This window comes from Chiloscyllium plagiosum, unplaced genomic scaffold (assembly GCF_037043375.1).
Source record: "Chiloscyllium plagiosum isolate Xiang-an unplaced genomic scaffold, Cpla_swu_hap1 HiC_scaffold_40, whole genome shotgun sequence".
Lineage (NCBI taxonomy): Eukaryota > Metazoa > Chordata > Chondrichthyes > Orectolobiformes > Hemiscylliidae > Chiloscyllium > Chiloscyllium plagiosum.
In genome coordinates, this window is record NW_028270178.1 from 15,922,927 (window position 1) to 15,989,104 (window position 66,178).

General features: G+C 43.7%; 2 protein-coding genes across 2 annotated transcripts; one reads left to right on the forward strand and one right to left on the reverse strand.

Annotated features, from left to right (window-relative positions):
• Positions 1 to 11,464: 11,464 nt before the first annotated feature.
• Positions 11,465 to 48,782, forward strand: LOC148138354 (putative G protein-coupled receptor 139). The gene is made up of 3 exons (XM_087981645.1): positions 11,465 to 11,534; positions 21,364 to 22,256; positions 48,615 to 48,782. Exons 1-3 carry the CDS (start codon positions 11,465 to 11,467, stop codon positions 48,780 to 48,782), a joined length of 1,131 nt encoding a protein of 376 aa, XP_087837771.1.
• Positions 48,783 to 50,726: 1,944 nt separating this feature from the next.
• LOC148138355 (putative G protein-coupled receptor 139) lies at positions 50,727 to 52,886 on the reverse strand. Its single transcript, XM_087981647.1, has 2 exons — positions 52,808 to 52,886; positions 50,727 to 51,646 (listed from the first exon to the last, which is right to left on the reverse strand). The coding sequence occupies exons 1-2, from the start codon at positions 52,884 to 52,886 to the stop codon at positions 50,727 to 50,729; spliced, it is 999 nt and encodes a 332-aa protein (XP_087837773.1).
• Positions 52,887 to 66,178: the final 13,292 nt, after the last annotated feature.

The following is a 66,178-nucleotide window of genomic DNA, read 5'->3' on the forward strand; positions in this document are numbered from 1 at the left end:
TAGTAAGCTCCAGTCTGGCATTTCTGTCCTTGAATTTCTCCATAAGTATCAATGGGCTATGATCAGTGTACACAATTGTCTCAGATGAGTTGCTGAAAATATACACACCGGAATGTAACAATGCCAACATAAACCTCAAAGTCGCTTTCTCCACCGTTGAATATTTCTGTAGATGAACGTTGAACTCCTAGGAAAAATACCTGATGGGTCTTTTTATCCCTTCGTTGTCCTTCTGCAGGAGCACTGCACCATCACCCACATCACTGCCATCGATAGATACCTTGAATCTCTTCGTACAATCAGGTGTGGTTAATATTGAGGCAGTGGCGAACACAGTTTTGAGGCTGTCAAATACCTTTTGACAGTTCATTGTACAGTGAAACATCTTGCCTTTTTTTTTAACAATTCGGTAAGTGGAACAACCACACTGCTAAAATTTGGCAGAACCGTTCGGGAAAATCCACTGAATCCCAGGAACTGTAGTCCTGAACATTTCATTGATGATGTGGGAAATTCCCCAATTACTTCCGTTTTTGCATCCCATGGGGCAAGTTGTTCATGTCCAATAACATGGCCAAGGAAGGTGACTTGGGATTTGGCAAATTCATCTTTAGGTAGGTTTACCACCAAGCCTGATTTCTGAAGTCGATTGAACAAGCCCGATAAATGCTGTAAATATTTCTTCCATGAGTGACTAAAATTCACCAGGTCATCAATGTACACTATGCAGTTGGGTAATCCAGCAATGAACTTATTGTTTTCTGAAATTTGGCTGCAGTGTTCTCATACCAAATGGAATGACTTTGAACTTATTCAGTCCATTTGGCTTTACAAAAGCCGCAATTGACTTTGCTCTTTCTGACAAAGCTCCCTTGCAGAAGCCTCTGAGCAAGTCCAACTTCGGAATGTAAATTGTTTGTCCCAGATTTTCAGCACTGCACCAAATGCAGAATTGAATGTGCGTCAGTCTTTGGAATGACATTGACTTCGCGATAGTCCACACATAACTGTTGGGTACCATCTGCCTTTTGCAACATGACTATGCCAATCTTGGAGCATGTGTTCTATCTCCTTTTGAACTTGAGCCAACTTTAGAGGGTTATGTCTATCAGGATGGTTGCATAATCGGAACAGCATTTACATCATGCACAATTCGGTTAGTACTTCCCAGCTTATTTCCACATATCTCCCCATCTGATAATAATTACTCTTTCAGGACATTTCCATTTTCTTGCGGCTGGTAACTCAATAATTCATCCCAATTTTTGACGACTTCCTTGTCCAATTTGAATTGAGGAATATCCAATTCAGAATTATCTGAACTTAGTTCTTCCTTCTGTGCTGTAATCATTAATACCTTATTCTCTTGCTTTCCTTCCCTCTCAAAAATACCTTTTGAGCCATATTCACATGACGCACTCTGTGAGATGTCTTCCTGTCTGGAGTCCCTATCAAGTAATTCACCTCACTCAATTTTCTCTGGACTGGATAAGGTCCACTAAACCTTGCCTTTGAAGGTTCACCTATTATTGGAAGTAACAGCAAGACAATTTCCCCATGGCAAAATGCGATTTTTTTGATTTTTTTGTCCTGTTTCATTGTATGCTGTGGTACAAACCCCCCAGTCACTCTCTAAAATTTGCCACATAATCTCTGAATTCTGGCTTACTAATTTCTCCTCAATCAATTTTAACGGTCCTCTTACTTGATGCCAATAATTAATTAAAATGAACTGAATGTGGTTGATTCATCTGGTGCAACTCTGATCGCAAAAGAGCACAAACCGAGCTCCCTTAATCCAATCATCTCGATAATCCTGACTATAAGCACTCAACATGGTCTTTAATGATTGTTGCCAGCTGTCTCGATCTCCCTGCGATTCTGGATGGTACACAGTTGAATTGAAATGCTTTATTCCCAAGTTATTCACAAACTCCCTGAATAGTTTGGATGTGAAGTTTAACCCTTGATCTGACCAGATCTATTTTGGTAGTCCGTATCTAGTCAAAACAAAAAAGATTCTCCACAATCCTTTTAGCTGTGACATTACGTAATGGGATTGCCTCAGGAAGTCGAGTCGATACATCCATTATTGCTACTCAATAGTGATTCTCACTATTTGTTCGAGGTAGGGGATCTATGCAATCAGTCAAGAGTGTTGTGAAAGGTTTCTCAAATACTGGAATAGCTGTTAAAGGTGCAGGCTTTATTACTGCCCATGCTTTTCAACTAGCTGACAGGTATATCACGTCCGGAAAAAATCAACTGCATCCTTGTGTAGTCCAGACCAGTAAAAATATCATTGTATTTTTCCGTCTGTTTTCCTCACTCCTACATGACCTCCAAGTGGTAGCTCATGTGCCACTCGCCACACTTCCTTTCTATACCCTACTGGCAAAACAATCTGATGAACCTCTGCCCATTTCCCATCAGCTTGAATGTGTGATTGTCTACATTTCCTCATCAATCATTTGTTCAGTAATAACTAACAGGGATGCATTCATTCTCCCCTGCATATGCCTTTTGATGCAACTGTTTGAAGTTCTCGTCTTTCTGCTGTAAAACAATAAGCTTAGCAAAGATAAAGATATTTGCATGTTTTCTTATTTGCTCATGTTTTGGACCACTTACTTGATTAAAAAAATGATAATGCAATTTCAGCTTCCTTATCCATGCCTTTTGATGTCTCCTGCTTCAGCGATCTGTGACTCTGCGATCTCGTTAAGTCACAATCTGGGAATATTCCTGGATAAACATCCTGCATTGCTTAAGTTGCCTGCGTCTCCTTGGCTTTTCCAGGAGAGTAGGCAGCACGCCTACTGGTGAATCAGCGCTATCATTTGCAAGGACAAATTATATTCCTGGAGCTGAGTATTTGACCAGCACTCCTACCACAAATTATCCACTCTTTTCTGGACTCTACAGCCTCACTTTACACAATTGAGCACTTTTTGTCTAAGCATGTTTCCCCGTTACCAGTACCTTTTCTGGCAATAGTCGTTCAGAAGTACATATCTCCTCATCCTTTAGCATAACAGACTAAGAGGACCCTGTGCTTCTTAATAATGTAACCTCACTCCATGCTATTCCTGGCCTATATGGATAAACTTTACTCTTGCATTGAATTTTTTAAAGTAGATCTGTCACTTGCTCGTTAATGAACCGCTAATCAGCACGTGGACTCTGATTAAGCTTCCTAGCTTCCACTGTGCTTTCTGTCACCATGCCAATAAAACTTCCAAGCTTGTCCTGTTTTCCGACATCTGGCTTTCTCCTCGCCCACCAACACTGCGATTTCATGTGGCCCAGTTTATTACAATGAAAACATCGGAGCTTTTGACCTTCTTTGTCCCCTTCAAGGGTTTCCTTTTACACTGTGGTAAGTTGTCCTTATGATCTTCACTCAGATCTACCTTTCCCTTTCCACGTGAGGATTTCTCTTTGCTCTCATTTCTACCCCTCATGGACTGAATTTGATTCTGGAAACCAAACCGTGTTTTATGGTCCCGCTCATAACCATCAGCCACTTCAGCTGCTAAGTTTGCCAATCTGACTCTCTGCTCGTCCACATGAGTTTTCATTGCTTCAGGCAGTGAATTATTGAATTCCTCCAGAATAAATACCTTTCTAAGGGAGTCGTAGCTTTGCTCTATTTTTAATGCTGTTATCCGTCTATCGAAATTACTTTGATCCTTTCAAATTCAATGTAATTTTAACCAGGGTCCTTCCTTATATTCCAGAAACATTGATTGTCGGCTTAAGGTACAAGCTTATATGAACCGCCTCATGTACCCCAGACACCTCCTCGGATAGTGATGCAAGAACCTTTCTCGCCCTACCTGCCAGCTTTGTTTGGATCAACAAAATCCATATTTATTTAGCAGCTTTTTCAAATGAGATGAAAAAGGCTTCTCATTAAATTCAGGAAATGCTTGAATATACTTAAACAATTTCTCTTCAGGCTTTCGCCCACCATGCGTTTGCTAGTCCCCATGCTCTTCCTCACTAGATCTGCCTTCAGCCTTCAGCCTTCTCCTCCATCCTTTTAAGCTGACTTTGCCTTCGAAGTGCCAGCTTTTGAAGTTCAAACTCTCTTTTGTTTCTTTCTCTTCTGCCAACGCCCTTCATTCTTTTCTTTCTCTTCTGCTTTTACCCGTGACTGAAGTGGTTTCATTTCTGCTGCTCCTTCCTTCTCGCTCTCCTGTAATGCAAGTTGCTTTATTTGCGATTGAGTTCCATCCATCTCTATAGCTTCTGATGGTGTGTCCAGCAAATGTAAAGGTTGAGCTACTTCTGAAGTCATTGCATCTTTCCTCGCAATAGGAGGTATCTTCAACACCAGCTTGTCTTGAATCACCTGCAGCTTGGTCTGTAAAACTTCCAAAGTCACATCGTCCTCCTCCCAAAACCTCTTGCTAAGGGTAAGAGCCATTGCTACCCCAATCTTTGTTTACCCAACCAAACCAACACCCGTAATAAAGACACTACCACCTACCGCTTGCTGCTAAATCTGAAATGAGATCCAATCTTTACAGACCAGGCCAGATCACTCAAAACATTCTTAAGCAGGCATCCAATACCGTACCTTTGCTATTTGTTTCGGTAAGTGTACAGTGAAAATTATCAGAAGTAAGTCAGCTACGTTGACTATCAGGTTTTAAAACAGCCAAAAATGTATTCATAAAGTTATGGAATGAAAAACAAAGAATAGAATGTAGACTATCCACAGAACTCAGTTTATCCAAACTACAATTATTTATGCTGATCATAAAGGTATATGCAACAGTCTCAATAAACAAACCCCTTAAGCCTTGAGTAAAACTAAAATAGAGGTCGACAGGCCAAAATTAGAACTGCATAGAAGAGAGAGTTTGCGAGCCTGTTTCTGCACAGGCCACTGTTGAACAGACTCAAACAAGAGTTCGGCTTTTAGGACTGACCACTCCCCTTTCATTAAACACGTCACTTCTAAAAGATTCGGCCTAAAGTCTCAAGTGTTTACACATAAACAAAAAGGCCTCCCACTAAATCCTTTCATCTCTGTACCAAACCAATCGTTTCAGAACCGGACGACCTTTTGACCCCTCAAACAAATGATCAAGGGCGCAGTAACCTGAGATAAGGAATAGATTTAGGAAAATGGACCAGTTTTGGGAAAATGTCAGGAAACAATGGAGTAAATCTCCGCTGACCCCTTTCCAAAGCTTCCACATTCTTCCTATCATGTGGTGACCAGAATGGTGCACAGTACTCCAAGAGTGACCGCACCAGAGATTTGTACAGCTGCAACATGACATTATGGTTACAAAACTCAGTCCTTTTTATTATGTCTTCTTAATATACCTGTGAAACTGGGTGGTAACTTTCAGTTCTATGTACATGGACACCAAGCATTCTGTGTTCATTTGTATTACCATCAGCGTAATACTTTGCATTCTTGTTTCTTCTTCCAAAGTGAATCACCTCGCACTTTTCCCTGGTAAATTCCATTTGCCACCTCTCAGCCCTCTACAGCTTATCTATATCCCTCTGTAACCTAAAACATCCTTTGGCCCTCTTCACAATTCTACTGACCTTAGTGTCATCCGCAAATTTACCAGCCCATCCCTCTACGCACTCAGCTCATTCACTATAAAGCTGATAAAACTGATCCTGTGGTATGCCACGAGTAACTGAACTCCACGATGAACATTTCCCATCAACCACCACCCTCTGTCTTCTTTCAGCTCGCCAATTTCTGATTCAAACCGATAAATCATCCTCAATCCCATGCCTCCTTATTTTGTGCAATAGCCTATTGTGGGAGACCTTATCAAACACCTTACTGAATCCATATACACCACACCAATCCCTCATCTACCTATTTATTCACCTTCTCAAAGGACACAATAAGGTTTGTGAGGCACTATCTACCCTTCACAAAACCGTGTTGACCATCATAATTAATGTACACCTTTCTAGATGATTATATATCCTATCTCTTATCACCTATTCTAACACTTAACCCATAATCGAAGCAAAGGTCATTGGTCTTTAATTACCAGGGTTGTCTCTACTCCCCTTCTTGAACAAGAGAACAACATTTCATATCATACAGCCTTCCAGCACTATTCCTGTAGGCAATGACGGCATAAAGATTAAAGCTTGGCAATCTCCTCCTTGACTTCCCAGAGAATCCTATGATATATCCGATCTGGCCCAGGGGACTTATTTATTTTCACACTACGGAATTGCTAAAACCTCCTACTGGTGAACTTTAATCCCATCTATTATAGTAGCCTGTAACTCAGTATTCTCCTCGACAACACTCCCTTTTTCCAGTGTGATTACTGACAAAGAATATTCATTAGCGCTTCCCCTATCTCCTCTGAATCCACGCACAACTTCCCACTACTATCCTTGTTTGGCCCTAATCTTACTCTAAACATTCTTTAATTCCTGATGTACCGAGGAAAGCCTTAGGGTTTTCCTTGATTCTACCTACTTCGCATATACCTTCCTGGCTCTTCTTAGCTCTCTCTTTGTGTCTTTCTTGGCGAACGTGTCACTTTCAAGTTCCCTAGCTGAGCATTCATGCCTTATCCGAGTATAAGCATACCACGTTGTTTTGACAAAAGCTTCAACTTTTGGAAACCACAACTTCTTCGCCCGAATACTCCCTCCCTGCCTGACAGGAACATACTTATCAAGAAGACACAGTCGCTGTTGCTTGATTAAGCTGCACATTTCAATTGTGCCCATCCCCTGCAGCTTCCTTTCCCATCTTATGCATCCTAAATCATGCCTAATCACATCATAATTGCCTTTCCCCCAGCTATAGCTGTTATCCTGCGATATATACTGATCCTTTTCCATCGCTAAAGTAAACATAATCGAAAGGTGGACATTATCGCCCACGTTCTCACTTACCTCCAAATCTAACACCTGGCCGGGTTCATTATCCAGTACCAAATCCAACGTGTCCTAGCCCCTTGTTGGCCTGTCTACATACTGTGTCAGGAAACCCTCATGCACACATTGAAGGAAATCTGATCCAACAAATGTACTAGAACTACAGTATTCCCAGTCAATATTTGGAAAGTTAAAACCCCCACAGTAGCTATCCTGTCACTCTCGCTCCTATCGAGAATCATGTTTGCTGTCCTTTCCTCAGCATCTCTGGAACTATTTGGAGAACTATAGAAGACTCCCAATAGAGAAACTTCTCCTTTCCTCTTTCTAAACTCAACCCATGCAAACTCAGTAGGCGAGTCGTCAAACATCTTTTCTGCCACTGTAATACTGTCATCGATCAACAATGCCACACCTCCCTCTTTAAAACTCATTTTCTGTTCTTACTGAATCCTCGGGCAATTTATCCAAATTCATAACAAAAAATAGTATTCACTCACCAGGGACACCGATGACTGCAAGAACTGGATAATAAATCTCCTTTATCACTAGAATAATTGGTCGGTCCATTACGTTGTTCTGAAAGAATGATATGTTGTGTTCAATTTGATACCCTCGGAACAGCACCTGGGCACAGCAGTAGAAGGAAACCAGAACTAAAACAAGGCTCTGCGGGCGATAGAGGTCTCAAACTAACACACAGAATGCTGGAGAAACTCGGCAGGTTTGGCAGCGTCTGTGCAGAGAGAGAGACAACTTTAACATTTCAGGACAAGTGACCCTTCATCAGAACTGAAATCAGTTGGGGAAGAAGGGAAGGAGTCAATAGCAGACATGCAGAGCGTGTGAATAGCGACTTTTAAAAAAAAAAGACAAGAGGCAAGCAAAAGGATTGCTGATGGTGAGCCAAGAGATTAAAGATGTGGAGGGTGCTGCCGCAAATTCTGAATGGTTGAACCTGGATTGCCTTCGCGGGTAGCATACAGAACAGTTTCGAATGGCGTTGGGTGCGTTAATGAATATGAGGGAGAATGATTACGTTCCCCAACTATCATATTTATCAACAGATAATCCCTCAAAGGAATCCAAGTGATTATTAGTAATTAGTATCATTTAGAGTCTTTTAACAAATTGGTTCTGAATCGTTGTTCTTACTCCATGCGCCAGATGATAATGCATTATTAATTGTGCAATTGAAAGGTTTCAGGTAAGAGTTTCCTTTGTTTCCATGTGGACTGGGGTATTGTCCTATTCTGGCTCTTGCTAAATAAACAGAAAGCAGTGCCCCTTGTTTCCTTGTTTTCTTCGTAAATGAAAAATGTTAAGGAGTGATTGAGTGGAAATCTTCAAGTAGTTAACAGCCTTTCTAATGTCAAGACAGCAGCAGATTGAGTGCCAACTGCAATTAAATAGGATCAGAAGAATTATTGCTTTGTTTCTGAACTGCATTTGATGGTTTGAATGACCTATTTGTTGGGCTGTAGATCTCAGGGACAGCAGAAACTGTTCAGCATAGTTCAGATCTATAGGCCACTTGTGTTCTTTCACACTGCAGTTGGATCACTGTCAGTGTGCAGCAGGTTAGTTGCTCAAACAGGAGCACAGGTCACTCTTGCTGCTTTAGGACATTTGTGGCTTAGTGGCAGTGTAGCTATCCCTGAGTGAGGAGGCCTGGGTTCAAGTCTCTCCTGCTCTGGCAATGTGTAATAACATATTGATGAGAAATCTTTGATGTGTCCTATTGTTGCAGCATTGAACTCTGTATCTGCTGTGTTTAACTGTATGAATGCACAAATCTATTGTGTGTATGGCAGAGGGTACCATGAGGAACATAAATAACATCACAGCAGTTGGAAGTGCCCGATCCCCGGAGTAATGGGTAAACATTTGCAATATTATGTTGAGTGTAGGCTTGCAGCATTGGTAGGCCGACAGTTTCATCACTTCAGTAAGTGACGAGTTTCCACTCGCTATAAGTGCAAGTACAACAAGACATCAGCACCAGTTTAGGGGAACAGAGAGCCCTGTGGTGTTACATGGGATTTTCCAAAGATCAAACATGCCCGGAGTACAAGTAGCATGTTGAAGACAAATCTGGGATTGTTAAATCAAGCAGCGTAGGAGGTTTAGAACAGGAGGAGGCCATTCAGGTCTTTTCATCAATCAATGTGATCATGGTTCGTCTGTGGCCTCATTGCAGATACTTGCCTTTGGCTCATTTCCCTTGGTATGTTTGCTCAACAAAATATGTCCATCTCAGATTTACGATAAGCCATTGATCCAGCATTCAATGCCGTTTGTGAAAGAGAGTTCCTCTACTACCCTTTGTGTAGAAATGCTTTCTAAAATTTCTCCTGAATGCTCTGGCCCTGACTCAAACCTGATGTTCCCTCGTTCTGGAATCCTGAAAAGTAAAAATAGTTTATCTTTATGAAATCTGCTCATGACTCTATTATGAACTTAAGTTATTTGTATTGTCATATTAATTGAGCTGACATGGAGCAGAGTGTTGGTATTAATGTGTTAGTGTGCGTGTTAGTGTGGTCGTTAGCGTGTTAGATTGTTAGAGTATGTTAGTTAGTGTAAAAGTTCGTGTGTTAGAGTGAGTTACTGATTGCATTAGCGTGGTTGAGTGTGTTTGTGTGGGTGTCTGTGTGTGTATGCGTGTGTGTGCACATGTGCGTGTGTGTGTGCGTGTGAGCATGCGCGTGCGCGGATGTATTCTCGTGTGACAAGGGGATATCATGCTCGGTCATCAAATAGAATGAGTTCCTTTATGTGAAATTTGTACCTTGCCCAAGGTTGGTCTGAAATTTCTCTATGCCAGGTAAATGTTATCTTTGAAATAGATCTCACTCAGAGAGGCCGGCATCTTTCATAGTTGAGCTAAAAATCTTTAGTGTTCACGTTCCACATCAACGAGAGTTGTGTTGACTTCATCCCTTGATTGATTGTGCAAGCAATATCCTCCACATTTGGTGATTTAAACAACACCGCCCCACCAGCCGCCCTTTCTCCTCCACACACACACACACACACCCAAACATATAGATTTTACTTTAAACAACAGAGATTGAAAGCTGCATGATGGGCACAGTTTTACTGTCATATTTTACATTAAAATTACCAGATTCCAGAAATAGAGAAATGGAGAGGGGACAGAGTGGATGTAGAGAACAGTTGCCTTGACCACTTCTGCCTGTTCAATCTTTCTCCCCAGAACACTAGAGACTTTGCCAGCTGTTCAACGCTTCGTCATTTTCTGATGTCCTTCCTGAGTGAACAAACCGGTAACTTCCCCAGTGCAATTTAGATATTAAAGCATGCAACGTTTGCATCAAGAGTCCTTTCAACTATTTCAGCTGTGCTTTCAACAAATTTAATAAATTTTGGTCAAGCCATGAGCTTCCTTCTCAAAATTGGGTGCAACACTTTTCTCTGTCAATATCATCAGAATTATCATTTTGCCAGCCGTGCTATAGAAACTTGGGAATCACATCATATATTGTCAAGACTTTAGTCATTTATAATTAACATTAAAATATGCATTGATATAATTGTATCATTGCTGTATCTCTCCGGAACTATTTAATTATATCTCATTGAAAAGCTTCGAGTTGACATTGATCAGTTAATTACTCCTGAAAAAAAAGATTTAGAATATTTATCTTACATTCAGTTAACCTGGTGTCTCTGGTAAATGTTGAAGCAAGCAGATAATAAAGATTTTCTGCCTTTTCCATGCCAAGCATTATTCTGTGTACGTCTTTTTAAAAAAATATTGCGTGACCATTATTGCCTTGCCCTTATTTTTATCTTAGTTTCATTGCAGCAGCAATTCAAGAGCGTTCCATATCAGAAGGCCATAAGAAATAGCAACAACAATCAGCCACTCTGCCCCTCTAGCCTGATCTGCTCTTCTATAGGTTCATGGCTGACTGGAGACTCCGCATGTCCTCTTTTCTGCCCTTTACCCACAACCCTTAACTTCCCCTCCTGATGAAGAATCTATCTATCTCGGCCTTAAATATAAACAAAGATAATGTCCCACAGCTATCCCTGGGAAAAATAATCACGAATCTACAACAATAAGCGTATGCCATACCGTCCTGTAATATCAAAGGATGGTCACCAAAATCGATGATCAATTACCCTAATGCTCATAACAAATAAATCTGTCTATGTTACGAACTAAGTGGATGAGACAAAGGATGCTTAATGATTTGTCTCGTTAACCATAACTGCAAGGAAGCCAAGAAAATTACAAAGACTTATGAGTTGTGTCTGTTCCTTTGTGGGTATGCCAAGCACCTTTGTCCTGTGATGTTGTTCCATTTGTTCATTTTGGTGAAAGGTTTTTCGGTTATTAAGATGCGTCATCTCCTCATGAACACGTGAGTGAAATGGAGCAGCAAAAATCTCCTCAGTGAACGTTATTCTGATAGTGTTGCATCACGTTTACTTTGTCCTCAACAAGGGACATATTGCTCTATAAATAAGGACGAGTGACTGAACTCAAATGCGTTGGAAGTGAATACATTGATCTGAGTCAATTTCCAACACTCTTCAGAGAATGGTGCAGCCAACAATTGTCCAGATAAAGATAATTTACTATCCGATCCTGGCAGCCTTTGGTATTTCTGGTAAGAAAGTAACATTCTGTTGTTTCATATGGTCATTGAATTGTCACAGCGCAGAAAGGGATGTCTGACACCCTGCTACTGCTTTGTGACAGTCTCTGACAATATGCTCAGTGAAGATATTTTAGACACATCAGAAGTAGGGGCAAGAGGAGGTGATTCAGTTGTTCAAATTGGATTGCATTTGTAAACAAATTGGTGACCTTCAACTCGCAGGTCGAGCAGGCAGGCAATAAAGCAACTGGAAAATTCTCACTTATTGCTAAAGAGATGGAGTATTAAAATAGGGATGTGACACTGTAACTGTACAAGGCATTAGAGAGTCTGCACATGGATCACTGCTGAACATTTAATCCGATCCTGTCTGGAATTTAGAAGATCGTGGGGAGAACTAATTGAGGCACATCGAAAGTTCAACGGAATCAGCAGAGTAGTTGTCGACTGGATATTTTCTTTCTGGTACACTCTAGAAGAGAGTCCACAGTTTTAGGATAAGGGGAAGCAGAGTTAAAACCAAGTGGGAAGGACTTAATCTTGAATCTGTTTAATTCAGACGCATATTGCACAGTCGATGTTGGGACAAGGAGTAAGTTTAAGGAAGCGTTAGAAAATATGAGTAATGTGCTGCTGGGCTGTGGAGAGTGAGTCACAAAGTTAGACCGAGATGAGATCCGGCATGATAGTAAATTTGGACCAGGATCGAGGAGCTGAAAGCCTCCCCCTGCTCCCAGTACTTATCTTGTAGGTTTTAATCACCTCACTGACTTCACATCCTTTTAAATGTACGGTAGCTGTAAGTGAAGACTATATTGCAGCTGAAGCAGAAATAGTGCGTTGCACACAATTAACAGAAACTGCTTACACTTGTACTCCGTGCCCATAGCAATTAACTGAGGTGACTTACAAATCACTATCTCGATCTCTCCCACCAATGTCAGTGACACATCTACCCAACTTCCTCTTCATCACCATTCCATGACAATACATTACTGAAACATATCTGGCTTTGTGATAAGTTAATCAATTTGTTTTGTAACAGTCTCCAATGCCTGTTTTAATTAGAGAAATTCACGTAAAATATAAATATGCAGTGCAAGAGAGCGAACTACATGAGGTTCTGGTCGAGAGTGTGGTGCTGGGAAGGCACAGCAGGTCAGGCAGCATTCGAGGAGCAGAAAAATCTATGTTTTGGGCAAAAAGCCTTTCAACGTGAAGTTATGTATAGGGATAAAGTGATAGTAGCAGAATTGATACTTTTTTGCCAATACATGTGAACTGACGCTCTTTGGATGAGTATTGGAGTACGTGGGAATGGAGGTTTGGGCAGTTAAATGTTCCTCCTGCAGAATGTGGGAGGTAAGAGTTACCACTTGTGTCCCTGCTGACAGCATCTGCGGGAAGTTCACCCAACTCCAGATCCTGGAAAGACACATTTGGGAACTGGAGCTAGACTTGTATGAACTTCGGATCATTCAGGAAGCGGAGTGGGTTATTGAGAGGGTTTACAGGTAGTCATACTTCAGGTACAAGAAGAAAATAGATGGGTTGCCGACAGGGAATGGAAAGGGAATCAGCAGGTGGTTCTGGGATCCCCTGTGTTCCTTTCCCTCAACAACAAGTTCACCATTTTGAATACTATTGGGGATGGTAAGCAATGGAGCATAGGTCTCTGGCACAGAATCTGTCATTGTTGCTCAGAAGGGAAGTTTGAAAAGGAGCAGAGAATTGGTTGTTTGGGACTCCACAGTTAGGGGGACAGGTAGGAGGTTCTGTGGGAACGAGAGAGACTCACGGTTGGTGTGTTGCCTCACATGTGCCAGGGTTTGTGATGTCTCCGATCGTGTTTTCGGTATCTTTGAGAGGGCTTGGCAGCAGCCCCAAGTCGTGGTCCACAGAGGCACCAACAGCACAGGGAGGAAGAGAGATGGGGATTTAAGACAGAAATTCAGGGGCCAAAGGTGGAAGGTTAGAGCTAAGATAAAGACAGTTGTTACCTCTAATGTGTTGCCCGTATCACATGCTAGCAATGTGAGGCACAGGGAGAGAGAGAAGTTGGACGTGTGGCTACAGGAACGGCGCAGGAAAAAGTGTTTTGGATTTCTGGATATTTGGGGTTCTTTTCGGATAGGTGGGAACTCTACAAAAAGTATGGTCTTCACCTGAACTAGACGGGTGCCAATATCCTGGGGGGATGTTTTCTAATGTTCTCTGGGTTGGTTTGAAATAATTCAGCAGGGGAATGGGATCCCAAATTGTATTACGGGAAAACAGGAAGTTGTGAGTAGTCGCGTCTGAAATAAGTTGTCAAGGTCGCAAGAGGGCACCGGCAAGCAAGCGGTTGGCTTGAAGTGCGTCTATGTCAATGCCAGGAGCATCCAGAATATGGTGGGTGAACTTATAGCATGGATAGGTTCCTGGGATTTCGATGTTGTGGCCGTTTCAGAGACTTAGGTAGAGCAGGGACAGGAATGGTTGTTGCAGATTCCAGGATGTAGATATTTCAATAAGAACATAGAAGATGGCAAAAGAAGCGGGGGGGGTGGGTGGGTGTTGGATGGGTTGGGGGTGTGGTGACATTGTTACTCAAGGACAGTGTTAAATTTGGAGGAAGTACATTTGAGCAGTAGTCTACTGTGTTAATATGGGCTGAGGTTAGAAACAGGAAAGGAGAGGTCTCCCTTTAGGGAGTTTTCTATTAGCCTCCAAGAAGTTCCAGAGATGTAGAGAAAGGATAGCAAAGATGATTGTCGATAGGAGTGAGAGTGACAGGGCAGTTGTTATGGGGTCTTTAACTTTCCAAATATTTAATGGTAATAGTATAGTTCAAGTACTTTATATTGGTCAGTTTTTGTCAAATATGTGCAGGATGATTTCTTGAGACAGTGTGTAGTGAGACCAACAAGGGACGAGGACAAATTAGATTTATTTCTGGGTAATGAACCCGGCCAGACGATAAAATTGGAGGTAGGTGAGCTCTTTGATGATAGTGACAACAATTTGATTATATTTCTTCCCTGAGTGATGGAAAGGGTTTGTTATCTCCTGCAGGGCAACAGTTATCGCTGGGGGAAAGGCGTTTGATATGTTGTACATGAATTTCAGTAAGGCGTTGGAAAAGGTAAGCTAGTGCACAAAATACTGAGCTATGGCATTGGTAGTGATTTAGCGGTTTGGATCAGAAATTGCCTCGTTGAAAGAAGGCAGATGGTGCTGGCTGATGGAAAATGTTCATCCTGGAGATCAGTTACTAGTGGCGCACTGCACGGATCAGCTTTGGTTCCACTGCTGTTTATCACTTTTATAAATGATCTGGATGAGGGCGTAGAATGATGGGTTAGGAAATTTGCGGATTGCACTAAGGTCGAAATAGCTTTGGATAGTGCAGAAGGATGTTGTAAGTTAGAGAGAGCTGGGCTGAGAGATGGCAAATGGAGTTTAATGCAGAAAAATGTGAGGTGATTCACTTTGGAAGGAGCAACTGGAATATGGGGTATTGGAATAATGGTTACATTCTTGCTGGTGGAGATGAGCAGGGCAACCTCAACGTGCATGTAAATAAATACCTGAATGTTGCCACTCAGTTTGATAGGTTTGTTCAGATGACATATGGTATGTTAGCTTTTACTGGCAGAGGCATTGAGTTTCAGAACCATGAGGTCATGCTGCAGTTGTACAAACCTCTGGTGTCGCCACACTTGGTGTATTGCATACACATCTGGTCACCACATAACTGGAAGAATGTGGAACATTTGGAAAGGGGTCAGAGGCGATTTACTAAGATGTTGCCTGACGTGTAGAGAAGATCTTCCGAGGAAAGGCTGAGGGGTTTTTGTTAGAGGGAACAAGGTTGACAGGCCACTTACTTGAGAGATATAAGATAATCAGAGGGTTAGATAATGTAACCATGGAGTGCCTTTTTAACTCGGATGGTGATGGCTAGCACGAGGGGACATAGCTTTAAATTGAGGAGTGACAGACATAGAACAGATGTCAGAGATAGTTTGTTTCCTCAGAGAGTAATATGGGCGTGGAATGCACTGCCGGCATCAATAGTAGAATCTCCAACATTAGAACATAGAACATAGAAGAATACAGCGCAGTACAGGCCCTTCGGCCCTCGATGTTGCGCCGATCCAAGCCCACCTAACCTACACTAGCCCGCTATCCTCCATATGCCTATCCAATGCCCATAATGAGGGAGAGTCCACCACTGCTACTGGCAGGGCATTCCATGAACTCACGACTCGCTGAGTAAAGAACCTACCCCTAACATCTGTCCTATACCAACCCCCCCTTAATTTAAAGCTATGCCCCCTTGTAATAGCTGACTCCATACGTGGAAAAAGATTCTCACTGTCGACCCTATCTAAACCCCTAATCATCTTATACACCTCTATCAAGTCACCCCTAAACCTTCTTTTCTCCAATGAAAACAACCCCAAGTGCCTCAGCCTTTCCTCATACGATCTTTCTACCATACCAGGCAACATCCTGGTAAACCTCCTCTGCACCCGTTCCAGTGCCTCCACATCCTTCCTATAGCATGGCGACCAAAACTGCACACAATACTCCAGATGTGGCCGCACCAGAGTCTTATACAACTGCAACATGACCTCAGTACTCCGGAACTCAATTCCTCTACCAATAAAAGCCAGTACGCCATATGCCTTCTTCACCGCACTATTTACCTGGGTGGCAACTTTCAAAGATTTGTATACATGGACACCAAGATCCCTCTGCTCATCCACACTACCAAGTATCCGACCATTAGCCCAGTACCCCATCTTTTTATTACTCTTACCAAAGTGAATCACCTCACACTTAGCTACATTGAACTCCATTTGCCACCTTTCTGCCCAGTTCTGCAGCTTATCAATATCCCGCTGTAACCTGCCACATCCTTCCTCACTGTCTACAACTCCTCCGACTTTCGTATCATCCGCAAACTTGCTCACCCAACCTTCTAACCCCTCCTCCAGGTCATTTATAAAAATGACAAACAGCAATGGTCCCAAAACAGATCCTTGCGGAACACCGCTAGTGACAGCACTCCAAGATGAACCTTTGCCATCAACTACTACCCTCTGTCTTCTTCCAGCCAGCCAACTCCTAATCCAAACCTCCAACTCACCCTCAATGCCATACCTCCGTATTTTTTGCAGTAGTCTACCATGGGGAACCTTATCAAACGCCTTACTAAAATCCATATACACCACATCTACTGCTTTCCCCTCGTCCACCTCCTTAGTCACCTTCTCAAAGAATTCAATAAGGTTTGTGAGGCACGACCTGCCCTTCACAAAACCATGCTGACTATCCTTGATCACATTATTCCTATCCAGATGTTCATAAATCCTATCCCTTACAATTCTCTCTATGATTTTGCCCACAACAGAAGTGAGACTCACCGGCCTATAGTTACTAGGGTTATCCCTACTCCCCTTCTTGAACAAGGGAACCACATTTGCTAGCCTCCAATCTTCTGGCACTACTCCTGTAGACAACGAGGACATAAAAATCAAGGCCAATGGCTCTTCAATCTCCTCCCTTGCTTCCCAGAGAATCCTAGGATAAATGCCATCAGGCCCAGGGGACTTATCTATTTTCACCCTTTCCAGAATTTCCAACACCTCTTCTCTACATACCTCAAAGCCATCCATTCTACTTAATTGTGACTCAGTACTCACATTGACAACAATGTCCTGTTCCTGATTGAATACTGACGAAAAGTATTCATTCAGTGTCTCCCCAATCTCTTCAGCCTGCACACGCAACTTCCCACTACTATCCTTGACTGGACCTATTCCTACCCTAGTCATTCTTTTATTCCTGACATACCTATAGAAAGCCTTAGGGTTTTCCCTAATCCTACCAACTAAGGACCTTTCATGTCCCCTCCTTGCTGCTCTTAGCTCTCTCTTCAGGTCCTTCCTGGCTACCTTATAACTCTCAATCGCCCCAATTGAACCTTCACGTCTCATCTTTACATAGGCCGCCCTCTTCCATTTAACAAGGGATTCCAATTCCTTATTAAACCACGGCTCCCTCACACGACCCTTTCCTCCCTGCCTGACGGGCACATACTTATCAAGGACACTCAATAGTTGCTCCTTGAACAAGCTCCACATATCAATTACACCCTTGCCTTGAAGCTTAATTTTCCAGGCCACACATCCTAAGTCATGCCTCACAGCATCATAATTTCCCTGCCCCCATCTATAACTCTTGCCCTGTAGTGCACACTTATCCCTCTCCATCACTAGAGTAAAAGTCACCGAATTGTGGTCACTGTCCCCAAAGTGCTCACCTACCTCTAATTCTAACACCTGGCATGGTTCATTACCCAGAACCAAATCCAGTATGGCCTCACCTCTTGTTGGCCTATCTACATATTGTGTCAGGAAACCCTCCTGCACACATTGGACAAACACTGACCCATCTAACGAACTTGAGCTATAGCTTTCCCAATTAATATCAGGAAAGTTAAAGTCCCCCATAACAACCACCCTATTACTTTCACTCTTCTCTTGAATCATCCTCGCAATCCTTTCTTCTACGTTTCTAGGACTATTAGGAGGCCTGTAAAAAACTCCTAACAGGGTGAGCTCACCTTTCCTATTCCTAACTTCAGCCCAAACTACCTCAGATGGCGAGTCTTCATCCATCGTCCTTTCCACAGCTGTAATACTATCTTTGACAAGCAATGCCACACCTCCCCCTCTTTTACCCCCACGTCTGACCCTACTAAAACATTTAAACCCTGGAACCTGCAACAGCCAATCCTGTCCCTGTTCTACCCATGTCTCCGTAATAGCCACAACATCGAAGTCCCAAATACCAACCCACGCTGCAAGTTCACCTACCTTATTTCGTATACTTCTTGCATTGAAGTATGCACACTTCAAACCACTTTCCTGTTTACAGGCACCTCCTTTGAAATTGATGCCATGTTCCTAACCTCCCTACACTCCAGGTCCTGCACCCTAAAGCTACAGTCTGGGTTCCCATGCCCCTGCAGAGTTAGTTTAAACCCCCCCCCCCCCCCCAAGAGCACTAGCAAACCTCCCACCAAGGATACTGGTGCCCCTCAGGTTCAGGTGTAGACCATCCTGTTTTTAGAGGTCCCACCTTCCCCAGAAAGAACCCCAGTTATCCAAATACCGGAATCCCTCCCTCCTGCACCATCCCTGTAGCCATTAACGGCATTTAAATGATCATTGGATAGACATATGGACGCAAATGGAATAGTGTAGGCTAAATGGACTTCTGATTGGTTTCACAGATCGGTGCAACATCGACAGCTGAAGAGCTGTAACGCGTTGTAATGTTCAATGTTCTATGTATAATAATCAAAATTTACACTGTATAGGAGATATAGCAAAGAGACTAGGAGATGTACATTCAAACTCTGTAACGTTCAAGAACTTGTTGATACTACTGTCAGGAAAGGTAAAATGAAACTTAAATTTGATATTTGGCACTTTGAAACAAAAAATGTGTGATGATAATGCCCAGCCATCTTCTGTTAGGATGGTAATGAGGATTGCTCATAATTTTGGGCAACCTGATGGTTAAATGATGTCAAGGTTGCATCAGTGTAGTCAGTCAGTGAGTTACTTAATGTATCAAAGCTCAAGGAAAAATAGGAGATCTATAAACGATTAACACAAGACATAATGAAAATATTGAAAATGAGGAGGAGTTTTGATAAAAGCAGAAGAAGCCAATGATTTTTGCTGACACTTTTTAGAACAGGAAACCTGAAACGATTGAATCTGTTTTCCAATAAGACACAAGATGACAGATAATAGTTTAACCTGAGGATCACGTTGTCTCAGATGAGAGGAGCGGATCTGAAGTAGAGTCTTTCATGTTAGCCTCAGTCAAACACACTGTAAATTAAAGTGAATTAAATTCACTTCAGATTTAACATCAGTATACGATAACTACATGTTAATTTCTTTCATCTTTGAAACTATACTGCAGTGATGATTCTGTTGAAAGAATGATTCCTGTTGGGGAGTCACAATTGTAGATTACACTGACAGTTAGGCACTGGAGAGAATTATACCATCCCTGATTAATTACTTTTCCTCTTCAATCAGGAGAATGACTCGTAAATTCACCATCACGCTGTTGACTCATATGTAGCAATAACTGAAAACGAAAAAGCTGAATATTTCATATTACCTGGTAAGGTGTGCATTTGCAAGTCACAACATCTTCTCTAAGGCTAGCTTCATCATGGAAACAACACGATCTCTCTCAGATCAGACTGTATTTCCACAGAAATTAATCACTCGCTGGATGGAATCACCAAATCATTTTCCACCCACTGATAGACTTGTAGATCTGGACAGCATACAACCAAACCTTTGGGTCGAAGTCGTTCATACTGACCAGATATTCTAAATCATAACAGTACCATTTGTTAGCACTTCGCATATGTCCCTCTAAACCCTTTCTATTTATATTCCCATCCAGATGGCTTCTAAATGTTGGAACGTATCAGCCTCTCCCACCTCCTCTGTCAGCTCATTCCATACACGCTCCACCCTCTGCATGAAAAAGTTGCAGCTTATGTCCATTTTAATTTTTTCCCCTCTTCACCATAAATCTATGCCCTCTAGTTTTGGTCTCTGCGACACTGGGGAAATTTCCTGGACTATTCATGCGATCTATGCCCTTCATGACTTTAGAAATCTTAAAAGGTTACCCCCTCAACCGCCAATGCTCCAGGGAAAATAGTCCCATTCTATTTATACTCTCCCTGCAGCTCAAAACCTCAAAACTGAGCAATATGCCCATACATCTCTTCTTAATTTTCCCATAGCAGACTCCAATGAATATATTTTTGATCCTTAAAACTGATATTCTCTTTTCTGCATCTCCACTTTCCTGTTGGTGATGTTGCGGTCAGAGCCTGAATTAGTCTTTGGGCTGCATTTGTTGCAGAAGGATTATGCCTGATAAAGCTACAGCACTAAGTTTTGTTTGCTCCCTGGTTGTCCACTTATTCTCAACGTATTTAAAGTTCAGAGAATAGAATTTCAGTTCTAAGAATGAAATGAATAATCTTTGGAGCCTACAGTGTGTTTTCTGCATGTATCAGCATCATCTGAAACCAAGAAAGCAACCATCTCCTGTGACAATGATGATCCAGCTAAAGAAAGGCCGTTAAATCGCATTTAGTGCGTTTTTCTTTTTCATTTATTCATTAATATGCATGTTTGACTGTCTGTCTTGGTGTAAGAGTAATGGCTCTAATTAGAGAGGATTGGGCTTAAAACGTACCCATTAGTTAGAGCGGTTTGCAGCTGAAAAAATTGGTCTGCCTAAGTTAATATATTGTTCACAAATTGTTTAGCCTTTTGTTTGAGGGATAGCATTTATATAGTGTATTGGTCATTCACAAAGTCTAAGGGTGGTGATTCAAAGAGTCTGTTTGGGAAGTATTGTGATCAATTTTGTGAGGCACTGACCATTTTAATTTTCCTGCATTATAAAAGCAAGCACCCGTATAGGGAAACTGATTTGATATGGCTGTCAGTCTCTGCATTTGAACAAAAGCAACTCGTTCTAAAGACAACTTCCATCATGCTTTTTCATAAGTTGAAAGCAATTTACTAGAAAACGCTGGAAACAAGCCAACATATCGGTCCCTTCATTCTCAGTATTCAATGATTTGTTATCCCACTTTCCATTATTCGTATGAGAAAAAAGCATTGCACAGAATTTTGAGTCCCAAACGTTTCCGTATTTCATCCCAATATTTGAAGACTTTTGTTGTGATTGAATCAATTTTATGACTTTTTTTTCATTTAACTTACAGCAAACCTGATGACAATGATAATTCTCTCCAGGGGAAATTGCAGTCTTTCCAGTTGTACCTCTGCCTACATGATGGCCATGGCAACAGCAGCTTTGCTGGTATTGATCATCAACATTACTGTCTATCATATTCTCAGTGATCACTTTCCAAATTCGTTCCTTTCCTACACGGGTTTTTGTAAGTTCCTTAATTATATGAACTCAGTCAACCTGTACCTGGCAGTGTGGTCCACAATCTTGTTCACATTTGATCGATATGTAGCTATATGTTGTGAGAGGCTGAAAACAAAATATTGCAGAGTGAGGACAGCGTCTGCAGTTATAATGATCACCACCGCCCTGGTTTGCCTGGTAAACATACCATTTTTATTTGCACATGAACCTGAAAAGGTAATTGATCAGTTCGAGTGGGGTTGTCGCACTAAGTTGAACTTCTTCACTTCTCCTTTGGGTACAGCATTCTCCTGGTTACACAGTATATTAGTTATTTGGCTTCCATTTTGCTTGCTATTCACATTTAACTGCTTGACCATCAGGCGTATTATACTCGCTAATAGATCTCGCAGAGCTGTCTGGGGACGCAATAGTCAGAGTCAAAGGGATCCAGAGATGGAAAGTCGAAGAAGGTCCATTATTTTACTCTTCAATATATCGGGAAGTTTTATTCTTCTCTGGCTGACAGCTGCTGTGAGCTTTTTATCTACGAGGATAACAAATACTACACATTATCGTGGTGGTTATGCAGCTCCTGCCTACATTGCCACTGAAACGGGCTACCTGCTCATGTATTTGAGTTCATGCAGTAACGTGTGTATTTATACTGTCACACAAAGGAAATTCAGGGAAGAACTGAAGATAGTGCTGACATTCCCTTTGTCATTTATTCTGGCGCTGGTCAGTCAAAACAAAATGTAATGGAAAGTAAACACTATCTCCAACTTCTTTGTACTTCTCTGCCTCCGAAAGTTCTGATGAGCATTTCTCTATGTCCAAACATCAAGAAAGAGTGAACAGTGCTCAGTTTTGCAACATACCTCATGCACGATGGGTGTAAGTTACTCATATCAATGAAATAAAATGAGTCAAATTTGTTACCGTGTTTGTGCATCATTCAAGTCATCTTGACATGAAGGGGGAGGATTCTACTCTCATAAACTCAGACCTTCAGATTTCACATCAAGTCATTGCTCTTTCCAGCTTAGATTACCAAGAACGCCCTGCCATCTAAAACTGTCCCCTTTCTGCAGCACAGTGAATCACAGAGTGATCTCAACCAGTGTGGGAGGAGCTGATGGCCCTCTGGGATGATGGTGAATTAAGCACTAAAGGGATTTTGTGGAATGGGTGCGTGAGACTGGGAGCAATTCAGATGAATATTCTGATATGGGACAGAGAATCATACAAATAAAATTGAGTACAACAGACGATTCAAACCGAAAGTGATTAAGTGAAGGAATAATGGTTCCTGCAGGAAATTATGTGGGCGAGGTGTATGGTCATGTCAAGCTGATTTGAACGGTGCCCACACATTGAAGCTTTAGCAGAAAAGGTTGTGGAAACATTAAACAAACAGAATGTGGGACAGTAGATTGCATTTGGATTCTCCATGGTGAAACATGGACCGTGCAGATCGTACTTTTCAACTGGTCAGTCATATTTTCCCATGTTGTCAAGCGAAGGCCAAGTGGTGCGCTGTTTAATCAATTCATGTCTCGGATCATGCTTTCAGGATCCTGAAGAGGGAGGGGGAGCAACCCCGAGTCGTGGTCCACATAGGCACTAATGACATCGGTAGGAAAGGGGATGGGGATTTAAATCAGAAAAGCAGGGAGCTAGGGTGGAAGCTTGAATGAGAACAAACAGAGTTGTTATCTCTGGTTTGTTGCCTTTGTCATGTGCCAGTGAGGCGAGGAATCGAGAGAGTGGAGTTGAACATTTGGCTACAGAGATGGTGCAGGAGGAGGGGTTCGGATATCTGGATAATTGGGGCTCATTGTGGGGGACATGGGACCTCTACAAACAGGATGGTCTACACCTGAACCAGAGGGCTACCTAATCCTGGGGGTGTGGGGTATGTTTGGTCATGCTCTTCAGGAGGGTTTGAACTAATTTAGGAGTGGGATGGGAACGCAAATTGTAGTTCCATTAGATCTCGCAGCGCTGTGCGGGAACGCAACAGTGATAACCAAAGACATCCAGAGATGGAAGGTCGAAGAAGATCATTATTTTAGTCTTCACTATATCGGGAAGTTTGGGAGTAGTGTGGTCAGAAATATGACTTCGAGGTCACAAGAGCGCACCGGCAAACAAGAATGTGATTTGAAGTGTGTCTACTTCAACGCCAGGAGCATCTGGAACAAGATAATTAAACTTGCAGCATGGTTTGGTACCTGGGACTTCGATGTTGTGGAACATTCAGAGAGATGGATAGAGCAGGGACAGGAATGGTTGTTGCACGTTCTGGGATTTAGATGTTTCAGTAAGAATAGAGAAGACGGTAAAAGAGGGGGAGGTGTAGCATTGTTAGTCAAGGACATTATTATGGGATCAGAAAGGATGTTTGAGGACTAGTCTACTCAGGTAGTATGGGCTGATGTTAGAAACAGGAAAGGAGAGGTCACCCTGTTGGCAGTTTTCCGAAAGCCTCTGAATAGTTCGAGGGATATCAAGGAAAGGATAATAAAGATGATTCTGGATCGAAGTGAGAGTAACAGGGCAAGTCATATGGGGGATTAACTTTCCAAATATTGACTGGAAATACGACAGTTCGAGTTCTTTAGATGGGTCAGTTTTTGTCCAATGCGTTCAGCACAGTTTCCTGTTACAATATATAGACAAGCCAACAAGGGGCGAAGTCACATTAGATTTGGTACATGTTAATGAACCTGGCCAGGTGTTAGATTTGGAGGTAGATGAGCACTTTAGTAATAATACCCACAAATCAGTTATGTTTTCTTTAGCATTGGAAAGGGATACCATATATTGCAGGGCAAGATTTATAGCTGGGGAAAGTCAATTATGATGCAGTCAGGCAAGGTTTAGTAAGCATAGGATGGGGAAGGATACTGCAGGGAATGGGCATAACTGAACTGCGGCGCTTAATCAAGGGACAGTTATTATGTGTCCTTGATAAGTATGCACATATAAGGCAGGGAGGTAGTGGTCGAGTGAGGGAGCCATGGTTTACTAAAGAAGTATAATCTCTTGTCAAGAGAAAGAAGAAGTCGTATGTTCAGATGAGATGTCAAGGCTCCATTTAGATGCTTGAGCTTTACAACCTAGCCAGGATACACCTGAAGGTAGATCTAAGAAGAACAGGGGGTGGGGGTGGGGGAGGACATGCGAGTTCTTGGCAGACAGGATCAAGAAAACCTTAAAGATTTCTAAAGGTATGTCAGGAATAAAAAAAATGACAAAAGTAAGATTAGTGCCAACCAAGGACAATAGCAGGGATTTGAGCGTGGAGTACAAGGAGATGGGGAGATGCTAACTGAATATTTTTTGTCGATATTCACAAAATCGCCGAGGAGAATATGGTGATACAGGCTACAAGAGTAAATGCGTTTGAGGTTAACAAGGAAGTGGTGAAGGCAATTCTGGAAACTGGAAACTTAGATAAGTCCCTTGAGCCTGATGAGATTTATCCAAGGATTATCTGGGAAGCCAGGGAGGAGATTGCAGAGCGTTGACTTTGATCCTTATGTCGTCATTGTCTACAGGATTAGTTCCAGAAGACTGGAGGATAGCAAATGGTGACCCCTTGTTCTATAACGGGAGCACAGATAACCCTGGTAATTATACACCAGAGAGTCCTACTTTGGTTGTGAGTAAAGCGTTGGAAAATCTATGAGAGCTAGGATCTATAATGATCAAAAAATGAACAAGTTCATTTGGCATATTCATCCAGTTTTGTGAAGGGTAGGTCGTGCCTCAATATCCTTGCTGAATTTTTGAGAAGGTGACCATGCAAGTGGATGACTGTGAAGTGGTTGATGTGGTGTTTATGGATTTCAGAAATATATTTGATAAGGTTCACCACAGTAAGCTATTGCAAAACCATAGATGCATGGAATTGAGAGTGACCTAGCAGTTTGGATCAGAAATTGGCTAACTAAAAGTTGTCAGAGGTTAGTGGTTGTTGGGAAATGCTCATCCTGGAATTCGGTTCCCCGTGGTGTAACGCAGTGCTGTATTTTGGGTCTACTGCGTTATTTTTTATAAATGCCCTGAATGAGGACATAGAAGGATGAGTCAGTAAAATTGCGGATTGGTTGAATTGTGGACATTGCCAAAGAATATTTCAGGCTACAGAGGGACATAGACAAACTGCAGAGTTGGGATATGAGGTGGCAAATGTAGTTTTAAGGTGAAAATTTCTGAGTTGATTCACTTTGGAAGGAGCATCAGGATCACAGAGTACTGGACTAATGGTAAGATTCTTGTTAGTGTAGATGAGCAGAAAGATCTCAGTGTCCATGTACATAGATCCTTGAAAGTTGCCACCCAGGTTGATAGGGTTGTGAGCTTTTATTGGTGGATGAATTAAGTTTCTGTACCATGGGTTCTCGTTGCAGCTGTATAAAACACTGAAGCGGCCACACTTTGTGTATTGCGGACAGTTCTAGTCACCACATTATAGGAAGGACATGGAAGCTTTGGAAAGAGTTCAGAGATAATTTACTCCAATGGTGCCTTGTGTGGAGGGAAGACTTTACATGGAAAGGCTGAGGGATTGAGGCTGTTTTCATGCGACGGAAGAAGGTTGAGAGGTGACATAATTGAGACATATAAGACAATGGGAGGGTTGCATAGTGGGAATGTTACATCCTTTTTCCTCGTATGATGATGGCTCAGATGAGTGGCCATTGCTTTAAATTGAGGAGTGACAGATTAGGACAGGGTTTCAGAGGTAGTTGCTTTACTCAGAGAGTAGTAGAGGTGTGGAATGCCCTGCCTGCAATAGTAGTAAACTCGCCAAATTTAAGGGTTTTTAAATGATCATTGGATAAACATATGTATGAAAATGAAATAGTGTAGAATATATAGGTTTCATATAGGTTCCAAATTCAGCACAACATCGAAGGCCAAAGGACCTGTACTGTGCCCAGGCCCCGGGGAGATCGTCAGGGGACTTGGATCAAAATCACACCACGGTACATGGTGGAATATGAACTCACTAAAAACTTGGTGTTATGATGTGGGAGGTCCAACTCCCGTCACCCAGAAAAGCTCAACTCACCTCGTAAACTTTTAAAATCGAGAGAACTTCTAATTTCCTGTGTTCAAAGGAAACAAAAGTCAATTTATTGTCCTAACTCTAATAGTGAACACTAAACAATAACAATGAACAAATCCAACATACCTTATTAGTAACTATCTGACCCGAACGCTATAAAAATGATGTTCCAATAACACACTCATTAAACATTACATTAACTTCATCTCGATTCCAGGGAGACTCTGTCTTTCCCGTTGTCTTCAGTCTTCCATCTACTGATCTCCCTGGGTCATCTTCCGTCTTCTTATGGTGAATATGCTTTACATGAAAAGGCAGTTTTGAAAGTGAGTGTTTTTAAAATTTCTTTTGAGGGCAAGATATTGGAAGGGAAGTTAGCTCTACAGCTCTATGGCTATTGCATGACTGATCGATGGCAGTTGTTTTCTGATTGATTTTCAAAATTTCCATTTTTTAAAATTTGGCAGACATTGTACTATCTCATTGTTTCGCTGTTGTCAAAACAATAAATTCTAATTCGATTGGGTTTTAGTATCCTGGGCATAATTTAAACTAATCTTTAACTTCGGATTGTTGTCAAAACAGCAACCAAAATTCAATTTCACAGCCATTGGCCCCTATCTGTATTTGGGAACCACCGTTCTCCCAGCCTTTCCTTTCAGGCAGCTGACCCTGCACTTTATTTTTTACTTTAATGCTCAGAAAACACGCTCTATTTTGAAGTGAATGGACATTCACTCAACTTTGTAACACTGAAATGAACAGTGTAATGGGGACCTGCATTTGTGGTTGATGGACTGGAATACAATCTGAAAACAAAATATATCTACTTCACGAATGCCCTTTAAGAAAGGAAGATGGTCGTCTTTACCTGGTGATCGAAGCAGAGTCACAGAGTCTTACAGCACAGAGACAGGGCCTTGGACCCAAACTGATCCATGCTGACCAGAATGTCCGTCCACCATAAGATTGTCCATGGCAATAACTGGATTTCTCTGCACTTGGCCCATATCCTTCTGACAATTTCTTATCCTTGCATTTATCCAAATGTAAATTTAAATGTTGTTATTGTACACGCCACAAGCACTTCCGCTGGCAGTTCATTCCATAAGTGCCCCACCTCTGTGTAAAAAAAAGTTCCCCCTCAGGTTCCCTTTTATTTTTTTCTCTCTAACCTTAAACTGATGTCGTCCAATCCTCGATTCCCCAAACCTGGGAAAAAAGACTGAGCACTTCCACCCTATCTCTACCTCTCGTGATCTTATACTCTTCTAGAAGATTTCCCCACAGTCTCATACACTCTAAAGAAAAGAAGACCTTGCTTGACCAAACTCTCCCTATAACTCAGAAATTTGAGTCTTGACAACACCCTTGTCTGGTCTACATATAATTAATTACTTATGGCAATACAGCCATAGTTAACTAACTAAGGGAAAGTATATGCTGGGCTGGTCAGTGATAGCCACATCTCATCAAAGAAAAAAGAAATATTCCTTGAAGTTGTGGTTCGCACTGCCGTTTGATGGGATATACTTGCAAAATATTCAATTGGAAATGACGACTAAGGATGGGTGATCAATGCTGGACAGCCATCACTGCACACATCCCACAAATAAATCAAAATGGACACGATAATTTCCTGGTCATAGACAATTGATGGAAAAGTTATACCAGTACGGTTTGGAAGGATCAAAATAGATCTGTGGTACAAAATTTGGGAAAATTATTTTCGAGCAGTGAGGAATGTTTCTTTCTTTCACTGGTAAAGTGGTTGCAATTTTAAATAGAACGTGGAGATGTACGTACAAAGGAAATGACAAATTGAATTATTCCTTCAAGCAGATGCAATAAGCAACATCTCCTCATTGCTCCTTTTTCTTTAGAAAGGACAGCTGTGTCTATGCCAGTCAGAGCGTCATTGTGGCAGAATCCAAGCAGGAAGGTGTCGAGCTTCCAGTCTGGCAGAAAGTGAGGACTGCAGATGCTGGAGATCAGAATCGACAGTGGCGTGCTGGAAAAGCACAGCAGGTCAGTCAGCATCCGACGAGCAGGAGAATCAGCATTTCAGCAAGAATCTATCATCAGGAATGAGGTCTGTGAGTCGAGGATGTGGACAGATAAATCTTATCTCTCAAGCCCTCTGTTTACCAGCCTCATTCCTGATGATAGATTCTTGCCGAAATGCTGATTCTCCTGCTCGTCGGATGCTGCCTGACCTGCTGTGCTTTTTCAGCACCCACTTTTGAGCTTTTAATTTGTATGCTCCCTGACAAAACTGAAGGAATGGGGTTATAATTCCCAGGCATGGTGATGAGTGGCTTGGAAGGGAACTTGCAGTCAATGGTGTTCCGAAGAATCTGCTGTCCTTGTCCTTCTCGATGATAGTTGTTTTAGTTTTGCAAGGTTTCTTAAGAACCGTTGGTGTATCTTGTCGGCAGCGCACATTATAGTGAATGGGAAACTGAATCAAACTGCAAAATTCTCTGTCTGTTTGTGATAGACAAAGTGCACACAGCACTCAGCTACAACATCCTGCCTTATGATTTTGTGATTCGATACCATTTCTTGCTGCATTTTCGCTTTCTCCTCTTACATCGGTCCGCCACAGTCTTAATATGTAACTATTATGTTTCTTTCTTCTTAATGCCACCTCCAATCATTTTCTTGAGCGGTTTTGTACATTAATCAAGTAGCATTCGCATGTTGAACAGGTTTTGCATTAAATGAATGCCCGTTGAACACATTCTCATCGATAACTGTAATTTTATCAAATTACATTTTGTTTCAGATTTCTATTTCCATGATCATTGCATCTTCCCACTACATTGAGCTTCGTTAACATGTGAAATAGTAGGAACTGTTACTGCTTTGCCTTTTTAATAACACTCATTAATGGAATCAATAAAGTGTAGCACTGCAAAAGGCACAGCAAACGAGGCAGCATCTGTAGAGCAAGAGAATCGGTGATTCAGGGATAACCCTTCATTCTGATTTCTGCCATATTGAAGTTTCCTTGATCTTTCATCATACATACAGAGTTAAACTCATGTTTGCAGAAGATATCCTGTTCTCAGTCTCTAATTTTACTGAATTTCAATTTGCTTCCGTACAGATTCCTACCTTAAGGATCTTGAATATCTTTACCAAAATATCACAGCTTCTTTTCAAAGGGAACATTAAATCTAATGTTGTGATGATCTTTGCAAGAGTGAGGTTCACCTGGTCTTTCATGATGGAATCAGTCTGTTTGACTGCTCCATGAGGAGTACACAATAGTCTGCCCTCTAGTGGATTAAGAGTATATTGCTGTAAGTCTGTTTGACTGCTCCATGTGGAGTACACAATAGTCTGCCCTCTAGTGGATTAAGAGTATATTGCTGTAAGTCTGTTCGACAGCTCCATGCACAATTCATAATAATCTGATCTCTAGTGGATTGAGAGCATACTGCTGTAAAATCTTCACTGGAAATCAATTGAAATTTAAAAAAGATTTCTTTCTGTTGTTGATTGTGTTACTTGTAAACTGCAGTCTCTGCTCCCAATCCAAATAAATCCAAAAAAACTGTGAGTGGATATGGAGAGGGATATATACACCCGAGATTGTTCTCTCGTCCTTTGTCTGTGCAAAACTTGTGATTATTTGTTTAAACTGTAAAAATGTGGTTTATTTTCATGGTCACTCTGTGACAATGCATTTACAATAAAGAGAAAGCAAGTTCCTGATCCCTAAACAAATTGTCATATTGATTCTGAGGTATGGTCCTAGATTATAAGACTGACTGAGTGGTGAGACTGTTCGACATTAATACAGAGCACGAATTTTGTTCACTGGAGAATTCTCATCATTCACTGATTTTTGCTGTTGATGTTGAGGTTGTTCCAATGATAATCGGCGTGACTTTCAGGATTTGATGGAAACAGAAACAGTGTGCCAAACTGCAATACGTCAATATCAGATGGTCAACTGTCCTTTCACTGAACTGAACTTTGTTACATGTTCCAAGTCAGGCTGCACTCCCCGCTCATTGATTTAATCAATCAGATGCTAAACTGCAAATAAACTGTGATCAGTGGGAGAACAGATTTATCTTCATTTGGATAAGACTCATGCTCATCACGCTTACTAATTTAGAGTGATAGAGCTGTTTAACAGAGAAACAGACCCTTGGCACAATTCGTTCATGCCGGCCAGGCATCCTAAATTAATCCACTCCCACTTGCCAGCACTCGGCCCGAATCCCTCTAAACCCTTCCTATTCATTTTCCCATCTACATGCATTTTAAATGCTGTAATTGTACCCGCCTCCACTACTTTCTCTGGCAGCTAGTTCCATACACTCCCCACCCCTTGCGGAAAAAGTTGCCCCTTTGCTCCCTTTTAATTTTGAACACTCTCACCCAAAACTGAACCCCCTATTTATGGACTCCCGCATCCCAGGGAAAGAGATTTTGTTTATGCACCCCATGCCCCTCATGATTTTATTCCCCTCTGTAAGGTCACCCCTGAGCCTTTGACACTCCAGGGACAACAACCACAATCCTGGCAACTTCCTTGTAAATCTTTTCTGAACCCTCACAAGTTTCACACCACCCTTCCACAGGAGGGAGAGCAGAATTGCACACAACATTCAAAAAGTGGCCTCGTAAATGTCTTGTCCAGATTCAGTATTATCTCCCAACTGCTGTACTCAATGGTCTGACCAATAAAGGGTGTTGTACCAAGTGATATAATTGATCTGTTTTCGAGGTTGGTCATCACAAATGGAAACAGACCTGAGACTAGGAACACAATGAGGAATTGATCATTGATGGGGTGTAACAACCCCATGGGGAAGGGAATCTCGGTGTGTACTGTAAAATGAATGGGGGATTGTTACTGAAATGGGAATGGCAATTCCATGAAAAAGGAAACCAGATGAAAAAGGAAAAGGGAATCACAGAATCTCTGCACTGTGTGAGAGACCGGTTGGCCCTTATTGTCCACACCAACCCTCCGAAGTGCATCAAACCTTGACCCCATCATCCTGCATTTCACAGGGCTAGCCCAAACAGTCTGCACATCCCCAGAAACACTGTGGGTAATTTCCGATGGCCAATCCACCGAACCTACTCATCTTTGCACTGTGGGAGAAACCTGGGGCACCCAGAGGAAACCGCCCACGCAGACACAGGGATAATGTGAAACTTCACACAGACAGTTAGCGATCAACGAGCTCGATTCCCTCATTTCATCCTGCCCTGACCTCCCTTCGTTCACTGAGACACAAGAACAAAGCCGTGTTTGTATGTGTGAGAAAGGGAAGGAAAGAGAGGGAGAGAGAGAGAGCAAGAGATAGAATGTGTATGGGAGAGAGTGATATTGAGATGGCGTATGAGAGAGAGAGATCGTTAGAGTGTTTGTGTGAGAGAGGGGAGAGAGCGAGATGGATTGATATAAGAGAGAGAGAGATTGCATATGAGAGAGACCAATACTGAGATGGTGCATGTGAGTGCGGGGGGGGGGGGGGGGGGTGAGTGAAGATATAGATTGTGTATGTGTATGGGAGAGAGAGATAGACTGTGTAAGAGAGAGAGAGATTGTTGATGAGAGAGTTGGCAAAACTGTGCAGACCGAGTGTGAGATTGCGTTTGAGAAAGGAAGAAATACTGACATTATGTTTGAGAGAGATGCGGAGAAAGAGGGAGATGGAAGTGGTGCTGGAAAAGCACAGCAGGTCAGGCAACATCCAAGGAGCAGGAAAATCGACGTTTTGGCAAAGGCCCTTCATTAGGAATAGAGGCCGGGATCCTTCAGAATGGAAAGATAAATGAGAGGGCGTGCAGGGGTGTGGAGAACGTAGCATAGACGACAATTGGTAAATGGGAATGGGGATTCAGGTGATAGGTCAGAGAGGAGGGTGGGAGAAGGTAGCTAGCAGTACAATGGAGGTGGAGATGAAGGTGATAGGTCAGAGAGGAGGGTGGAGTGGATCGGTGGAAAGGATGATAGGTAGGTAGGACAATTCATGAGGGTGGTGCTGAGCTGGAAGGTTGGAGCTGGGGTGAGGTGGAGGAAGAGGAAATGAGGAAACTGGTGAAATCCACATTGATGCCATGAGGTTGAAGTGTTCCGAGGTGGAAGGGTGGTGAGGGCGCGGTGGTGGAGGAGGCCCAGAACCTGCATGACCTCTGCAGAGTGGGAGGGGGACTTGAAATGTTGAGCCACAGGGTGGTGGGGTTGATTGGTGCGGGTGTTCTGCAGATGTTCCCTAAAGCACTTTGCTAGGAGGCGTCAAGTCTCCCCAATGTAGAGGAGACCGCATCGTGAGCAACGGATACAACTTACCACATCCCCTCATCATTCCTCTTTCTACTTCGAGTCATAGAGTCCTGCAGCATGGAGACAGACCTTTTGGCCTAAACTGGGCCATGCCGACAAAAATGTCCGTCCACACTTACTCCATTTCCCCACTCTCGGCCAATATCCTAATAATCTGTTCCTATCCATGTATTGGTCCAATATGCCCTTTAAATGTTGCTAATGTACCCACGTTAACCACTTCCATTGGCATCTCATTCTATATGCGTAATTCCCACTGTGTAAAAAAGTTGCCACTCAGCTTCCCCTTTATTCTATCCCCACTAATCTTAAACTGATGCCCTCTAATACTCGCTTCTGCAACCTTGTGAAAAAGACGGGAGTGCATTCACCCAATCCATGCCTCGCATGGTCTTACACACTTCTGTGAACTCCCCCCTCAGTCACCTACACTCTAAATAATAAAATGTTCGAGCTTGTCCAACTTTCCCGATAACTTATTCCCTTCAGTCTTGGCAACGTCTCTGTAAATTTCTTCTGCACTCTTTCCAGTTTACTAACAGCCTTCCTACAACAAGGTGAGCGAAACTCGACACAATAATCCAGGTGTGGCTTCACCAACGTCCTGTACAACTGCAACATTACTCCCCAACTTCTATACTCAATGCCCTGACTGATGAAGGCCAGTGTGCCAAAAGCCTTCCTCACTGCCCTCTCTACCTGTGACTCTCCCTTCAGAGAACCGTAAACCCGAACTCCAAGGTCCCTTTGTTCCACTACACTCCTTAAGGCCCGACCAGTCACCATGAAACTCCGACCTTGATTTGACTTTTCAAAATGCAAGACAACATGCCTATCGACATTAAACTTCCTTTCCTTTTTCTCGACCCACTTCCCCAGCTGATCACGGTCCTGCTGCAGTTGCTCAGAACCTTCCTCACTATCCATGATATGGTTTATTTTAGTGACATCTGCAAACTTACTAATCATGCTTTGTCTATTCTCATCCAAATATTTATGTCGATAACAAATAGCAGTGGGCCCAGCACTGACCCCTGAGACACATCCTTCCACTATTACATCTGCTTCCTACCATCAAGACAATTGTGTATCCAATTTACCATCTCCCCATGGATTCCATCCCATCTAACCTTCCAGAGCAGCCTACCATGTGGAATCTTATCAAAGGCCTCACTGAAATCCACATAGAACACGTCTACCAGCTGCTCTCATCAACCTTCCTGGTCACTTCAAAGAACTCGCTCATATTTGTGAGGTAAGATCGCCCACACACAAATCCCTTTGTACTGAACCTTGTGCTATCCCTATCCTGAGAGTGTTCAATGTGGGCAATGCAGAGGGAGATTTACTCTGCACCTCACACCGTGCTGTTCCTATCCTGGGAGTGTTCAATTGGTACAGTGCACAGGAAGCTTTACTCTGGATCTAACCTCACTGTCTACCTGCACTAGAGATTTAGATGGGGATGATTTAAATATGGGGAGTCTGGTGAAATGGCCAGAGAACAGAAATGATGTGAGAAGTGAAGTGGTCCTTGTTGAACGTTAAACAAAATATAAGATAAACGAAATAGTCAAATGTTACGTTGGGAGCAGGAACACAGAAAGCTGCTGGTTCATTTCTGTTCCTTCACATATCTCCAAGTTTCAGATCGGGGCTTAATTACTGTCACAATGGGGAATGTCTCATAAGCAGTTTACTGTTCTGCATTAATGCATCATCAAAATTCCCGTTGCAGAGTTAGTAAATGGAGACAGCTCTTTGAATGTGATTAAAATGCAAATTCCAGAAACTGAGAACAGTGAATGCATGAGAAAATGTCACATTCCAGCAAAGTCCTCATCACCTTCTAAGCCAGCAGAGGGCGAGGACTGAAGATGCTGGAGACCAGAGTCGAAGAATGTGGTGCTGGGAAAACAGAGCAGGTCAGGCCACTTCTGATGAGCAGGATAGTCGATGTTTTGGCCGTAAGCCTTCATCAGGAATGATGCTTGTGGCCCAAGGGGACTGAGAGATATAGGGATGAGGGTTTGGAATGGGGGTGAGGGAAGGTAGCTTGGAATGTGTTAGGTAGATGAAGGTAGGGCTGATGGTGAAAAGTCGGAGAGGAGGGTGGAGGGGATAGGTGGGGAGGGTGGTGCCGAGTTAGAAGGTTGGGACTGGGATAAGGTGGGGAAGGGGAAATGGGGCAACTGTTGCCAATCACATTGATCCCCTGTGATTGGAGAGTTTTACCCTCTCTTCTTTGCAACACACAGTCCTCCACTCCCTCCACTCCAAACCCAACCTCACTGTCAAACCAGCAGACAAATGGGGGAGGGGGGGTGGGGGGGGAGTTGGGCTGTCTGCGCCAGTTTGGCAAACCGACCTCAAGACTGGTGAACCCAGGCACCAACTCACTGACACCTTCTCCTACCATCCAGCCCACCATGACCTCGCCTCCCATCACCAAGCCATCATCTCCAAGACCATCCACAACCTCGTCATCTCTGGGGATCCCCCATCCTCATAGCCCGGGGACGCCTCACTGCCCGAATCTACCTCTTACCTCAGATTCACAAACCTGACTGCCCCGGTCGACCAACTGTCTCAACCTGTTCCTTACCACTGAACATATTTCTGCATGACCTTCAAACAGTCCTGTCCCCTTTAGTTCAGGAAATCCACACCGACGTCGGGACACCACCCACACCCTCCAATTCCTCCGTGAATTTCGTTCCCCTGTCCCCTAACGCCTTGGAGATGGGCATTCATGGACATAGACAAGGATATCCAGTCCCTGTGCACATCGATCTGACATTACAAAAGCCTCAAATCCCTCTGTTTCTTCCTCTCATGCCTTCTCATCCCGAAACCTTCCACTGACAGTCTCATTCGTTTGGCTGAACTCGTCCTCACCTTAAACAATTTCTCCTTCCAATCCTCACACTTTCTCCAGATGGAAAAGGTAGTCATGGGCACCCACATGGGCCCCAGCTATGCCTGCCTCTTCATCGGGTACATGGAACAGTCCATCTTCCGCAGCTACACTGGAACCATTCCCTACCTTGTCCTCCTCTACATTGATGACTGTATCAACGCCAGGTTGTGCTTCCACGTGGATTTGAGCAGTTCATCGACTTCACCAACACCTTCCACCCCGACCTTAAGGACATCTGGACTCATCCCAGACACCACCGTCCTCTTCCAGGACCTCTCTATTTCCATTCCCAGCGACCGACCCATGACAAACCCATGTAAACCCAGAGATACCTGGACTGCACCACTAGGATCCTGCCTCCGGTAAGAATGATGCCATTTATTCCCACCTCGGCTCCCTTGAGGACCAATTCCACCACAGAAGATTCCAGATGTCCTCCATCTTCAAAGATCACAACTGCCCTCCCACGTGGTCGAAGATGCCCTCCAAAGCATCTCCTTCACTTCTCACACCACAGCCCTTGATCTCCACCCCTCCAATTGCAATAAGGACAGATCCCTCTGGACCTCACCTTACACCTCACAACTCTCTGGATGCAATGCATCATCCTCTGTCATTTCCAACACCTACAAACAGACCCCACCATCAGAGATATATTCCCCGTTCCCCTCCCCCCCATTCCATCGGCGTTTCGGACACTACCTCCACGACCCCCCTGTCAGGTCCACACACCCCAATCAACCCACCCTCCCCTGCCACTGCAAGAAGTGCAAAACCTGTGCCCACACCCCACCCCTCACCTCCATCCAAGGCCCAAAGGATCCTTGCGCATCCGACAGAAATTTACTTGCACACTACAAAACCTCATCCACTGTATCCGGTTCTCTCGATGTGGTCTCCTCCACATTGGGGAGACAGGACACCAATTGGTGGATCACTTCAGAGAACATCTCTGGGACACCCGCACCAACCCACCCCACTGCCCTGTGCCGGAACACTTCAACTCCCCCTCCCATTTCACCCAGGGCATGCAGGTCCTGGAACTCCTCTATGGTCAAATCCTAACCTCCCAACGCCTGGAGAAAGAATATCTCATTTTCCGCCTTCGGATCCTGCAACCATGCGTGATCAATGTGGATTTCACTAGTTTCCCCATTTCCCCTCCCCCGACCTTATCCCAGTCCCAAACTTCCAAATCGTCACCGCCCTCTTGTCCTTTCCTACTGTCCATCTTCCTTCCCAACTTATCCCTCCATCCTCCTCTCCGACCTATCACCATCACCCCCACTTTCATCTACCTGTCGCATCCCTCGCTACCTTCCCCCCAGCTCCACCTCCCTCCCATTTATCTCTCAGCCACCTTGGCCCACAAGTCTCATTCCTGATGAAGGGCTTTTGCCCGAAACGTTGATTATCCTGCTTCTCGGATGCTGCCTGCCCTGCTGTGCTTTTCCAGCACCACACTCTTCGAATCTTACTTTCCAAACTCCAAATATCTGAGAGACTCAAATATACAAAGATTGAATCAGCTATCTGTTTTTCAATATCAAACAACCTCAAACCCCTTGATTACATTCTAGTCTGTAACTCACTCCCTGGTATCTGTTATTCTGTATGTAAATGACCCCGAACTCTTGTGTTAAATTCTAGTCTGTAACTCACACCTGGGTATCTATTTTTCCACATATAATCTTCCCCAAACCCCTTTATTCGATATCAGTCTGTAACTCATTTCCGGATACGTATTATGCTAGGTAAATACGCACCAAAATTTTTGATTAGATTTTAGACCTGAATAAGAAGTCAGCAGGGGCATGGGGGCACGGTGGCACAGTGGTTAGATCTGCTGTCTTAAAGCATTAGGGTCCCAGGTTCGATTGTCATGCTCGGGCGAGTGCTTGCATGGCATTTGCACATTCTCCCTGTGTCTGCGTGTATTCCTCCCATAGGCCAAGGATGTGCAGGCTAGGTGAATTGGCTGTGTCAAATTGCCCGGGGTGTTAGGTGACTCAGAGGGCGATGGGTTACTTTTCAGCAGGTTGGTGTGGACAGCTTGGGCCGAAGGGTTTGTTTCCACGTTGTAAGAAATCTAATCTAATCTAATCAATGTTTTACCTACTCACTTAGCATCCCGCCATCCAACTATCTTTCTCTCAAACACTGTCCCTTGGTCACTGTGAATGTGTATCTGTCTGTTTCTCTCTCCACTCCTGCAATATCTGCAAATTGTCACGTACATCTGTTAGACGTTTTGAGTTGTTTCATGGTGTCTATGTCCCTTGTACAATCCCAGGAAGTCTTCCTCACTTTCCATGTCCCATCCCCTGGGAATAACTGGAAAATCATCGTGTTTCCTCCGAATATTTGATGACCCAATCATGTTAGCTTTCTGTGATTTGTAGTCATGGATCCAGACAATAATGCTTCATGTCTTAATAAGTACCACATTACCCGTGTAACTGACCCAACGATACAGGGCCCTAGTGAGACTGACACAAACACAGACACACACACACACACACACAGACACACACACAAGCAGACAAACACAGTGATTACATGTGCTAGCGAATCAAAGTATGTGTGCGAGAGGGATGTAGACAGTGTGAATACGCAAGAGAAATACTGTGAGTGAATGTGCGAGAGAGCGTGCATGTATGTGAAACCTGTCTCACATACCTCTGTCTCTCTCACACACAGGCGTGGTCTCTCTCTCTCTCTCCCACAGACACATACACACACAGGTACTGTCTCTATCTCTCTCTCTCTTTCTCACACACTTTTTTTTATTTCAAAAATATACTTTATTCATAAAATAATTTGATGGTCATGCCATACATATGTAAACATGTACATACAAAGATCAAACCTTATCATTTTTATACAGGTCTGTACGTTTTTTGATCATATGCCCATATAATTAGCTGAGGAGTCAGCAGAGCCCAAATGACTGCATGGGCCCCCTGTTCTTCGTTAGACAGGCAGACTTTACACAGTGGTCTTTCCCCACCGCGCCTTGGCGGCAGCTGCCCCAAGCTTCAGCGCGTCCCTCAACACGTAGTCCTGGACCATGGAATGTGCCAGTCTGCAACACTCAGTCGGGGTCAACTCCTTCAGCTGGAAGATCACCCAGAGAGCGTCCTTCACCGAGTTGGCGATCCTCCAGGCACAGTTGATGTTCGTCTAGGTGTGCGTCCCGTGGAACAGGCCGTAGAGCACGGAGTCCCGCGTCACGGCGCTGCTCGGGACGAACCTCGACAAACACCACTGCATTCCTCTGCAGACTTCCTCTGCGTAGGCACATTCCAGAAGGAGGTGTGTGACAGTCTTGTCCCCCTCGCAGCCGCTTCGAGGGCAGCGTGCGGTGCAGCTGAGAGTCCGGGCGTGCATAAAGGATCTCACAGGCAGAGCCCTTCTCACCACCAGCCAAGCCATGTCTTGGTGCTTGTTGGAAAGTTCTGGCCATACACACACACACACACACACACACACACACACACACACACACACACACACACATGAACACATAAACACACAGACACACACACACACACATTTCAGTCACAGTAATTGAGCACAGACCCTCACTGACATTATCGCTAACAAAACCTGTGTACACTGTCCATGATCTGGATTAGTGGTGCTGGAAGAGCACAGCAGTTCAGGCAACATCCGAGGTTTAGCAGTAAAATCGACGTTTCGGGCAAAAGCCCTTCATCAGGAATAAAGGCAGAGAGCCTGAGGTGTGGAGAGACAAGCTAGAGGAGGGTGGGGGTGGGGAGAAAGTAGCATAGAGTACAATAATTGAGTGGGGGAGCGGATGAAGGTGATAGGTCGGAGGGGGAGGGTGGAGTGGATAGGTGGAAAAGAAGACAGGCAGGTAGGACAAGTCATGGGGACAGTGCTGAGCTGGAAGTTTGGAACTGGGGTGAGGTGGTCGTAATTAATGGAGATGGAGAGGGGTCCAGGAAGGGGAGGAACGTGTCAGAGATGGTCCAGGTAAATTTGAGGTCAGGGTGGAAGGTGTTGGTGAAGTTGATGAATTGCTCAACCTCCTCGCGGGAGCACGAGGAGGCGCCAATGCAGTCATCCATGTAGCGGAGGAAGAGGTGGGGAGTGGTGCCGGTGCAATTACGGAAGATCGACTGTTCTATGTAGCCAACGAAGAGACAGGCATAGCTGGGGCCCATACGTGTGCCATGGCTACCCAGGAAGTAGGAGGATTACTTCCTTCAGACCAAAGGGGGCCTGTACCTGGAGCTGGACCTCTCCATCTCCATTAATGATGACCGACTTGACACTAACATTTTTTACAAACCCACCGACTCCCACAGCTACCTGGATTACACCTCTTCCCACCCTACCTCTTGCAAAAATGCCACCCCGTATTCCCAGTTCCTCTGCCTCCACCGTATCTGCTCCCAAGAGGACCAGTTCCACCACAGAACACACCAGATGGCCTCATTCTTTAGAGACCACAATTTCCCTTCCCACGTGGTTAAAGATGCCCTCCAACGCATCTCGCCCACATCCCGCACCTCCGCCCTCAGACCCCCCCCCCTCCAACCGTAACAAGGATAGAACGCCCCTGGTGCTTACCATCCACCCTACCAACCTTCGCATAAACCAAATCATCCGCCGACATTTCCGCCACCTCCAAACAGACCCCACCACCAGGGATATAATTCCCTCCCCACCCCTCTCCGCCTTCCACAAAGACCGTTCCCTCCGTGACTACCTGGTCAGGTCCATGCCCCCCTACAACCCACCCTCCGATCCTGGCACCTTTCCCCTGCCACCGCAGGAACTGCAAAACCTGTGCCCACACCTCCTCCATCCCCTCCATCCAAGGTCCTAAAGGACCCTTCCACATCCATCAAAGTTGTACCTGCACATCCACTAATATCATCGATTGTATCCGTTGCTCCCGATGCGGTCTCCTCTACATTGGGGAGACTGGGTGCCTCCTAGCAGAGCGCTTTAGGGAACATCTCCAGGACATCCGCACCAATCAACCACACCGCCCTGTGGCCCAACATTTCAACTCCCCCTCCCACTCTGCCGAGGACATGGAGGTCCTGGGCCTCCTTCACCGCCGCTCCCTCACCACCAGACGCCTGGAGGAAGAACGCCTCATCTTCTGCCTCAGAACACTTCAACCCCAGGGCATCAATGTGGACTTCAACAGTTACCTCATTTCCCCTTCCCCCCACCTCACCCTAGTTCCAAACTTCCAGCTCAGCACTGTCCCATGACTTCTCCTACCTGCCAATCTTCTTTTCCACCTATCCACTCCACCCTCCCCCCGCCTCTGTCCTATCACCTTCATCCCCTCCCTCACTCATCTATTGTACTATATGCTATTTTCTCCCCACCCCCACCCTCCTCTAGCTTATCTCTCCACCCTTCAGGCTCTCTGCCTTTATTCCTGATGATGAAACGTTGCTTTTACTGCTAAACTCGGATGCTGCCTGAACTGCTGTGCTCTACCAGCATCACTGATCCAGAATCTGGTTTCCAGCATCTGCAGTCATTGTTTTTACCCACCGTCCATGATCTTCCCAGTCTTGTGTTTGGCGAGTAAGGTGTGTGTCTATGTGTGTGTGTGTGTGTGTGTGGGGTGGGGGGGGGGGGGGGGGGGGTGGTTGGCAGGCGGTGGTGGAGCAGAGAGGAAGAAATATGGGGGTTGAGGGACAGGCTTGTGATCTATGATTCAAATTCCCAAATTCTGCCGATATTTTTGAGAAACAGAAGAAAACTTACGTGACTGAGGTCAAGTTAGACATGGCTGCATGTAGAGCAGGGGACGGAGAAACAGATAGAGACAGAGAGCCACAGGGACAGAGGGAGAGTGACAGAGAGAGAGAGAGATAGGAACAGAGATACACAGAGAGAAAGAGAGATCGAGACTTTGATTCTGAAAACCACAAGTAAAGCAGGAACAACCTGAAAGATCCACAGCAAATATTCCTCCTTCCCAGCAAGGTGTGTGTCTTGAGTGTCTACAGTCAGGTTCTTAGATTCTAGATTAGCATGGTGCTGGAAAAGCACAGCAGTTCAGGCAGCATCCGAGGAGCAGGAACGTCGATTTTCCTGCTCCTCGGATGCTGCCTGAACTGCTGTGCTTTTCCAACACCACTCTAATGTATAATCTGGTTTCCAGCATCTGAAGTGCTTGATTTTACAGAGTCAGGCTCTTAGAAGCTGGTATGGACACAATGTTTAATATATTCAAACTGCACCAACATGACTAACAAGGCTTCAAGAAGAGTTTAACCAACTGGGAATGGTAAGTCTTAACTGCCCCAGAATTAACATCTCAATGGGCAGCAAGATCCAACAAGGCTCCTGTCCTGAGAATTAACATCTCAATCACACAGAGCCCTCCTCAGGGAGCAGACTGACAGACATTGCAAAGTGTCAGAGATTGCAGGGATTGGGTTCCACAAACCCGTCACCCAGAATAAATGTGGACAAGAAACCCTCAGACTGATTCTCAAATCCTGTTCTTTTTCTCTCCCTCGAAAGTGATCTCTTTTTCTGTGTGTGTGTGTGTGTGTGTATTAATGTTTCCATGATTTGTTTGTATTTTGATGTTGCAGTGATGTTATGCAATCTATTGGGGATGCAGTTGGTGAAGGGGGGCTGCTTTTAAACCCGGGATCTGGCTGTGCAATTTTGCATCAAAGTGTTCTCGTGACTCCTTTCAATTCACTTTTTCTCTCTTTTATCTCGAGGACTGTTCGTTGGAAAAGCTGCAAATTGAAAATAGGGGCCAGGAAAACATTGAACAAGAACATCCTCCAGAGGGGGAGCTCAGGCCTGAGGCCTGTTCGCCAGGCTGCAGGCCATGGGGCCCAGGTGAGTGAAGATCTGTTTATCACCCCGAGGGTAAGTCTCCTCTGGGGGCGTGGTGGAGTTTGGACTGTAAGGACCTCTGGTTAACTGGGTCCTCTCAGAACGTGCTCCTGTCGTTTTTAAACCAGTCTTGAGGCCTGGGCCTAAAGTAACTGGGGCCTTGGGATTGTGACACAAACAGGTTAACCCACAGGATCTGGGTGGCAGGACTCACTGAGGCAGGGATTAATATCTTAAATGAGAAAATCTCTCCAAAGGCTGTGTTCTAATATCATGGTAATCTGAGAAGTGTATAGGTCAGGATGATAAAATGTGATAATCACAGTAATAAGACACAGCCTGGCCATTTCACTTGAATTCACTGAGTATTTGCAGGGTTGGGGTGGCTCTGTGTCATTCTTCCAAGTTTCTTTTGTTGAATTTTCAAACAAATAAAATCACCCCACAGGGTGAGCCATCGTTATTTAAGGGGGAGTGGGGTTGCGATAAGGATTAGAGTACAGGATTAAATCAGCCAGACAGTAAGAGTGAGATATCAGAGATGGTGAGAGTGCGAGGAGGGGAGGGGCAATGTGGTGGGGGGGAAGAGGTAGCAAGAAGGGGAACAGAACAGCAATGGGTTAAGTTTGGCATTTGCCAAACAATAGGATTGCTCGTTCTGTGTCGTCTTGGAGACACAATCAAACCCTTAACTAGCATCAGTGACACACATGCTCTGTGTGTGGTCACACTGCTGCTTGGGGTGTTGCTGTGCGTGTTTATTAATGTTTCTCGGCTGTGGTCAACGGCTCTATTGTGATTTCTGTGAATTTCGATGTTGCTGTGATGTTCTGCAATGCATTAAATATGAAATAATTAAACTGAATACAGGTTAAAGTGGGAGATTGTGAAAGGCAGAGAGATGTGGGATCTACCTGTATTTTTGATGCAACTGTTGTATTGGCTGTTCCTCCCCTCCTGATCCGGAAAGTGAAACTCAGGAAGGTGCAGAAACAGAGAGAATCAAATCATTTCTGCCGTGATGAATCATCAGACAAGAACTGGAACCAGAGAAAGACAGAGAGAGAGAGAGAAAAACAAAAATTGTCCTGTCTCCCTGTCATTCATTTACACACACGCAGAAAATAATTGTGGGGTTCAAAGTGTCTCTGGGATTTTTACCACAGAGGATGAGCTCTGGTCTGGGGTGGGGGAGACAAAGGGGCGAAAAGATGGAGGGGAGATGCTGCACAGTCTGATCCTACAGATGTTACTGCCTCCCTCTCTCACTATAGCTCCCATCTCTTCGTCTGTGCTCCCAGCTCAGTCTGTCTGTCTGTCTCTCTCTCTCTCCCTTTCTGTCTGTTTATTGCCCCCCTTCCTCCCCCGCAATGTGTCTGTTATTTTCTCTCTCTTTGTGAGTTCTCCCTCTTTCTCTGTTTTTCTGTCTCCCCGACTGGGTTATTTTTATTCTCTCTCTCTGTCTGTCTGTATCTCTCTTTCATTCCCTCATCTCCCTTGCTTTCTCTCCCTATCCCTACCTGACCCTCATCTCAGTGGCTTTCTCAAACCCATCTATCCCTCATCTCCCTTGTTTTCTCTCCTCCCCGGCTCTGTCCCTCATCTCCCTCGCTTTCTCACGCTCCCCATCTGTCCCTCATCCCCCTCCCTTTCTTTCCCCCCATCTGTCCCTCATCCCCCTCCCTTTCTTTCCCCCCATCTGTCCCTCATCTCCCTTCCTTTCTACTTCCCACCCGACATGTCCTTCGCTCCACTCCGTCTGTCCTGCTGTTCCAGTCCCTGGAGTCGATTTGGACGCAGTCCAACTTGATACTGCACGTGCTGTTAATGCAGTGGGATCTTGCTGTTCCCTGTGTCTCCCCTTGTTGTACAAATCAGTGGTCATGGGAGATAAAGCCCCTTTCTCACTGGGTGTGGTGGGGGGGGTACAGGGAAACCTGGGATCTTGCTGTGCATGCTAGCAAACACAGTGAAAAGACCAAGATCTTGTTGAAATCTGAGGTAACCCTCTTCGCTGTCCACTACACCTCCAATTTTGATGTCATCTGCAAACTTACTAACTGTACCTCTTATGCTCACATCCAAATACTTTATGTAAATGACAAAAAGTAGAGGATGCAGCAACGATCCTTGTGGCACTCCACTGGTCATAGTCCTTCAGTCTGAAAAGCAACCCTCCACCACCACCCTCTGCCTTATACCTTTGAGCCAGTGCTGTATCCAAATGGCTAGTTCTGCCTGCATTGCGTGAGATCCAACCTTTGTTAATCAGTCTCCCATGGGGAACCGGTGAGGCCACTCTTGTAATATTACGTGCAATTTTCGTTTCCTTCCTATCAGAAAGATGTTGTGAAACGTGAAAGGGTTCAGCAAAGATTTACAAGGATGTTGCTAGGGTTGGAGGATTTGAGCTAAAGGGAGAGGCTGCACAGGTAGGAGCTGTATTCCCTGGAGTGTCAAAGGCTGGGGGGGTGACCTTATAGAGGTTTACAAAATTATGAGGGGTATGGGCAGGGTAAATAGACAAAGTCATTTCCCTGGGGTCTGGGAGTCCAGAACTAGAGGGCATAGGTCTAGGGTGAGAGGGGAAAGATATACAAGAGACCCAAGAGGCAACTTTTTCACACAGAGGGGGGTACGTGTATGGAATGAGCTGCCAAAGGAAGTGGTGGAAGCTGGTACAATTGCAACATTTAAGAGGCATTTGGATGCCTATATGAATATGAAGGGTTTGGAGGGATATGGGCCGGGCAGGTAGGACCAGATTGGGTTGGGATATCTGATCGACGGGTTGGACCGAAGGGTCTGTATCCATGCTGTACATTTCTGTGACCAGTCTGCCACTGCACGCAGTCCCTTTGTCCCCACCCCTTCAGCCCAGGTGAGTGGAGTTATTCTATACAATGGGGACACAGAGGGGCCTTTATATCCAGTGAGGGAAGAGCATGGAGGAACTACTGAAAGGGAGGGTTTGGGGGTGTGTGGGAAATTAGACCATAATAGGTGGTGAGGGGGAAATGTTTGCGGCAAGTGCAATATTTTTGGGTGAGGGTGACGGGGCAAATGTTATGCGGGAATGCAAAACCTCTTGGGGGGTTGGTTGCAAAAATGCAGGGACTGGGAAAATGGGATGGGACGGCTGAATTCATAAATGGGGCAGGTTTAAAAACCTGATTAGGGCAGCAAATTGGAGGGAGACAAAATCAGGGCAATTATGTTTCCCCCACTTTTAGCCAACACCCCCGCCCCCCTGCAGCTCTGGGCTGGGACAGGGCAAAATTGTGGGGGCGTGGAAATTAGAGGTGTACCATTTGGATTGGGAGCAAAATTGAGAGATGCAAAATTTTGGGGATGGCAAGCTGAGGCAGACAAATATGGCGGGAGGGGAGAGTCTATCCGGCCTGTCAGTTTTTGGAGGGGAATAAAGCAGCACCTGGAGTGGGGCAATTAGTCAGGAGGCCTTGGGGGTTGTGGGCAGATTCGGTGGGGGCCGCAAAACTGGGGACAGATATAACATTGGTTTGAAGGTAATTGGGTGGGGACAGTATTTGGGGAAAGGGACAACCTTGGTGGAGGGGTAAAGGAGATAAATTCTGTTTCTCAGTGATGATGGAGTGACAGGGAATGGCAAGAGACTGGGATCTTGATGGGCATCCCCGTGATCAGTCTCTGCATGCACTCACTGTGTGTGTGGGACAGAATGGGGTAGTAGGGAGGAGAGGTCTCCACAGGAAGGGGGATTTACTGAGGGCCAAGTCGGGGCAAATCCTGAGGAGGCCGGGACAGGATCCACATCATTTCATTGCGGGGAGGATTGCGGTTAGGCACGATTGTTTGAAGGTCCTCATCGGATCGTGATCGTGAAGTGTCAGGGATTCTGGGACTGGGAGGAGCGGGGAGCAGTCATGGGCTCGTCCAACCATACAGACTCATTTAATCAAAGGTCAGGGAGTCTGGCTCAGTGAGGATGTGGTATGTAGGACACGGAGGGAGGTGCAGAGCGGCTTTTATGTTGAGGCAGAATGGAGAGGGAGGGTTAGGGCCAAAAGGGACACTGCACAATCTGGGAGGTTGCAAACATTCAGGGTGTGAAAAATAGGGAAGGGGTCACATAATTGAAGCAGATGAAAAACTTGGGGAAGGGCATAAAAACAGAGTGGGGGTTACAAAATGAAGGCAATTATGTTCCCACACCCCCATTTATGACCCCTCCCCCACAAATTATAACGGTGGCTGAGAGTGGGGTGTATAAGGTGGGGGGCTGCCAAATTGGAGACAGTCACAAAATCTGGGGAAGTGGGTTTTAAATTTGGGTTGAGCACATAATTGTGGAGGTTGAATATTGGGTCAAACTGGGGAGTGGATGATACGGTGTCAGCTGATGTCTATCCCTCAGTGTGCGGTGTGAATGGGTGGGCGAGAGGGTGTGACAGGGAATGGCTGGAGCGTGGGATCTTGCTGTGTCCCTCCACCTTCAGTCAAAATGCTAATGAGTATCTTCACGTGGTCACTATGTGGGGCCCACGGCGGGTTATCAGGGAGGAGTGGAGGGTGGTTAAAGTCAAGGGGGCAAAGACAGACAGCGAAAGACTGAGAGAGAGAGAGAGAGAGAGAGAAAGACAGAGACAAAAATAACAAAAAATGACAGAAAGAGACAGAGAGAGGGAGAGAAAGAAAGACACACAGAGAAAAAGACAGAGAGAAAGATAAAGAAAGAGAGAAAGTAAAAAGACAAGTAGAGACACAAAGAGAATGGGAAAAGGCAGACACACACAGAGACACAGAGAGAGAAAAATGCAGAGAGTGAAAGAAAACAGGTAGAGAGAGGCAGAGAGAGAGACAGAGATATATAGAGAGGAAAGAAAAAGAGAGATAGTCTGAGAGAAAGAAAGACAGAGAAAGGAGAAAACAAGCACACAAGCACACGCACACACACAGAAAGAGAGAGACAGAGAGAGGGAAAGGAAGAAAGACAGAGAGAGAGAGAAAGACCGACAAAGATAAAGATAGACAAAGACAAATAGATGGAGAAAGACAGATGGAGAGATCGAGAGAGAGGGACAGAGAGAATGACAGGAAGAGAAAAATAAACAGAGACAGAGCGAGCCTGTCAGAAATAATCACAAGATGTTTGCATAAAGGAACACAAATTATTTGAACCTAATAATAAAACTCAAACAAGCACGTAAAGTAAGCAAACTGAATGAATTTTAATGTTATACAAATGATTATAAGTGCATTATCTAACTGGACACACTATATTCACAGTTTAACACAAGACCAAAATACAGATGATGATAAGTTTATTGCAGAATTGAACATAAGTATCTGATAGAATTGAATTTGAGATTATGAAACAAATGTACGTCAGTCCCAGCAACGTGTCAAGGCATATTAAACGGTTTCCATTTTTCCGACAACAACGGATCTGTCAGTGCTGGGGCGTTGTTGCATCTCATGCGTTGTGTTGAAGGTGTTCATACTCAGGCCTTTGTCATTGACTGCACCAACAGCAGTCTCCCTCTGCTGGTCTCTGTCAATATTACCCATCACACACAACTCAGCAGAGTCTCCTCTCCCTCTGGGGGGTCGGGTAAGTTTTGGCGCCTATCATTTGGCCCCGCCGTTTTGGCTCCAAACTGTTTTGGCGCTGATTACTTTAGCGGTGAGCTGTTTTGGCGCCAATTGAGAATAAAAATAGTCTTGCTTGGTTAAAGAAGAGAGGATGACGAACGACCCCACCCCGATATAATTTTCTCAACTAGCAAGAGTTGATAGTCAAAGCTGTAATGATCCACTGTAGATTCAAATCTCGTTTTGTAATCATTTTCTCTTTTAACAATTGTTAATAGTCATCTACTGCCTTGATGTCTTCACATTGGAAAGCTGTAATATAATTTTCTTTCTATTTTCTTGTAGAGCCCATACCAGAAGTGCCTGAAACATACTAAGCAAGAACGACAAACCAAAATTTTCACACGATGGTTATCAATATGTATTGATGCCAAAACAGCTCAGCGCCAAAGTAATGAGCGCCAAAACAGTTTAGAGCCAAAACGGCGGGGCCAAATGATTGGCGCCAAATAGTCCCATTCCAACCCCAGGGAAATTTCAATGTTACACACACACCCACAACTCCACACTGACACACACACACATCTCCGCACTCACACACACTCTCATACACTCACATCACATCTCAGTTCTAACTGTGATGCTCCTTTATTAAGTTTATGCGGGCCTTGTTTTTTTTTCCAAAGATGCAGTAAACGACACAGACTCCAAAAAGTCTGGCTTTGAAGGGTTTTAGGGCTAGTTAGTTTCTGTCAAAAAGAGACTGCCTCAGATCTTGCGTTTGCTTTTACCTTTTGTGCCAAGGGGTGTTTAGGGGGATTATTGCAAGCATTTGGAACAGCATCATTAAATTGGGATGATCTGTTGGTTTTTCAGAGAGGTGGTTATTTGGTATTTTATGATTTTTTTTGTTTTTCATTTGGTAATCTTGTAAATAAATTCTGTTTTGTTTAAAACTACGTGGTTTGACCAACTGCCTCCCTTCCGGAATATCCACGTTACACCGACATAGAACAACAAGCAAAGTTAGGGTTTGTGTTACCTTCTAGAAACGTTTTGAGGTGTCTGACCTGATCCATAACAGATTGGGGCCCTTTGCAGGATTTGTTCTATAGTTCCAATTTCATATTAGGATTGTTGGACTGAAAGGCAGCGGGTGATAGATGTTAATGTCTTTTGTTTAGCGTGGTGAATTCGGTTGGTTAAAGCAATGCATGGGTACCAATGGCTCTTTCATTCGCCAAGAGTTTTCTGGGGGTGGAAGAAGGGACCTTGGGTGGTTTGCGAAAAGTGCTTAATGCCAAGCTGCTGGAATTAACAGACAAGCTCGAGTTGGGGAAGCCTCCTAGAATGAGGAAAGGAGCGATCAATACAGCAATAGCTCAGTATTTACATTACCTGGAAACGCCATCAGAATCTTTAGAGAGGGCTAAAAGTCAATTGAAAATTCAGATGGTTAGCTTAAGATTTCATCTCTACAAATCTTTGCAATTTGCATCACAGTTTGAAAGTGTGGTCAAGGAGGTGTTTCGCATCTTAGATTCATTGCTTAGATTTTGAATATCAGAATAGGGGCATCAGGTTGAGGTATTACTGAATGTTAGTGAGTCATCTTCCATTGTACAATAAGACGTGCTGATCACAGTGTTATAGGAAGGATATCATTAATTGGAGAAGAGTGAGAAAAGACTTACCAGAATGTTATTAGGATTGAGTTGTAAAATTAAGCTGAATAGGTATGAAATTTGAGTGGTGATCCAATAGAAGGTCATAAAGTCATGAGGAGCATAGATAAGCTTTCCTATGGAGTGGAATCAGGCTATTTAGCACAACAAATCCACACCATACACCCAGCTCAATTTCCCCTCGCTATATTTACCCATGATGAATGCACCTCACACTATGGCGAACTAAAATGGCCATTACATCTGACCTGCACATAATTGTATTTGGGGAGGAAATACAAAAATACATGGGGAGAATGTGCAAACTCCGCATAGATTGCCACCCAAGTTTGGGGGGGATGCAGAAAGAGAATCAAACGAGAGTCCATTGCACTGTGAGGTAACATGGGCTGATAAGCGAGGGACCTTTACCTAATTGTGTAAAATTTCAAAAATAATGGATATATTTTCAAAGTGAGAGGGGACAGTTTTATGGCCGACATTATGAAACCTCTTTTCACAGTGTCAGTTGTCTATGTATTGAATTACCAGAAGAAGTGATTGATGCAGGCATAGGTACAACTTTTAAATGACATTTGGATAATCTGGCAACAGGAAAGTTGGGAATAAGGTGGGCAGCCATGACAGAGAGGAACACAAAACCATGGGGTTATTGTGTGAAAGAATACAAAATCGTGGGAGACCTAACAATGTGAAGCCCTAATGGGTTGGGGGAATACAGTGATAAATAAACGTTGCTCAAAACCAGGGGCTGTGTGGAGGGGGTGACAAGTTAAATCCACCCCTTCGCCGTCTTCGATACGCGAAGCAACAGGCAGAAAGGAAAGGTCAGCCCATTCCATAGCTCCTTCCTGAATTTAGTCTGGGTCAGTGCATAGATGAAAGTATTAACACAGGAGCTCAGGAGCTTCAACATGATGCTACACTGGTAGAAAATCGCCAACGGGTGGGTGAAATTAGCCGGGCTGTAGTAAAGTTTAGCAACTCGGTCCAGGATGAAGTAGACGACAGTGGGTAGCCACAGCATTATGAACGCAGCCGATATGGTGAAGAGTAAAACAATGGATTTCCTTCGGCTTTTCATCTCCTCATCACTGCTGACAGCGCTGGCCTGGTGTACGAGTCTTCTACGGGCCAAGCTAGCGAACAGGATGTGTTTGACGGTGAGACAGTTGAGAAGGAGTATGAGGAGGTACGGAATGAGTGGTGTAAGAATGTGGTTGAGCCAGTCATAGATGGACCATTCCAATAAATGTCCAAAGACCAATCGCACCCTACAGCCTCTACCTTGTCCGTCTATGGTGACGATGGGCTCGTATTTGAAGTAGTCTGGAATATTCCTCAAGATGCTCACCACCCAGATGGTTGCGAGGACGTTGACTGCTGTCCTCCATGTACAATATTTCATTTTGAATCCGTGGTGGCATATGGCAACGAAGCGATCAAAGGTGAAAACGACAGTGGACCAGACAGAGCAGTCCATGAAAGCAGACATCAGGAACTGGTTGAGGGCACACACTTGACTAAGAAAATAGATCAAAGACTTCACATAGTAATATGCAAGTTGATCGAAAATCACGCAAAAGGCGATAACAAGGAGATCCGAAAGAGCCATGGCCAACAGATATAGAGTCACTGATTTGGAAAGCCCGCAATTGCCTCGGCACAGGATTATAATAGTCACAAAATTTGCTGCAAAAATAAAGGAAAGCAAACATTAATAAAATATATCTCCAGGACGATAAAAGTTAGCTTGAACTAATTAGAAAAAATATTTGATAATGGAAGTCGTGTTTACTCTGCAGGATATTGAATTTTAAACCTTGAAGCATTGCTTTTGTTGAGATTTTGGAATGACGGAACCTTCATTCATGTACAGATCGCTGATTGGGAGATGGCATTCTCTAAGTCCCAGCGTTGGATGTTTATTCCATTCTCCTGGCTATCAAACTCAAGAGTTCTCTTGAGCTTCCAGTGTGCTACTGATGGAACGTGAATCCATCAGAACTCTCATACATGATCGAAGGGCAACGCTCTCCTTTCAATGAAAGCAAAGACAGTGGTTTCTGGACATCTGAAACAATCACAGAGTCTGCTGGAGAAACTCAGCAGGTCTGGCCGCACCTATGGAGAAATAAACAGAGTCCCCATATGACCTTATTGAGCAGAAGGAGGAAAAGGTGATGAAATCTAAAAGTAAATTTTCAATCAGTTTGGAAAGAAATTGCAGATGTTTGTACTTGCTATTAACTTGATTTATAATTCACTAGGAAAGACTCGAAGTGGGTCTCCGCATTTTATATCAGTTGTTAAATCCATTTTAGAGTCACAGAGATAATCAGCACCCTTCGGTTCAACTCGTCCATGCTGATTAATATCCTACATTCATCTAGTCCTATTTGCCAGCACTTGTCCCATATCCCTCTAAACCCTTCCTTTCATTGACTCAACCAGACGCCTCTTAAAACGTTGTAACTATACCAGTTTCCACCACTTCCTCTGGCAGCTCGTCCTATGCACATACTATTGAATAGTCTTCACCCATGATTTCCGATCATGCATTCCAAACTAGATGTTGCGTAACAAGAGCCTCTGATATTCCCTGACATGTCTCTTCAAATTGCCTGCGATATATTCCCCTGCTTGTCAACTGTTTGGCAGTTTCTCCCTAAAAAACACCTCAATTGCAACATGCTAAAGTTATGAACGAAGCTATGAACAAATCCTGCTGTTTATGCAGAGATAGTTGCCATCTCTCCACCTGTTCTCTCTCGGTTTGGAATACAACGGTGACATGATTCCATACACACAACAAGAAACGGTGATTTTGTCAAATGCTTAGACGTTACGTACCTGGAATGCCAATACATGCAAGTACAAAGTAATAGTGTTCCTGAATACTCATCAGTAACAAGAAGAGCTGGATATCCATTCCTGATGGAGATTGATGGCTCCGATTGGCTTCGAGTGGAGAAAAAAAAGTAAGTGCACCAATATTCGATCCTGCACTGGGTGTTCATGTTTATAGTAATCGCGATATCCCATGGGATCATTCTTAATGATAATGACAAGGCTCCAGGACTCACGTTCACTGACAGATCACGCTTCCTGGGTCGGGAGCAGATTGTGTAATAAATGCCAGCGCTACACTGATAGGGCGACACGGTGGCTCAGTATTTATCACGGCCGCCTCACAGTGCCAGGGACCCGGGCATGATTCTAGTCTTGGGCGACTGCCTGCGTGAATATTGTCCTTATATTTGCGTAGGTTGCATCCACGTGCTCTGGTTTCCTCCCACAGTGCAAAGTTGTGTAGGTCAAGGTGGATTAGCCATGCTATGGTGTCCAGGCGTGTGCAGTTTAGATGTGATAATGCATGGATAGGGTGGGGGCATCTGGGAGGGATGTTTCTCGCAAGGTCGGGGTGACTCGCTGGACTAAGTGGGCCTGTGCAACGGATTTGGGTGGAATACTTGTAGACTGGGAGGCAGTATGTTAGAATTAGTTTGTAAAGTGCTGGAGCATACGAAATGTTTTGCGTGTTCCCTGGAAATTTCATAGGCTTTGTGCTTAAAGATTTAAAATGGGCATCCGTGACCAGCTGCTTGAGTTTGTTTGGGCACAGAGAGCCCGTATGGAAAGATATTCTATGAACAGGCCATACAGTTAGTGGGCCAAAAAGCAGTTTTCTTTTTTAATTACATGACATGCTTTTGGGTTTAGCCAATCAATGAAAACCGGGTACTTAGATACCCAAAACCTATTGCATTTAAAACCGATGGTTTTGAGAACTTAGGACCAATCCGATTGCAAGAAACATTGGCATACCATCATGGGTATAAAAGGAAACATCAGTTGTACAGAGATCCCAGAGCAATTTTCTTGTACTCAAAAGCACTGGTGATAAAGGTTACCTTACCATTAGCTTTGCTAATAACTTAGTACACCCGTATGTTAGCCTTCAGTGACTGGATGCCAAAGGCATTAAACTTCCTTTGTACATCTGGACTTCTCGACGTTCACCCTGCTCTGTTAGGCAATGCTTCTGTTATTTGAACTTGGACATCATGTTGAGCTTGTACAGAACGTTGGTGAGGCATCTGCTGTAATATAGTGTACAGTTCTGATCACCCAATAAAATTTAGCATTTTATTAAGCTGGAGAGGTGCAGAGGTGATTTACCGCGATGTTGCCGGGAACGGAGGTCTGGAGTTATTAGGAGAGGCTGGGACTTCTTTTCCTGTAGCACAGGAGGCTGAGGGGTGACCTTACAGAGGTTTATAAAACCATGAGGGGTGTAGATAGTGAACGGCAGGAATGGGGAATCAAGGACTACAGGGCATCCCGAGGTGAGGAATTTCAAGACTGGCGGCATCTTTTGAAAGCGAGAGGAGAAAAAAATTGAAAGACACAGTGGGCAAGTTTTTTTTTTAAACACAGAAAGTACTGAAGAAAGGTTATACCCCAAACGTTGACTTCTCCACCTCCTGATGCTGCCTGCCTCGCTGTGGTCTTCCAGTCTCCTGCTTGTCTACAGCATCTGCAGTTTCTTTGTCTCTCTCGGTGACTCTTTATCTATGACTGTATGTTCCATATCTCGAAATAAACATCCTATTCTGAAGAATACCAAAGAAATAGTCAAAAGAACAACTATATCACGACATCATCAACCTGCCTTCCATTTCGTGACATCCTCAGTGAGTTTCAATAAGGTCAAATAAGACGTTTGCTTTCCTATTGCAAAGCCGTGCTCTGCCCAATCAGATCATTTTTTTATTCAAATGTTCATTAATCATGCCTTCTCTGACAGATTCCACCACTTTACCTATTACTGTGGCGAACAGTCTGTTGTTCCTGTGTATTTCTTTTCTCTAATTGCCCTGGTTAACACGGCACCTCAGTGGTTACCACACAATGGTTCATGGTTAGCATGATAGCTCAGTGGTTAGCACGGTGACTCAGTAGTTAGCATGATGGTTCATGGTTAGCACGGTAGCTCAGTGGTTAACATGGTAACTCAATGGTTAGCACAATACCTCAGTGGTGAGAACGATGGCTCAGTGGTTAGCATTGTAGCTCAATGTTTAGCACGGTAGCTCAGTGGTTAGCACAGCGGCTCAGCGGTTACAGGTCAGCTCAGAGATAAGCACCTTGGCTTGGTGCATATCACATCAGATCCGTGGTTAGTGCGGTGGCTAGACAGTTAGCACAGCAGCTCGGCGGTTAACAAAATAGGTTAATGGTTAGCAAACTGGCTCAGCGGTTAGCACGATGGCTCAGTGGTTAACACCGTAGATCAGTAACACAGTGGTCAGCACAATAGATGAGTACTTAGTTTAGTCTCTAAGTGGGTAGCACAGTGGCTCGGTGGTTAGTTCAGTCCCTCAGTGGTTCGCATGGTGGCTCAATGGTTAGCACAGTCGCTCAGTGGTTAGCAAGGTGACTCAGTGGTGAGCAAGGTGGCTCAGTGGTTAACGCAGTTGCTCATTAGTAAGCAAGGTAGCTCAGTGGTTAGCACTGTAGGTCAGTCGAGAGTAAATATACTCAGTGAGTTATCACGGTAGGTCAGCAGTTAGCACGGTGGATCAGTAGTTAGTACTGTAGCTCAATGGTTAACACGGTGGCTCAGTTGTTAGCATGGTAGCTCAGTGGTTAGCACGATGGTTCACTGATTAGCACAACAGATCATGTTTAACATCGTAGTTAACTGATTTGAACGGTGGCTCAGTGGTAAGCACATCAGCTCAGGTTTTAGCACGGTGGTTATAACATTAGTTCTGTGGTTAGCACAGTGTCTCCCTGGTTAGCACAGAAGGTTAGCGGTTAACATATTAGCTCAGTGGTTAGCAAAGTGGTTCAGTGGGTAACACAGAAGCTCAGTGGTTAGCATGGTCTCTCAATGGTTAGCACGGTGCCTCAGTGGTTATTTCGTTATATCTGTGGTTAGCTCAGCGATTAACACATTAGCTCAGTGGTTAACACATTAGCTCAGTGTTTCACAAGGGGGCTCAGTGGTTAACACAAAAGTTCAGTGGTTAGCACGGTGGCTCAGTGGTCACTTTCGTCTCTCAGTGGTTAGCTCGGCTGTTTGGTGGTTAGCACAGTAGCTCAGTGGTTAGTTCAGCCGTTATGTGTCCAGCACTGGTGTTTATCACGTCAGTTCTGTGGTTATCACAGTTTCTCCTGGTTAGCACAGAAGGTCAGTGGTTAACATGTTAGCTTAGTGGTTAGCAAAGTGGTTCAGTGGGTAACAAAGTAGCCTCAGTGGTTAGCATGGTCTCTCAATGGTTAGCACGGTGCCTTAGTGGTTATTTCGTTTTATCTGTGGTTAGCTCAGCGATTAGCACATTATCTCAATGGTTAACACATTAGCTCAGTGGTAAACACAGTAGTTCAGTGGTTAGCACAATGCCTCAGTGGTTCGCACAGGATGCTCAGAGGTTCGGATGGTGTTTCGATGTGAATCAAAGTAGATCAGGTGTTACCACGAAGGCTCAGTGGTGAGCGCATGAGTTCATTGGTTAACATGTTAGATCAGTGGTTCGCACTGTGGCTCAGTGGTAAGCCCGGTAGCTTAGTGGTTCACACATTAATGAGTGATTATTACATTAGCTCAGTGGTAATCATGGACGCTCAGTGCATAGCAAGGTAGATAAGTTTTTCTCACAGCAACACAGTGGTTAGCACGGTGGCTCTTTAGTTAGCATGGTAGGACAGTAGTTAACACAGAAGTACAGTAGTTAGCAAGGTGGCTCAGTGGTTAGCACAAGAGGTCCGTTTTTATCATGGCAGCTCAGTGATGAACACAGTGGCGCAGTAGTTAGTACTGTTGCTCAATGATTAACATGATGGCTCCATGGTTAGCACAATAGCTCAGTGGTTAACACGGTACCAAACTGATTATCATGTTAACTCAGCGGTTAGCACGGTAGCTCAGTGGGTAGCATGGTTGCTTGGTGGTTAGCACAGTACCTCACTGATTAGCATGGTAACTCAGAGGTTAGCACAGTGGCTTTGGTGAGCACGTCTGCCTGGTATGGTAGGAAGATTGTATGAGGAAAGGCTGAGGCATTTGGGGTTGTTTTCATTGGAGAAAAGAAGGTTTAGGGGTGACTTGATAGAGGTGTACAAGATGATTTGGGGTTTAGATAGGGTCGACAGTGAGAATCTTTTTCCACGTATGGAGTCAGCTATTACAAGGGGGCATAGCTTTAAATTAAGGGGTGGTAGGTATAGGACAGATGTTAGGGATAGGTTGTTTGCTCAGCGAGTCGTGAGTTCATGGAATGCCCTGCCAGTAGCAGTGGTGGACTCTTCCTCATTATGGGCATTTGAGCGGGCATTGGATAGGCATATGGAGGATAGTGGGCTAGTGTAGGTTAGGTGGGCTTGGAACGGCGCAACATCGAGGGCCGAAGGGCCTGTACTGCGTTGTATTCTTCTATGTTCTATGTAAGGCCTAATTGTGTGAGTATTGTACATTGATGAATGCAAATAAATGAAATAACTCCATGTGTTCAAAGCAGTTTGTCATATGAAGAAAAGAAAATTACAATTCTTATGCAGCACACATGAATTCGAAACATAAGACTTGGTCATTCAGTACGACTATTCAGCTGAAGAAAATTCCTTTCTTCCCAAAAATGTACGAATTCCAAGAATTCAACATTTACTCTGACTATTTAATGAAACAACAGAGATATACTTTTTTTTGTCCTTTCTCAAAGTCACAAGAATTCTTAATTTATTTTTTGGATGAAAAAATGTTAAATCTTATTCAGATTAGAAATAAAATAAATGCTAACATCGAAGTCACATTTAATCAAATAATTACAACAGATTCCATGGTTAAAACAGAAATTGATATTCACAATGATTGTACAAGAAGAATAGAAAGTGGGACAAGAGAGATGGGGGAGTGGAGTTTTTTGATAAGGGATAGCATGACTACTGCACTTAAGGAAGATATTCCTGTGAATACATCCAAGGAAGTTATTTGGGTGGAACTGAGAAATAAGAACGGGATGATCACCTTATTGGGATTGCATTGTAGAATCCTTTATAGTCAGTGGGAAATTGAGGAACGAATTTGTCTCTAAGAATAATAGGATGGCTTTAGTAGGAGATTTTAACCTAACAACCACTGAGTTAAGGGTTTAGTTGGAAAGGAATTTCTTAAGTTCGTACAAGACAGTTTTCTGATTCACTATGCGGATGCTCCGACGAGAGAAGGTGCAAAACTTGACCTACACTTGGAAAATAACGCAGGACAGGTGACTTAGGACGGGGTGAGGGCACTTTGCACCAGTTACCATAATTCTATTCGTTTTAAAATAGTGATAGGAAAGGATAGACCGGATACAAAAGTTTAAGTTCTAAGTTGGAGGAAGGCAAGACATTTAAAAAGCTGATTGGGGACAGATTTTGCAAAGTGAGAAACTTTCAAAATTGAGATAACGACAGTTCAGAGACAGTATGTTCCTGTTCTGGTGAAAGGAAAGGCTGGTAGGTGTCGGAAATGCTAGATGACCAAAGAAATTGAGGTTTTGGTTCAGAAAAAGAAGGAAGCATAATTCAGGCATGGACAGGAGAGATCGAGTGAATCCTTAGAAGAGTATAAAAGAAGTAGGAGTATACCTGTGAGGGAAATCAAGAAGGTAAAATGGGGACATGAAATAGCATTGAGTAATAGAGTGAAGGAGAATCCAAAGGGTTTTTCCAAGTACGTTTGGACAAAAGGGTAAGTAGGTAGAGAATAGGGTCCCTCAAAGATCAGCAAGGCAGTCTCTGTGTGGAACCACAGGAAATGGGGGAGATAGTAAACGAGTAGGTTGCATTAGTGTTTACTGTGGAGAAGACATGGAAGATATGGAATGTGGAGAATTAAATGGTGACATCTTGAAAAAGTCCAAAAATGGAGAGGAGGTGATGCTAGATGCCTTGAAAGGCAAAATATTGGATAAATCCCCAAGACCTTATCAGGTATTCCCTAGAACTCTACTGGAAGTGAGTATAGAGATTGCTGTGCACCTTGTGAAGATATTTTTATCAACGATAGTCACAGGTGAGTAAGACTGGAGGTTGGCTAACGTGGTGACGTAATTTTGAGTGGCACGGTGGCTCAGTGGTTCGCGCTATTGCCTCACAACACCAGAGACCCAGGTCCAATTCGTGCCACGTGCAACTGTCTGTGTGGAGTTTGCACATTCTCCATGTGTTCTCTTGAGTTTCCTCAGGGTACCCCGGTTTCCTCCCACTGTCCAAAGCTGTCCAGGTCAGATGAATTGGCCATGTTAAATTGCACCATAATGTCGGTGCATTAGTCAGTAGTAAATGCAGGGAAATTGATCTGTGTGGGTTATTCGTCGGAGGGTCGGTGTGGACTTGTTGGGTCAAATGGCCTGTTTGCTCACTGTAAGGAAACTAATCAATTTAAGAACGGTCTAAAGGAAAAGATAACTGGAGAATGTTGAGCCGGACATTGGAGCAGGACGAGTTGCTGGAGGAAATCCTGTGCAACAGGATTTATGTGCATTTGGAGAGGCAAAGACTGACTAGTGATAGTCAGCGTGACTTTGTGTGTAGGAAGTCATATCTCACTAACTTGATTGAGCTTTGTGAAGAAATAAGAAAGAGGACTGATGAGGGCAGAGCGGTAGACGTGATCTATATGGACTTCAGTAAGGCGTTCGATGAGGTTGCACCTGGGAGACTGGTTAGCAAGGTTCGATCTCACGGAATACATGGAGACCTAGCCATTTGAATACATTTTGTTGAATATTGGCTCGAAGGTAGAATACAGAGGGTGCCTTTTGAGGCTTGTTTTCCTCACTGGAAGCCTGTGACCAGTGGTGTGCCACAAGGATATAAATGTGAACATCCGAGGTATACATCGTAAGTTTTCAGATGCCACCAAAATTGGAGGGGTAGTGGACAGCGAAGAAGATTACCTCAGAGTCCAATGGGATCTTGATCAGAAAGACCAATGGGCTGAGGAGTGGCAGATGAATTTTAATTTCGATGAATGTGAGGTGCGGCATTTTGGAAAGGCAAATTAGGGCAGGACTTATACACTTCATGGTCAGGTCCTGGGGAGTGTTGCTAAACAAAGAGACCGTGGAGTACAGTTTATTAGTTCCTTTGAAGTAGGATCTCAGTTAGATAGGAGCGTGAAGAAGACATTTGTTCAGACCATTGATTATAGGAGCTGAGAGGTCATGTTGTGGCTGTACTTGGCATTGGTTCCACCACATTTAGAATATTGCGTGCAATTCTAGTCTCCTTCCCATCGAAAGGATGTTGTGAAACTTGAAAGGTTTCAGAAAAGATTTCCAAGGATGTTGTCCGGGCTGGAGAATTTAAATAAGATGGACAGGGTGAATAGGTTAGGGCTGTTTTCCATGGAGCGAAGGAGGCTGAGGGGTGACCTTATAGGTGTTTATAAAATCATGAGGGGCATGTATAGGATAAATAGAAAAAGTCTTTTCCCCCTGGGGTGGCAGAGTCCAGACCTAGAGGGCATAGATTTAAGAAGAGATGGGAAAGATATAAAAGGGACCTTTTATATCTTTCATGCGTGGGTGTTGCGTATATGGAATGAGCTGCCAGAGGAACTCGTGGAGGTTAGTAAAATTACAGCATTTAAAAAGCATCTGAATGGGTATATGAATAGGAAGGATTTGGAGAGAGATGGGCGATATGCTCACAAATGGGGCTAGATAATTTGGGAACCACAGAATGGTCAGTTTCCGTGCTGTACATCTCTATGACTCTTTGCATTAGATCACATACTGAGCCATAATTCCACATTTATACCCCTGACTAGATTCAATACTTATTAGATATTAGCAACAATTAGATTTTTCAAAATGTTGTGAGTGAATTTAAGAATAACGAGAAATCACGTATTGCTGTTCAACTGAGCAATTTGTGGAAATGACCAAGATTAATTGCAGTGAAAACTAATTAGACTTCTCTGAATATCTTAAGCCGAGATTACTGATCACAAACAGTCCAACAACGGCATCTCCAAATCGAGATTAATGTGGTCATGCAACTGAGCAAAAATCAAATATTGACAATAAGTGTTGGATGGAAATTGTTGGTTCCGTTATGGGATAGTTGTCCTGCAAAAATAAAGGAATTTTATATTGCAGTGTTGGTGCTAAGAAATAAGGACTCAAATAAAAATGGAACCCTCACTATGCTTGTTCGAGAGACTAAATCAAATTATGAATTAATTATTCTAATGACAATTAATTGATGCTTGATATTAGAATCCAAATAAATTCAAGATTCTGAAATCACTTTGTTTTGATGCTGATTGGATATTCATTAAAATCAGTAAAACTAGGAATAAAATAGCTTGATAGATGAGAAATTCAGTGATTATTAAACATAATTGATTTTTGCTCAAAAATGAAGGCGATACAAGCGGCACGGTAGCACAGTGGTTAGCACTGCTGCCTCACAGCGCCAGAGACCCGGGTTCAATTCCCGCCTCAGGCGACTGACTGTGTGGAGTTTGCATGTTCTCCCCGTGTCTGCGTGGGTTTCCTCCGGGTGCTCCGGTTTCCTCCCACAGTCCAAAGATGTGCAGGTCAGGTGAATTGGCCATGCTAAATTGCCCATAGTGTTAGGTAAGGGGTAAATGTAGGGGTATGTGTGGTTTGTGCTTTGGCGGGTCGGTGTGGACTTGTTGGGCCGAAGGGCCTGTTTCCACACTGTAATGTAATCTAATCTAAAAAAAATCTAATCTAAGCATTATATATTTCCTTCCAGTGGTTTTCTTGTCGAGATATGCAAGTTTATTTGATGTAATTTGTATTTCCTCTCCGAGGACATTGTAGCTTTGCTCTATTTTCAACGCCCTTATCTCGCCTCAGACGACTGTTGGCACATTCTCCCCGTGTCTGCGTGTGATTTTTCCGGGTGCTCCGGTTTCCTCCCACAGTCGAAAACTGTGCAGGTTAGTTGAATTGGCCATGCTAAATTGCTCGTAGTGTTAGATGCAGGGGTAAATGTAGGGGAATGGGTCTGGGTAGGTTGCGCTTAGGCGGGTTGGTGTGGACGTGTTGGGCCGAAAGGCCTGTTTCCATACTGTAAGTAATCTAATCTTATCTATCTATCGAAATTACTTTGTTTGATCCCTCAAACTTAATATAGGTTTGACCCAGGGTCCCTCCTTAGATTCCTGAAACGTTGCCTACAGGCCTATGGTACAAGCTCATATGAGCTTAAGATGGATCTTTCACCTCGTCGTCCACCCCAGACACCTTCTCTGATCGTGATGCGAAGACATCTTTTGCTTGACCCACAAGTTTTGTTTGGATCAACAAAATCCACATGGTCACTGGCTACTGCACTTGTTTAGCCACTTTTTGAAATTTAATAAAAAAGGTTTCCACTTACTTCTCATCACATTCAGGAAATGCTTGAACATGCTTAAACAGTTTCTCTTCAGGCTTTCGCCCATCATAGGTTTGCTGATCCTCACTCTCTTCCTCACCAGACCTGCCTTCAGCCTTCATCTCCATCCTTTTTAGCTGACTTTCCTTTCGGAGCGTCAGATTTTGAAGTTCAGACTCTCTTTCTTTTTATTTTACTTTTCCTTCTGTTAAAGCCATTTGTTCATCTTATTTCTCTTCTGATTTTACTCTTAATTGAAACGGTTTCATTCCTGCTGTCCTTTCCTTCTCTCTCGACTGTAACTCAAGTTGTTCATTTGCAATTGAATTCTTGCCATCTCTATAGATCCTGATGGTGTTACCAGCAAATTTAATGGCTGAGCTACTGCTGGAATCATCGCATCTTTCCTCCATTAGAAGAAAGCTTCGATACCAGCTTGTCTTCAATCACCTGCAGCTTGATCTTATTCACCTTCTGTCAAACTTCCAAAGTCACATCGTCCACCTCCAGATACCTCTTGCCGAAGGGAAGAGCCATTGCTATCCTAATCTTTGTTTCCCTAACCAAACTGAAACTCGAAATAAAGACACGAACAACTACCACTCGCTGTTTAAATCTAACATGAGACCCAATTTTTACAGACCAAGACAGATCATTCAAAACTTTCTTAAGGAGGCAGCCCAGAACGTACTTCTTGTATTTGTTTTGGTAAGTGTACAGTGAATATTATCTGGAATAAGTTAGCTACGTTAACTAACAGGTTTTGAAAGAAAACACCCAAGAGAGTGACTTCTCCTTTCCTTTTTCTAACGTTAGCCCATACTACCTAAGTAGACGAATCATCAAATGTGCTTTCTGCCACTATAGTACTGTCCGTGATTAACAAAGCCACCACCCACCTGACCCGTTTACCATCTTCTCAGTTCTTTCTGACTCCTCAGGCAGTTTATCCAAATTGTCAATGAAAAATAATTTTCACTCACCAGGGACACTGATGGTTGCAAGAAATGGATAATAAATCTTCTTTATCACTAGAATAGTTGATTGGTCCATTATTATTTTTCCTGAAAGAAGGATGCATTGTGTTTTAGGTGTTATCCTCAGAGCAGCACCTGGACACAGCAATGGAAGGATACCAGAACTGAAACAGAGAACTGCGGATAATGGAGGTCTCAACCTAACACTGAAAATGCTGGAGATTCTTGGCAGCTTTGGCAACGCTTGTGAAGATAGAAACAACTTTAACATTTCCAGACAAATGACCCTTCATCAGAACTGAAAGGAGCTGAGGAAGAAGGGTAAGGAGTCAATATCAGCCATGGAGAGGGTGCAGATAGCGACTTTAAAAAACGTACGAGAGGTAAGCAAAGGGATTGCTGATGCTGAGCCAAGAGATCAAAGCTGTGTAGGGCGCTGGCGCGAATTTTGAATGGTTGAATCTGGATTGGCTTCGGTGGTGGCACACAGAACAGGATCGACCAGCATTGCAGAGATTAATGAAAATGAGGGAGAAATATTACACTCCCCAACTGTCATGTTGATTAACAGATAATCCCTCAAAGGAATCCATGAGGTAATTGATCATTAATGTTATTGACAGTCTTTTAACGAATTGGTTCTGAAGTGTTGTTCTTGCTTGATGTGCCAGATGAAAGTGCATCATTAATCTTGCAATTGTAAAGTTTCTGGAAAGGGATTTCCCTGTTTCCATGTGGACTGGGATATTGCACCATTCCAGCTCATGGTAAATAAACAGAAAACAGTGTCCCTTGTTTCCTAGTTTCCTTTATAATTGAAAAGATTAAGGAGTGATTGATTGGAAACCGTCAAGAAGTTAACAGCCTTTCTGATGTCAAGGCTGCACCAGGGTGAGTTCCAACCTCATCCAAATCGGATCATCGTCTCATACCTGCACTTGATGGTTTGAAGGACCTTTTTGTTGGGCTGCAGACCTCAGGGACAGCAGAATCTGTTCAGCATGGTTCAGAAGTAGAGGCCACTTGTGTTCATTCACTTTCCACTTCGGTCGCTGTCAGTGTGCAACAGGTGCAGTTGTTCAAACAGGAGCACAGGTTACTCTTCCTACTTTCGGACATTTGTGACTTATTGGCAGTATCGGTACACCTGAGCGACGAGTCCTGGGTTCAAGTCTCTCCTGCTCTGCCGTTGTGTAATAACAGATTGATGAGAAATCTTTGATGTGCTCGATGTTGCAGCATTGACCAGTCTGGAACTGCTTGGTTCAACTCCATAACAGCACGATCCTATTGTGTGCATGGCAGAGGGGATTGTGGGACACATAAATAGCATCACAGCTGTTGGAAGTGCACGGTCCCAGGAGTAATGGGTGAGCATTTGCAACATTATGATGAGTGTAGGCTTCCAGCATTGTTTGGCTTCCAGTTTCATAACTTGAGTAAATGACGAGTCATCATTCGGTATAACTGCTCTTATAACAGTGTATCAGCAGCAGGTTAGGGGAACAGAGATCCCAATGGTGTGACATGGGGTTCCCCAAATACCAAATATGTTGAGAGTGCGCCGAAGACAAATGTGGAATTGTTAATTCAAGCAACATAGGAGATTTGAAACTGGAGGAGGCCATTCAGCCTCCTGAGCCTGTACTTTCCTTCAATGAGGTCATGGCCATTTTAATGTTGATTTTGATCTATGGCCTAATTACATGTACTTGACTTTGGCTCAACTCCCTTGGTACCTTTGCTGAACAAAAAAGTCTTCCTCTGATTTACAATGAGCAATTGATCTCGCACCCACTGCGGTTTGTGAAAGACTTTTTGTCTTCTCCCCTTTGTGTATAGAAGTGCTTTCTAACATTTTCCTGAATGCTCTGACCCCAATTCGAAGACAATGTATCCTCGTTATGGAATCCTTAATCGTGAAAGTTGATTATCTAATCTACTCATTACTCTATGACGAATAGAAATTCTCAGTATTGTCATTTTGTTTGGGATAGTATGGAGCAGAGTCTGTGAGTGTTAAAGTGACTGCTCCTCGGATGCTGCCTGAACTGCTGTGCTTTTCCAGTACCACTCTAATCTAGACTCTGGTTTCCAGCATCTGCAGTCATTGTTTTTACCTACATGCTAGTGTGGTAGTTAGTGAGTAAGAGTGTTAGAGTACTTTATTTAGTCAGAGCAATAGTCAGTGTGTTAGTGTTTGCAATAGTGTGCTTTAGAATGTATGTTTGTATGGGTGCATTATGGAGGGGCAAGGAGATATCATGCTCAGTCATCAAATGCAGTGATTACCTTTGTGAGAAGTTTATAATTTGCCTACAGATGAGTCTGACAAAGTTAATAACCTTGGTCAAGCCATGACTTTCCTTCTCAAAACTGAGGTAAACACGTTCCACTATCGATATCATCAGGATTAAAGTGTTGCCAGTCGTGCAATAGATACTTGGGAATGACATCAGATATTGCTAAGATTTTAGTAATTTACAATTATCAATAAAATATTCATTGATATAATTGTATCATTGCTGTGTCTCTCCTAAATCATTTAATTACGTTCCATTGAAAAGCTTTGAGTTGAACTTGATCAGTTAATTACCCTTGAAAAAAATGGATTTAGAATATTTATCTTACATTCAATTAAGCTGGTGTCTCTGAAAAGCATTGAAGAAACACATAATATAGAGTTTCTGCCTTTTCCACGCCAAGCATTATTCTGTATAAGTCTCTCTTTTTTTCAATATTGCTCGACATCTTTTGTCTTGCCCTTATTTGTATTTTAATTTCATTGCAGGAGCAATTCAAGAGCGTTCCATTTCAGAAGGCTGTAAGAAATACCAAT

Coding starts and splice junctions, on each gene's coding strand:
- LOC148138354 (XM_087981645.1), top strand. CDS start 11,465: ATGGTGCAGCCAACAATTGTCCAGATAAAGATAATTTACTATCCGATC. Junction 11,535..21,363: donor GGCAGCCTTTGGTATTTCTG/GTAAGAAAGTAA, acceptor TTTAACTTACAG/CAAACCTGATGACAATGATA. Junction 22,257..48,614: donor TGTCATTTATTCTGGCGCTG/GTCAGTCAAAAC, acceptor ATTTTCTTGTAG/AGCCCATACCAGAAGTGCCT.
- LOC148138355 (XM_087981647.1), bottom strand. CDS start 52,886: ATGGATATCCAGCTCTTCTTGTTACTGATGAGTATTCAGGAACACTAT. Junction 51,647..52,807: donor TGCATGTATTGGCATTCCAG/GTACGTAACGTC, acceptor TTATTTTTGCAG/CAAATTTTGTGACTATTATA.